Source organism: Barbus barbus (assembly GCF_936440315.1).
Source record: "Barbus barbus genome assembly, chromosome: 18".
Classification (NCBI taxonomy): domain Eukaryota; kingdom Metazoa; phylum Chordata; class Actinopteri; order Cypriniformes; family Cyprinidae; genus Barbus; species Barbus barbus.
In genome coordinates this window covers 229,002-301,090 of record NC_136746.1, presented here as the reverse complement: position 1 = coordinate 301,090, position 72,089 = coordinate 229,002, and the positions used below count along the sequence as shown (strand labels likewise).

The window sequence follows — 72,089 nt, the reverse complement described above, 5'->3', positions numbered from 1 at the left end:
GCTCGGAGACCGGTCTATAGCACATTCACATAAATCTTAAGGCTAAATGCTCCTGATGCAGAAATTCATAAGCAACTTATCTTAAGTTAAAATAAAATTATTGGGGAATACAGGTTTTTTTTATTTTTTATAATGGCTATGCTAAAGAAAGCTAAGAGTTCACAATATGGAGAAGAGGTTCTGGGAGTGGCTTAGTGTGAATAGGATCTAGCATATATTTTGTTGCTTTTGAAGTTTTACATGTCTAATTGTTTTGATGTCTGTTGCGTTGTGCCATTAAACAGAGGCTACTTCATGTTTTTTTTGTTTGTTTATTTTTTGTTTTAGACCTGATGGCGCTGAAAGAGGAGAATCAAGAGTTGAATGAAAAAGAAGACAAAGATGAGAAACATGATTTCATAACTGAAGAAAAAGTTTTTAATTTCTCTGAGACTGAAAAGACTTTGTCAAGAAAAAAAGCTAAAAAGACAGCGACTAAAGGTAATTACACCTGCCAGTGGTGTGGAAAGATTTTTAATCAAAATAGAAACCTTACAGTCCACATGAGAGTTCACACTGGAGAGAAGCCTTATACATGCCTGCAGTGTGGAAAGAGTTTTAGTCAAAAAGCAAGTGTTAAAGTCCATGCGAGAGTTCACACTGGAGAGAACCCTTACACCTGCCAACAGTGTGGGAAAAGTTTCAATAGAAAAGGAAACCTGACAGTCCACATGAGAGTTCACACAAGAGAAACCCCATTCTCCTGCCAACAATGTGGAAAATGCTTCACTCAGAAAGGAAGCCTTAAAGTTCACATGAGAATTCACACTGGAGAAAACCCTTTTACCTGCCAAGAGTGTGGAAAAAATTTCATTCGAAAAGCAAGTCTTAAAAGCCATATGAGAGTTCATACTGGAGAGAAGCCTTTCACATGCTCTCAATGTGGAACAAGCTTTAAACATAAAGGAACCCTTAACGCCCACATGAGAATTCACACTGGAGAGAAGCCCTTTGTGTGCGGTCAGTGTGGAAAGAGTTTCAGATTTACAGTAACCCTTAGTCATCACATGAGGATTCACTCGAGAGAAAAACGTTTTATATGTCATCAGTGTGGAAGGAATTTCACAGACAAGAAGCATCTCAAGAATCATGTAAAGATCCATTTGGGAGACAAGCCTTTCATGTGCCATCACTGTGGAAAGACTTGCAAAAACAAAACAAACCTTGAGGTTCACATAAGAGTTCACACTGGAGAGAAGCCTTTCCCCTGCCCTCAATGTGGAAAGCGTTTTGCACTCAAAGGAAACCGTGAGGTTCACATGAGGCTTCACACTGGAGAGAAGCCTTACAAGTGTCTTAAATGTAAGAAGAGTTTCACGTATCTTAGAGAGCTGAAATGTCATTTACAAACTCATTCTGAAAATAAACTACAACATTCAGAGTGTGACAAGTTTACTAAGAGGAGCAATTTCAAAAATCATCTCCGTGTTCGCTCTGGAGTAAGGCAGTTTAATTGTGATCGGTGTGATAAAACATTTATTTTACCATCACACTTACAAATACACCTGAAAAGTCATGCAGATGTGAGACCCTATTCTTGTTCTTTCTGTAGAAAGAGTTTTAAATGGCTCAGCAGTTTAAAATGGCACCAGAAAACATGTATATCTGTGAAATCAATGCTACTTTCACACGGCAAGTGAATGTGGGCCAAATGATTTTCTGCTTTTTTCACCTTTGGTGAGGCTGATGTGCATAAGCCTAATAAGGAATCTAATATTTAATTTGATAATCATGTTTTGGTCATCTTCTAAGTTCCACTGGATGCAGCTAGGGCTGGGCGATATGAGCAAAAATTCATATTTCGGTATTTTTTGGCTGATTTGCGGTGTATGGTATATATCTCAGTATTCTTGTATTTGGATTAAACCAATAAAGTGAATGTAAGCATGTAGGCATATATAATGTGCAAAAAAGTGTTAATCACATTACATTCTAACATTGCAATCTAAAAACAAAAATAATGCTTTTAAAGCAGAAATTAAATTTACTAAACTAAAAATAAAAAAGCACTGAGTAATTGAGTAAAAAGGCTATTTTGATTACCCCATTACGCTTTACAGTTAGTGTGATCATACAAATACACTTGTATGTTTAAAATTCTACATGCCACATTTATTGTCCAACTACAAATGTTTCAGAAAATGTATATTTTAGTCAGAGTTATTGCGCTCTGTCTGTTTGGTGTGTTGCGGCACTCCTTCTAAATGGAGGAAAACGCATCTCAAACACATTAAACTGCGTCTCTGTCAGTGCACACACGCAGCCTTTCTGTCAGAGCAGCTTTAAACTGAAACTATAAACTAAAGGCTACTATTTCTTACCAGTTTTTAAAGGCCTTCATATAAAGCTTGTCACATGTTTAGAACAAATTGTATTATGTACTTTCTCCGCAGCAGTTCAGTCTGTGTCCTCCTTATATATTTTTTTCAGATGCGCTCGTATCAAACTTCTGAAGATCGATATTATAAAAATATATATCGAGATATTGTACAAACTCGATACCGCCCAGCCCTAGATGCAGCACTGGTGGATAAGTTCATAACCAGGCTGGAAGCGGTGGGTGAACTGATGGACATTTTTTCATTTAGCACTAGTGATGCCATTACTAGTGTTGTTATGGGCGCCTTTTGACCAACTGCCTCATCCTTTATACCATAAGGCAGAAGTTGCTATGAAAAGTGAACAATCTATTCCAATGTCGCAAATAATGATCTGCATTGTTAATTTGTTAATTTCTTCTAAGAATGTAGCTGCTTGTATATTTGAAATTTAATTTCATGATAGGATTGGAAATTTAAGAAATCTGTATCTGTTAAGATCTCTTTATTGTAAGTCAAATGAGCTGGATTACTGACTCTCACCTTTTGTTTTTAATGACTCTTGGTGTCTCTGTCCCATTCTTTGAATAATTTTGCTGATTGAATTTGGACAAGTCAAATTCTCATACCTGCATAGTTCATTTGCACACTTTAAGATCGTCTCCCAGTCGCTTTGTCTATATTTCTAAGCACTGTCCTTTAAATGTATATAAAACTACGATGTACAGATCCCTGGTTAGACTTTACGACTGCAGCAATCAACAGCACATTCATAATAAAGAATCCTGCTGTAGACACACAGTCTCCTGGTCTTTGCTTCTGTGTTTCCGACAGTAACAACCATGTCATATATGTAATGTGAATAAAAATCAATTGTGTAAGCAATTGAGTGACTTCTAAACGAGTAAAAGTACTTTAAAATCAATCCTAAATGTAACTGGAAGCCAGTGTAAGGACCTGAGGACTGGTGTGATATGCTCAGATTTTCTGGTTCTAGTCAGAATCCTGGCAGCAGTGTTCTGGATGAGCTGCAGTTGTCTAATGGTCTTCTTGGGAAGGCCGGTGAGGAGACCATTACAGTAATCCACCCTGCTGGTGATAAAGGCATGAACAAGTTTCTCCAAGTCTTGACTGGAAACAAAACATCTAATTCTTGCAATGTTTTTGAGATGATAGTATGCTGATTTAGTTACTGCTTTGACATGACTACTGAAACTAAGGTCTGTCTCTAGAATCACCCCAAGATTTCTGACTTGATTTTTAGTTGTCAAGGTATGCATTCACCTTGAGAACTTCATCTTTGTTTCCAAATGCAATGACTTGTTTAACTGAACAAAGTTCTGGCACATCCAACTGTTAATTTCATCAATGCACTGGCAGAGGGAGTCAATGGGGCTGTAGTCATTTGGAGATAAGGCTAGGTAAATCTGGGTAGCATCAGCATAGCTGTGATAGGCAATTTTGGTTCTTCCTCATTATCTGATTTAGTGGGAGCATATACAGGCAAAACGAGCGGTGCAAGAATTGAGCCTTGTGGGACTCCACATGTCATGGCTGTCCACTTAGACTTATGCTCTCCTATACTCACATAATAACCTCTCCCTTCTAAGTATATTTCTGGGATGGTACCATTTGAGTACCATCCCAGAAAGCCTGACTCAGTTTTCCAGTCTCTCTAGAAGTATGTTATGATCAACAGTGTCAAATGCAGCACTAAGATCTAGTAGTACCAGCACTGATATTTTGCCAGAATCAGAATTAAAGCGAACATAATTTATTATCTTAACGAGTGCTGTCTCTGTGCTGTGATGCGCTCGGAAACCAGACTGAAAATTGTCCAGATATCCATTTGAGTTTAAGTAGTTGTTCTGCTGATTAAAACCTTCCTTTTCAATAATCTTACTTATGAAAGGAAGATTTGATATTGGTCTATAGTTGCTCGATATGGTGTTATCAAGATGCACGTTTTAAGAAGGGGCTTAACAACTGCAGTTTTCATGGAGGATGGAAAAGTCCCAGAAAGAAGAGAGGTGTTCACCACTTCTAAGAGATCAGCTTCTAAACAGTTAAGCACATTTTTGAAAAAAAGATGTGGGAAGCAGTGGCATAGCCTGAATTTCAATTTTGGGGGGCCCATCTATATTACGTGTAGGCTATAATGTCAATATTAAATGTACGCATTTTCAAGTGTTGTGCGTGTGGAGGCTGAATAGCAGTGCGCTTATACTGCATGACAGTTAAAGCCTCGCGTCCACACGAGCACGCGGCTCAAGTTACTGCCAGAGGAATACTTGGACTGATTTAATTTTATTTTTAATATTATTTTGTTTAATTTTTCATTATATTTATTGTGATTAACCTCCCATTCTTGTTTACAGTTTGATGACATTCAAACGTTGCATGCAATCACGGAGAATATAACTCGATTAAGATGATCAAACTTATTTTTAATTATCGTCTTGGGCTGGAAATATTTATTTAAATCATAAAGTCAGCGCATGAAAAATGTGAGCATTATATTTAATACAACAAGTTTGCCCTAAACCTTTAATTTAATCCTTCTAAATAATGTTTTAAGCTTTGACTAATTCTAATGCTTTTTAATGTTGTTTGTATAGTTTTCCCATAATGAAATAAGGTGATCAGTAAGAATTGCCTATACACATACAGGCTCGCACGCTTCTGTTTAAGTTACGAAATATGCATCGGGATATCTTGACAACATATTCCTTGGCTTCATAATAGTCAATTACCCTAATTGTTGTAAACTGAGATTGGTGTCTTTTGAAGACGTATCTGTGCTGAATTCTACATAAATAATCCACAACAATGTCGTGCTATGGGCACAGCTACTTATAGAGGCTGCAGCGGAAGCCCGTTGTTTCAAATGTACACTCATTTTTTCCAGGCGCGTCCGCACCGCATCGAGATGTGACAAGAACCAACCAATCAGCTTCATCCTTTCCCATAACAACATTGAAACTCAGCTGAGATGGAGGAACAGCTGGTCATAGCTGTACAGGGATAGCCATTTTAAATAAATTTAGCAGCAGAGCACAATTTTATAGATGGGAATCCATTTATCCTTTGCTGAAACTTCCGCATCTGCATGGAGAGCACGGGTCTAGGTTGCTTAGCAACACCAGATGCCACGGGAGCGCAAGCATAGCGACAAGCTATAGAGCTCTTTGAAAGGAGAAAGCGATGCACGTTTTTAGGCTTGACATATGAACGGCCCCGCACTACTATTTGAATCTTCTGCTTTTCGAATGCGGAAGTGTGATATAGGCTTAAAAGTTTTTTTAAGCAATCAGAAATCTGAGGGCCCCCTTGTGGCTATGCCACTGCTGGGAAGTGTGTCAAGATAGCAGGTTGACGATTTAAGGTGCTGTACTATTTCTTCCAAAATTTTGCTATCAATTGCTTCAAAAACAGACATAGTTACTTCTTTTTGAAATTGCAGTGGAATCTGTGTGACCTCTGCATAACTGGAAGATATGCCAGTCGCATTTCTGATATTATTGATCTTCTCAGAAAAGAAGGAAGCAAACTCATTGCATTTGTTGTCGGAAAGCATTTCACTGGGAATTAGATTTGGGGGGTTTGTCAGTCTCTCAACAGTCGCAAAAAGAGTGCGGGTGTTGTTTAAGTTATTGTTTATAAGGTTTGAAAAGAAAGTCTGTCTAGCTGTGGCTAGTTCCACATTGAAAGCATGAAGGCTGTCTTTATAGATGCTATAGTGAATTTCCAGTTTCATCTTCAGCCACATCCGCTCAGCTTTTCTGCATTGTCTTTTCATGCTCTGAACTGCTGTTGATTTTCTCCAAACTGATTTTTGTCAACAGAGTCTGCAGAAATGTTTGGTGTTGAAGATATAGCCTTCATAAATAGCACACTAGTGTTCTCGTTAATGCATCTCTTTCTGATAGAGACAGATCTAGATTCAGTGGTGACTGAGATAAATATGTCAAAGAAAATACAGAAGTGATCAGATAGTGCTACATCCTTAATAACAATGGATGAGATGTTTAGACCTCTACTGATGAGTAAATCTAGAGTGTGTCCACGATTGTGTGTGGGTCCGTGCACATGCTGACTCAGGTCAAAAGTGTTTAAAACAGTTATAATTTCTTTAGTAGTTTTGTTTTCTGCATTATCTATGTGGATACTGAAATCCCCTGCAATAGCAAAACAGTCAAACTCTGAGGAAATCATTGATAACAGTTCTGTGAACTCTTCAACAAAGGCTGGAGAGTATTTTGGAGGCCTGTAAATAATGATAAACAGGGTGCGTGGAGCACCTTTCAGCACAATACCTTTATGTTTTGTATATCGTATTTACAGAGTTTTGACTTTTATTTTTAGTTTCTTTTTCTTATTTGTAAGTCGCTTTGGATAAAAGCGTCTGCTAAATGATTAAAAGTAAAAGTAAAGTTCTGTGTTGTTGCTGTTCCTGTCTGTCGTGCTGCTGAGAGGTTTGGGATTGTAGCTCCGTGTAGCGTCGCTTTTTTTGTTGAATTTCTATCTTTCACTCTCTGTTGTTTAAAGCGATAATATATAACTTAATTCCTACCATATTTCTGGTATTATCTATCAAACTAATCTAACTAATTTTATCGTTTGCTTTTTAAAACCGCGAGTGCAGAATAGTGTTTCTATTCGCCCCTATCATTGTTTTCTTTTTTCTCGCTCCGTTTTTCACGAGTTCATCAAACAACAGTGGTAAGTGAATCATTCATCAATCACGGTGAGTAATGGCTTCTCCTTGCATCATCGCTTGCACCGCTTGCCACATGTACAGTTTATCTGTCTCTGTCAGCAGCGAGGGATTCACATGTGATAAATGCAGGGAAATAGTTAGGCTGGCAGAGAAGATTTCAGAATTAGAGACACACATCCAAACTTTAGTTGAGGACAGTAAGAATGTGAGGGCTGTAGATACTGCTTTGGATGCGACTAGCTCAGGGAGTCCTGTACATTGTTCAGTTCCAGCATTAGAGCCCATGCAGCAGGGCAGCTGGGTGACTGTGACGCGGACTAGTCGTGGGTCAAAACATCGCTCTTCCATTCCGATCAAAACATCAAACAAACATCGAAGCACCCACTGAGAAACCTGATGAAAGTGCTCTACTAATTGGCAATTCTATTGTACGGAACGTGAAAATAGAGACACCAGCCACCATAGTCCAATGTTTACTGGGAGCCAGAGCGCCTGACTTCTTTGCAAATTTAAAAGTGCTGGCTAATGCTAAACATAAATTCAGTAAGATTGTTATCCACGTCGGTGCCAGTCGGAGATCACTAAAAATAATGTTAAAGAGGTGTGTGAACTTGCAAGTCAAGTCACCTTTATTTATATAGCGCTTTTAACAATACAGATTGTGTCAGAGCAACTTTCCAATATCAAAATACAGTGTCAATAATGTAAAATGACAAGATTAAACACTCAGTTTTCAGTTAAAGGCATCTCATTATTGAATTCAACTGCAGGTGGGAGATCATTTTCCTATTTAGCGCAGACACACTCTGTCAGTTTAAATCTAGATTAAAGACCCATCTCTTTAACCTGGCTTACACACAATACACTATCACATTTCTATAATTCAAATCCGTTAAAGGATTGTTAGGCTGCATTACATAGGCCAATCGGAACTGGGAACACTTCCCAAAACACCAGGGCCCATATTCACAAAACATCTTAAGGCTAAAAGTATCTCTTAACTCGCCGATTTTGGAGAAAATCTTAAAAATAATGGGCGTGTCAGTCCTAAATTTAGGACTCCTAAATTTTTACTCAGAGTATTTCACAAAGCGTTTTATTGCTAAAACTAGGTCCTAAATCTCTGAAACGTTAGGAGTACTGAAGAGGACTCCTAAGTCACTAAAACCAACTCACAGCTATCCTAAAATGGCTGTTGCCGGCAATCTGCCTCAGAATATAAACATTTTAGAAACATTTGACGATAATGAGTGTCGCGCTAACCCGGTGGAGGTGTGGCTGTCTTCCGTGTACTCGTCATTTCTTTCTCCTGCATGCCGCCTCCCCTGCGCGCGCTCTGCATTGTTAGCCCGCACGTGACTGTGCGCGCACTTTGGTGCGGGCTCAACCAGGTGAACTGAGTTGGGGAAATTAGAAGTTCGCGCCCAGTTCAGTGTTTCAAATATGTGCATTAGTCATTTGACTGGTGTGCGACGGACAGAGGTCGGCAGAGGCACAAACTCATTCACTGTGAGGAACTGGGACTTTTTGATTATGACGGGCTATCGGTAAGCTCACGTGGACTCTTGTTTAATAGACTCTCGTTTGGATACTTTGTTTGTTTGGTATTTAATGTGGGGAATGTGTAAATGTTACAGATAACGTTTGAAAGTAATTATTACTGCATGGTTTAAAGAGATACTGATAACTGATAAGACCAAATGCTTAGAATTGGTATAGTGTTGCTTGTAACATGCAGAGTAAAAGACCAAGCTGTGTTGCCTGTAAAAATGCATTTGACCTTTTCTGTGTTGCTGTGTTTCTGTGTATTTAAAATGTTTGTGTTTTATTTACTTAAAGGTTTTTCACCTGTTACATCTGATCCTACTACATTGCCACATGAAGTGATCAAAATAAATATTGCTCTGAGTGAAATCCCAAGTCTGGTCCTTTTCAAGTGTGGGCACCTCACAGTAAAATACACTTGACAGTGAAAAACCGCTGCAACGTCAGTGAAGACTCCACAAAAAGCCTGCCATAAGAGGGGAAAATTCCACCTGGGGGCCTGGAGGAAAGCCAACTATCTGCCGTCCATCCGTCCGTCCATCTGTTCGTCCAACAGCTAGAAGAGCAACATGGCCGAGTCTAAGTCACTTGAAGAGTTGAAAATGGAGCGAACAACAGTGAAGAGACTTTTTTCTCGACTTACCAACAATATAATGAGGACCCACATGGAGATGTCTGTGGAGGAGCTACAAAGTAATTTCAAAAGACTCACAACAGAGGGCTCCAAAGTGATGGATGTAAATGAGGAGATTGAGGCTGTTTACATTGCGCAGTGCGAGGAGACTGATGCAGAGGGCGCACCTGAGTTAAGCGACCAGCAGAGAGCCGACCTCGAGAAGACGGAGAAAGAGTGTGAGCAGAAGTTAAAAGAGGTAAAGCACCTAATCCAAGAGACACTATGGGCCTCATTTGGTGAGAGGGAATTGATTCTCGCTCTAGAAACTGCAGAGGCAGAGTGCGAGAATGTCTCTTCCATTCAGCCTGACACACCCCTGGAGGCATATGACTTTATGCTCCACCATTTAGAGAAGTTGGTGCATAAAGCCAAAGAAGCGCACCAGACCTGGAACCGTTGGGCTCCACTAGTCGAGAAGCAAAACTTAAATTGTCGGCTAAGGAAGCTAGAAACCCGCCTTCCTAAGCTGGTGTCAGGAAAGGCCACCCTGATTAAAGCAGCAAGAATTAAAGAGGACACTAACAGAGTACCTGTCACAGCCCACAGCGCAGCCTCTGTTGCTGCAATAAAGCTTAAAGCCACAGCTTTACCTGCGCCTGTCTACTTACACCTCAGCAGACGAGATCTTCAGAGTCCTGGAGAACCGCTATGGGAACCAAGCCACTATCGCCATAGAGGTTGTCGAAGAGCTATATGCTATCCCACCTGTTCGTGGTAACCAGCCGAGAAGAATCGTAGAGCTCATCCAAGCAGTTGGAAAAGCCCTCTATGATTTAAATGAATTGGACAATGCAGATGCCATAAAAAACCCACTAGTAATAAAATCTATCGAAAGCAAATTGCCAGAGTCCCTAAAGAAAGATTGGCTTACACACGCTGCTGACCAGAACAACGCTGTGAACCACCAGAACCGTTTTGACAAGTTATTTGCATATCTCCAATCCCAAGAGTCCATTTATGAGCAGTTAGAGCAGTTAAGAGACATCGACTTTACCAAGGAGAAGACCAGGTTTCAAACAAAGTATGCCCGAACAAAGACAACCAACTCCAGCAGTGGATCAGCAGGCTGCATTATCTGTGGAGACCCAAAGCACAAAAGAAAGCTCTATATCTGCAGAAGGTTTAGAACCACCACAAAGCTTCAGGAGAAGAAGGACGCAGTGCAACAGCTCGGAGCTTGTAAGAGGTGCCTCGAAGTCCACGACGAACCCTGCAGAAAATCTACTTACCTGTGTGGGAATCCAGAGTGCAGAGACCAACACCATTACCTTCTCTGTCCCTTGTCCAGACATCTGTCCCAAAGACCCAAGTTTGGTCTAGTGAGAGCTGAGGGGAGAAGATGCACCGAGGCCCAGGAAGAGTTCCTCTCTAAACTTCCACCTGAACTTGCGCAGCAGGGTCGCGATGCCTTCTGCAACATCGCATCCCGAGCATACAACTCTACTGCAGCAAAGAGAGGCCTTCTGGAGGAGCTTGGTCTGCACGAGTAACCCGTGATCCTGATGCTCCTTGACGTCACCGCCAATGACGGGCAAAGAATCGGGACACTTATTGACCTGGCATCTGACACGAATTATATAACTCATAAAGCTGCAAACAAACTGAATCTCCGCAGTGAAGATGTCGAACTAGTCGTCCATGGCGTCGGGGGGATGAAGGTGTCTGTTGCAACCAAGCGTTACCTCCTCAAGATCCGTATCAGCACGTTAAGAGGGACCCTCAAGTCTCACCAACTGATCTGCTACGGACTTGACAGAATTGCAGAAGTGCACAGACATATTCCACCTAATAAGCTGCAGGAGATCTTCCCTGATGTTCCACTCAAAGACCTTATTAGACCCAGAGAGATCCAGCTTTTGATCAGCCATAAAGAAGGCCAGCTGGTGCCCCAAAAAGTCCGCTCTATTGGTGACTTGGTGCTCTGGGATGGTCCACTCGGCAAGACAATAGGGGGCACGCATCCAGATCTCTTCGAGGAAGTCATCCTTAAGGCCCACACGTCTAAGACTCACTTTGCGAGATCTATGAGAACTGCAGCAGTTAAGTATCGAGAGTTTGCAGCAGACCCAGCTCCCTGCCAGTATCCTGACCACCACGAAGCCCAGTCTAACACCGCCACCAGCAGCAGAGACTTTCTGAAGTGGTGGAGGTGGGAAAGTATTGGAGCCGCCTGCCAGCCGAGATGTGGAGGGTGTCGTTGTGGGAACTGCCAGCCAGGGGGTAAAGAAATGACGCTTGCAGAAGAAAGGGAGATGGAGCTTGTGAAAAATGGCTTGACATACACAACTGGAGATGATCACAGCACTGAACCACACTGGCACGCTAAGTATCCGTGGGCAGAAGATCCAGCAACTCTACTAAACAACAAGAAAGCAGTAGAAGCAACATTCCTCAGAATTGAGAAGCAGCTGTCTAAAGAACCTGAGTGGAAGACGGCCTATACTGCGCAAATCCATGAGATGGTGAACAACAGAGCTGCAATAAAGCTGTCCGAAGACGTCCTGCAAAATTGGACCGGGCCAGTGTGGTACATAAGCCATCTCATCGCACCGAATCCACACTCAGTCTCTACCCCAATCAGACTAGTGTGGAACAGCAGCCAAAAGTACAGGGGTCTTAGTTTGAACGACATTCTCATCAAAGGTCCTGATGTCCTGAACCCTATCAGAGCTGTCCTGCTGAGGTTCCGAACTGGTGTCTATGCTGCCCTTGGTGACATCCGCAAGATGTATAACTCCGTCTGGCTGGAAGATCGAGAGGTCCACCTGCACAGATTCTTGTGGCGTAACAGTGAAGATGCTGAAATAGAGGATTATGCCATTACAAGAGTCAACATCGGAGATAAACCTGCCGGTTGCATAGCCCAAGTCGCCATGCGAGAGACTGCAAACTTGCCTTCATTCAGTCACTTCAAAGAAGAGAGACGTGTGCTGGAAGAAGATGCCTACGTCGATGACATTCTGACTTCGTACAACGACCTTGACCATCTGAAATGCCTCACAGCTAACATCAAGCACATCCTGAAAGCTGGAGGATTTTACATGAAGCCCTGGGTCTACTCTTTTCAAAGTGGGAGGAAAGATCCCAAGAGTGAGATGCCCAGAACAGGACCAGAGACTATGATCCTGCCAAACCAGCTGATGGGAGACGACAACAAAGCCCTTGGCCTTGGTTACACCATCGATGATGACAAGCTTCATGTTATGGTTGCAGTGAACTTTTCGAAGAAAAAGAGGAAGATGCGTCTTGGTCAAAATCTGTTGAGAGAAGAAGTTAGAAGTCAAACTCCTGATCCACTCACTAGAAGAGAGCTTCTAAGCCAAGTTTCTGGCCTGTACGACCCACTCGGCCTTGTGACTCCTGTTAAGCAAAAGGGTGCCATTCTGGTCAGGAGAGCTTTTCAAGAAGCCAAAGTAAGGTACTGCTTAGAAGATACGTGGGACGCTGCCTTGTCTGAAGGTCTCCGAGAAGATGCTATAAAGCTATTAGAAGAATATGCTGACCTGAGCCAACTTCGCTTCGCCAGATCCCTGACTCCGCCAGATTTCTGTGCAAAGCCCAGTGCCATCACTTTCTCTGATGGCAGCGAACACTCATACGGAGCAGTGATGTATCTTCGCTGGAGCTGTAGCCATGATGTCGTTGTGAGACTGGTCGAATCTAAAGCCAAGCTGACCCCTCTCGACCACAGAGGCGATCCTGTGAAAGCTGAGATGTGTGGAGCCGTATTTGCAGCCCGCCTCAAGACCTACTTCCAGAGACACTGCCGACTCCAGGTCGAGAAATGGTATCATCTTGTCGATAGTCAGACCGTCCTAGGCGCAATACAGCGTGAGAGTTATGGCTACCAGACCTTCTTCGCAAACCGTGTTGGCGAGATTCAGAGCAGCACCGACGTCCAGGACTGGTGGTGGATTCCAGGGCTAGCAAACATTGCAGACATCATTACTAGAGGGGCCAATCCAGATACCCTAACTGAGGACTCCGAGTGGCAGTCGGGTCCGAAGTTCCTCCAACTTCCTGACGATGAGTGGCCGAAGAAATCCGCTAGAGATGTCGCAGCCCAAGCCCGAGACAAAGTTACAAAGATCCAGAAAAAGACCTTTGTAGCAGTACTTACCAGAAGTCGCCTGAAGACTGCACACGATCCAGCATACGATCTAGCCCGGGTAGAGTCCAGAAGACCACTAGCAGGAGGCGCAATTCGACAGCTCATCGATAATAGGCGCTTCAGCAACCTGAGAAGGCTGGTCGGGACCGTGGCGTGGATCTGGAGAGCAGCTAAAAAGTTCCTGAGTGCCAAGAGTAGAGACCAAGAAAAGTGGGAGGCAGTACCATCCTCAGGTGTCCTTACAGTCAATGAGAGACGAGACGTGTTCCGAGATCTTTGCTTAGCAGCACAAGAGGGTGTTGATTTCCCAAGTGCCACAATAGACAGACTAGTCGTCTACAGGGACCAGACAAGTGGACTTCTGGTTTGTGGTGGCAGAGTCCAGACCTTCGGAAAAGACCACAAAGCTGTTCCTCTTCTACCATTCCAAGCTTGGTTATCCACCCTGCTAGCCAGAGAAGCACACAGCGAGGGACATGATGGAGTGGCGGGAACTCTACTGCGTATAAGAAAGAAGGCGTGGGTCATAAGAGGAAGAATTATTGCCCGAAAAGTCGTTGACAAGTGTATCGTCTGCAGGAAAGTAAAAGCAAGAACCTGCAGGCAGATAATGGGAAGCTTACCTGAAGAGAGGTTAGGTCCTGCTGCACCATTTGAGTTCACGTCTGTTGACCTGTTTGGACCTTACCTTGTAAAGGATGATGTCAAAAAGAGAGTAACTATGAAAGTATGGGGCGTCGTATTTTGCTGTATGGCCAGCCGAGCCGTCCATGTTGAGTTGGCAAACACATTATCAACAGGGAGCTTTCTGCTTACCTACCAGAGGTTCACCGCTGTCCGAGGCCATCCCCGGAAAATCTGGTCTGATCCTGGTACGAACTTTGTTGGAGCAAAATCTGTCCTAAAAGAAATGTACACTTACCTGAATCAACAGAATAAAGAATCGCTTGAAGAGTATGCTGCCAGAAATGAGACCACCTGGACGTGGAAAATTCTCCCAGCTGATTCACCTCACCGAAATGGGGCCGCTGAAGCTGCTGTTAGAGTCACTAAGAGAGCTCTCCAAAGTCTTGGAAATGTAGAAGGCCTTACCTTTAGTGAGTTCCTGACTGCGCTCCAGCTAGCTGCCAATCTTGCTAATGAGAGACCCATCGACGCTAGAGTTCAGAGCCGAGAAGAGCGTATCCAGTACATCACGCCGAATAATCTGTTGCTTGGTCGAGCCACACAGAGTGGAGACTTTAAAATTGTCGACTACACCATTTTTCCATTCAAAAGACTCCAAGAAGTACAAACTATAGTCAACAACTTCTGGAAGTCCTGGAGCCAACTCGCTGGTCCGAACCTGTTCATTCGCAGTAAGTGGCATACTGCTGAAAGGAACGTTGCCGTTGGAGACATAGTTTGGCTCTGTGACCAAAACGCACTGAGAGGGCAGTTCAAACTTGGAAGAGTCGTCGGCGTGAATTCTGATTCCAGAAGTATTGTTCGAGATGTTTATGTGAGGGTCTCTCTAAGCTCCAGCATTTCGGTGAGAAATCCAAAACCGGGTACCAGAGATCCCGGATCGAGTACCATTTTGCATCGGGATGTCCGGCGCCTTGTGGTCCTCGTACCGGTGGAAGATCAGGTCGGAGACCAGCCCAATTAAGAGTGCGACCTTTCCGGGCATCGCCACGTAAAAGATCGAGTGGGAGGTGTCGCGCTAACCCGGTGGAGGTGTGGCTGTCTTCCGTGTACTCGTCATTTCTTTCTCCTGCATGCCGCCTCCCCTGCGCGCGCTCTGCATTGTTAGCCCGCACGTGACTGTGCGCGCACTTTGGTGCGGGCTCAACCAGGTGAACTGAGTTGGGGAAATTAGAAGTTCGCGCCCAGTTCAGTGTTTCAAATATGTGCATTAGTCATTTGACTGGTGTGCGACGGACAGAGGTCGGCAGAGGCACAAACTCATTCACTGTGAGGAACTGGGACTTTTTGATTATGACGGGCTATCGGTAAGCTCACGTGGACTCTTGTTTAATAGACTCTCGTTTGGATACTTTGTTTGTTTGGTATTTAATGTGGGGAATGTGTAAATGTTACAGATAACGTTTGAAAGTAATTATTACTGCATGGTTTAAAGAGATACTGATAACTGATAAGACCAAATGCTTAGAATTGGTATAGTGTTGCTTGTAACATGCAGAGTAAAAGACCAAGCTGTGTTGCCTGTAAAAATGCATTTGACCTTTTCTGTGTTGCTGTGTTTCTGTGTATTTAAAATGTTTGTGTTTTATTTACTTAAAGGTTTTTCACCTGTTACATCTGATCCTACTACATTGCCACATGAAGTGATCAAAATAAATATTGCTCTGAGTGAAATCCCAAGTCTGGTCCTTTTCAAGTGTGGGCACCTCACAGTAAAATACACTTGACAATGAGCCTTTAAAATGTATCGCCTTTAAGGTTTGGAGGTTATCCCAACTCCATATTTTCCTTTGATTATATCCTTTTCATTAATCAGTTGGGCAAGAAGTAACAGATGTTCTTGCATCCAGTTTGGTTTTCTTTTACGTTAACGTCTTACTATCAGCCATGATTATTCTACTCCATTAATTAAAAGGCGGTTTATATGCATCCGCTACAAAAAACATATGTAAGAGACTGACAATTAGCTGAACATATATTTTTTTAATTAGTGACACTTAGCCTGCATGTTAAAATCTTTATTTGAATGTGGCAATTAACATTATTTTTTTTTGGATATGGCAACATATTATCGTGCTCTACAATATTTCTGAATAAATCTCTGACAGAGACCCCTCCCCTCTCCTATCAGCCAATCACTGTGTGCATAGTTGGTAAGCATGCTGACATGATCCATAGCAACGAGCTCAACCCCACCCTTACTCTTAACTTAAGACTTCTCTCTATTCCTTAGTAAAAGTTTGTCTCAGCAGCTTTGTGATTAGGTGTCACGGTGCACACACGAGGAGGATACAGCAACACGCAGACAAGGAGTAAACTCAAAATAACAGTCTTTAGCTTTGGATAAAAGCGTCTGCCAAATGACTAAATGTAAATGTCTTTAATCAAATCCAAACAAGGCAGGGCAAGACAAGGAAAGGCGGTCACAGACAGGAACCGGGGAGTAACGAGTAGACCAGACGAAATCAAACTGAACAGATGGGACTATAAATACACATGATAATCATAGATAATGAGACAAACACGGCTGGACAAGAATTAACTAATGATCACATTAAACAAAGACAGGAAACAAACTCAATAAGGGAACAAGAGGCGGGAACACATGACAGAGGTCTGACAATAGGTTAAGAGAAAACTCTTAGTTAAAAACTTTTACTGCCATTTAGGAGAACTCTTAGTGATAAAATAAAATGTTTTGTGAATATGGGCCCTGATGTACTTGTTACATCGTTAGAAGAATGGCATCTACGCTAATATTAGTCTGTTTCTTTCTTATTCCGAGGTCACCGTAGCCACCCAGATCCAGACTGTATCCAGATCAGGCGGTCACTGCAGCCACCCGGATCCAGATCAGATGGTGGATCAGAACTTAGAGATGACCTCTACAGCCCTGAATGTCAGCGGAGACCAGGACAACTAGATGAGCCCCAGAGACTGATCCCCAGTGAAGACCCTGTCTCCTAGATGGCCATCGGGACAAGACCACAGGAACCAGATGAGTCCTTTGCACAATCTGATTCTGCTTTAACCTAGATTTAAACTGCTTATTTTGTCTGACAAGAGGAGAATGACACTATTTTGACACACTATTTCCCCGCCTAAATACTGTAAAGCTGATTTAAAGCCACCCAGCTTTATATCAAGCTGATGTAAAGCTGCTTTGACACAATTTGCATTGTTAAAAGCGCTATACAAATAATAGTGACTTGACTTCTGGAAGGTTCTCCTCTCTCCATAGAGAAACACTGGAGCTCTGTCATGAGTGACCATTGGGTTCTTGGTCACCTCCCTGACTAAAGCCCTTCTCCCCCGATCACTCAGTTTGGTCGGGCAGCCCGCTCTACGAAGAGTCCTGGTCCTCTGTGCCTTGATACAATGCTGTCTCGGAGGTCTACAGACAATTCCTTGGACTTCATGGCTTGGCTTGTGCTCTAACATGCATTGTTAACTGTGGGACCTTATATAAACAGGTGTATGCCTTTCCAAATCATGTCCAATCAACTGAATTTACCACAGGTGGACTCCAATCAAGTTGTATTAACATCTCAAGGATGATCAATGGAAACAGGATGCACCTGAGCTCAATTTTTTGTGTCATGTCAAAGGCTGTGAATGTGATTTTTATAATTTTTTATTTTTAATAAATCTGAAAAGATTTCAAACAAACTTCTTTCACGTTGTCATTATGGAGTATTGTTTGTAGCATTTTGAAGAAAATAATTAATTTAATCCATTTTGGAATAAGGCTGTAACATAACAAAATGTGGAAAAAGTGAAGCGTTGTGAATACTTTCTGGATGCACTGTACAACATCATCTGTGAAACATGGTGGAGCAAATCTCGTGGGAGCGGGCGGTTTTACCTTTGCTGCGGGCGGGAGTGGGCAGTCAGAAAATTTCACAGGAGACCCGCATGGAACGGTGAGATTTGGTGTGTAATAGAAATGTTGAATAGAGTCAACACATTACATTGAGAAGAAAATTAAAGCGGCTGTTTACCTGACAAAAGCAAAGCAAGGCAAGTCAGACATCTGGAAATAATTCTCAATTGTCACTGAAAAAAAATGGAAAAGAGTTAAACTTAAGTTGCGTGCACAAGGACATAAATCTGGCACCTCTGCCCTGAGACGGCACACCTATATTCTAAGTTCTGTGTAGTTAAGTTAAAGTTATTTAATATTTTGCTTTGGCTTATTTAGCTTACTTAAACTGTTTGTCAACAGTTGGTCATTGAACGCTGAGTCTGAAATTTTCACGTGCGTTTTTTTGTTTTCGTATTCCTCATTCTATCAAAATGCATGCTATGGATGCGAAAACGCAGAAATTGAACCTGATGCGAATTTTTTTATGACGGACGAAAGTTTCGGAGGCAGTGTGTAAACTTGACTGACATAATGTGAGGTCGTATTTATTTTTTAACGTGCAAAAATTTTGAACTGGGTGTGCAATGACCTTTAAACTGTTTGTTTAGTAAATCGTTTGGTGCTTGTGTATCAAGCAGTAGACTACTTTTAAAAACTGAGGTGCTGCTATTTGTTTTAACGGTTAATGTTTTATAACGCTAATAAAAAATACCCAAAGTTTTTGTCACATGTGGTGCTTTGGTTTAGCATTAGTTCATCTTATTTAAACACATTCATGTTTAAAGCCTGCTATTGGATGTTAAGTTGAACGAATATTTGAGTAGGCTATTTGTGTAGCCGACATTTTCACAAGCTCTGAGAGAAAGTCCGCGGGAGTGGACACAAACATTGCAGGCACGGGCGGGAGTGGAACACGCAGGTTGCGGGAGCGGGTGGTCCTGGTCAGAAATTCCGCGGGAGCGGGTGGGTGCGGGTCTAAGAAAACAGTCCCGCGCAGGGCTCTACTTCATAGTACACATGGACAATGACCCAAAACATACAGCAAAAGCAACCCAGGAGTTTTTGAAGGTAAAAAGTGGATTATTATGCAATGATCAAGTAAATCTCCTGATCTCAACCCAATTGAGCATGCATTTCACTTACTGAAGACAAACTAAAGGCAGAAAGAGCCACAACAAACAACAACTGAAGTCAGCTGCAGTAAAGGCATGGCAAAGCATCACAAAGGAGGAAACCCAGTCTTTGGTGATGTCCATGAGTCCCAGACTTAAGGCAGTCATTGCCTGCAAAGGATTCTCAACAAAATATGCAGTAACAGGACAAATTCATAAGGCCGGGACACACCAAACCAACGGTCGGCCAATGTCAGGCCATTGGCGAGTGTCTGTCGGGCTACTTTTGGTGGTGTGATGGATCTCATTGGGTTCACGTTGGCAGTAGTTCACCCAATTCAGTATGTTGAATTGGCATCAGCGAGAATGAGAACTCTGATTGGATGTTCAGTTTAGCAAACAAGTCAGTGCACAAGAATTAAAGTAAAACTGATGAAAATGAGCAAGCAAGTCAAGAGTGCACAGACAGAAGGCTCTTCTAATGTTACATTATCTTACCTGATCATAGCAATATGCGAATATTTTTATAACATGAGCCGCTTAAAATTAATAAAGTTATCAAATTAACTGATATTCGAAATGGTAAGAAAAGTGCATTGTTTATCTGTGTATATATCTTATATCCTTGTTTCGGTTTCTCCTTTTGAATGATTAATCTAGGCTAATGATACCTGCTGTTATAGACTGTAATCGGCTGTAATCTCTGCAGTGTGTTCAAGCACAGTTTTATTGGTCCAGATACAGCCAACATGAGGTGACAACACAATCGGCTTTTGTCGCCACTATTTCTTTGAAACTGGCTTGGTGTGTCCAATAGTTCTAAATATTAAAGAATAGCAGAGTCCACACCACAGCTATAACGTTAAAGGCACAGAGAAATTATATAATTGGATTCACTTTCAGAACGATTTTTTTTTCCAGCTGATGAACAATACAAACACTGATACCCAATCAGAAACAGTCCTGCTACAACTAGCTCAAGAACTTAAAGCGGCAGACGAGCATGTGCTAAACTGACGATATCATTCACTGGTGTGGACGCTAATATTGTTATCTTTATACTTATTGTTCTTGGTGTCAATGGGGCTTTAATCCTGTCCTTTTTCAGCCTTGGTACCAGGGGTCGTCCTCTTGCCTTTTTAAAGGTGTCTGCAATTGACCTAGCATCCTTTCATTTAACGTTCATTAATTTTTAATTTAAGCTTATCGTGATCCGTGTCTATACTAACATAATTCTAACTCTTAGACAAGAAATTGAAAACATGTTTACCTGGGCATTCTTTAATTAAAAATGAATCAAATAATGCAATGTAATTTTTTTATAGTTTTCTTTTATTCATAGCTTTTCATTTACATTGTGTCATTTAACAGAACATGTAAGTTTATTCATCTAATACAGGGATGGGCAACTTCGGTCCTGGAGGGCCACTGTCCAGAAGAGTTTAGCTTCAACCCTACTCCTAATTAAATACTCCAGAGGTAATGTGAATCAGAATCAGAAAGAGCTTTATTGCCAAGAGTGTTTACACACACAAATAACTTGTCTTGGTGTTAGAAGCTTCCAGTACAGAAAGTACAAACATAGTGCAGACAACATATAATTAAGGTAATATAAACACTAATAATGAAGAGAATAGACAATAAATTATAAATAACAACAGTAATAAAAATAAAAATATACAGAAAAGAAAAAATGTCCATAGACAGAACTGTGAATGTGCATATATCCTATGTACGGATGAAGATTTGAGGAGTTATTTACAGATGTACAGCACTGAGGTATGTTATGTGTTGTTCAGGTGGGATACGGCTGTTCTTGTGTCTGGCTGTTCTGGTGCTCAGTGACCTGTAGCGCCGGCCAGAGGGCAACAGTTCAAAGAGACAGTGAGCTGGGTGTGAGGGGTCCAGAGTGACTTTCTTAGCCCTTTTCCTCACTCTGGAGATATAAAGATCTTGGAGGTTGGGTAGAGGGTCACCAATAATCCTCTCAGCAGTCCTGACTGTCCGATGTAGTCTTCTGAGGTCAGATTTGCTGAGCCAAACCAAACAGTTATAGATGAACACAGGACAGACTCGATGATGGCAGAGTAGAACTGTTTCAGTAAGTCCTGTGGCAGGTTGAACTTCCTCAGCTGGCGAAGAAAGTACAACCTCTGCTGGGCCTTCCTGACAATGGAGTCAATGTGAATATCCCACTTCAGGTCCTGAGAGATGGTGGTGCCCAGGAATCTGAATGACTCCACTGCAGTCACAGTGCTGTTCATGATGGTGAGTGGGGGGAGAGCAGGGGGGTTTCTCCTGAAGTCTACTATCATCTCCACTGTTGACTGCACCAGACAGCTAGCTCCTTAACCTCCTGTCTGTAAGCAGACTTGTCTCCGTCCTGGATGAGGCCGATGACGGTAGTGTCGTCCGCAAACTTCAGGAGCTTGACAGAGGTTGACAGATAAGCCTTTCACATGTGCAGGTGATTTCTGAAAATGTTCCACTTTGTAAACCTTACTACACTCAGAACACAGAAGTTTTATTTTCACATGTAAATTGCATATGACGTTTCAGGTCTTTTGGATATGTGAAACTCTTCTCACTTGTAAGGATTACCTTGACTTTTGAGATTTTTTTAAAGCATTTACCTTGTATTATTTCTGAAAATATGTACAAGACAGGTTTGTACAAGATGTAGGTTTAGCTCATGCATTTTTTCTGTAAAGATATTTAACAAATGATTTGTTTAACATAAATCACTTCACCAAGTTTTATACTTAAATCAACAAACAACAAATAAAATGACTTTTTGTGTGCATAATCACTAAAACAATAACATTACCAATGAGGTCTGGATTTTAAATGACAGCTTGACTGACACCAGTTTAATAGCATGTTCAAATAAATAATGTAAATGTTCAAATAATGCTTTGAAAAAGTTTCATATAAAGGTAAACCTAACATTTCAGCCATAAAGAAAAGAGTTAAGTCAAAATGATAATTGATTAATAAGGGGAAGGGGAAGGGAAAGTGGTGTGTGGCCACGTATGGTGACCCATACTCAGAATTAGTGCTCTGCATGTAACCCATCCAAGTGTACACTCAGTAGTGAACACACACCTGGAGCAGTGGACAGCCAATGCTGCGGCGCCCGGGGAGCAGTTGGGGGTTCGGTGGCTTGCTCAAGGGTCTCACCTCAGTCGTGGTATTGAGGGTGGAGAGAGTGTTGGTTATTCACTCCTCCACCTACAATCCCTGCCGGCCCGAGACTCGAACCCACGACCTTCAGGTTACAAGTCCAACTCTCTATCCACTTATCTGCTCCATAAATAATTCTATATAGCTTATCTGAATTGTTTAAATGTGTAGAATCCACATAAGCTTGTTTTTCATCAACCGGTTCAAATTTACAGCAGGGCATGCACATTTGGTGTGTTTTTTGGCCAGACAGAATCTGCACACAGACTGAATGTAAATAAGTGTCTGTAAATCCACTCTCTGACAGCAGGCGGCGCTTTCTATGGAAAAGCTGAATTACAGCTGATTCCCGTGAACTCCGCGAACAAAGCAGTATTGTGTTTAAGAACACTTCCTTTAGGTATTACATGGAGCTGAGATGAAAACAAAATGCCATCGAATCGTTTCTGAAGACAGTCAGATCCTTCAGAGGTACATTCATATAATTAATTCAGTGATATATTCATTTGTATAATTCCCTCAGCACTCTTTTAAAACCTCCCAGCTTTTCCGGCCTGTTTTCACTCAGAATGAAACTAACGTTACTCTGCTGCCGTGCGCTCGTGACACTGTTACACTCTGCTTTATGCTGGACAGTATTTATTTATCATGAGTTGTTCAGATCGTGGTAATTGAATACGGTTTTAATGATAATTAAAATATGAAACGGTAATACTAACCGTGGAGAATTTTATCATGATATATCGTCAAACCGGTAATCGTTACATCCCTATCTAGAACTATTTGTAAAAGAACTCCTTATTAAATCTTGACAAGCAGAATTTTTCAACTGAATGTGAAAAACTTTTGAGAGCCTTCCCTCCTTCAGACCCTGATGAAGCATCCCCCTTCAGTGTGAAAGATGTGAGGTGCCAGCTCAGCAGATGTAAGCTGGGCAAGGCCCCGGGTCCCGACGGCATCTCAGCACAGGTGCTGAAGAACTACTCTCAAGAGCTCTCAGCTATTTTTCACTCACTCTTCAGTGAGCCCTACTTCACTGCCACCATACCTTCCATCTGGAAAACGTCCATCATAATCCCTGTCCCCAAGAAGCCACAGCCCACGGAGCTCAACTACTACCGACCTGTTGCCCTCACATTTATAATTGTGAAATGCCTGGAGAAGCTGTTGCTGAAAACCATCTTGCCAGCTGCCAATTTACAACTGGACCTCCTCCAATTTGCCTATATGGCTTAAAGGGGTACAGAGGACGCTGTAGCCTGTCTGCTCCATCTCCTCCTTCAGATTCTCCTGCCAACTTTTCTCGGATACTTTTTGTTGACTTCAGCTCTCCATCCAAATGCATCTGATGATTCAGAAGCTGCATCATCTCAATATTCCCACTCATCTTATATATACTGATTCATCTTATATACAATTTCCTCAGCAACAGGCAGCAAGTAGCACAGCTGGGCTCAGTCACATCTTCTGCTCTCACCATAAACACTGGAGCACCACAGGGCTCTGTGTTAAGTCCTTTCTTGTACACACTTTACACAAACAACAACATCAGCCCATCACCCAGCATATAATTCTTAAAATACTCTGATGACACAGCCATTCTTGCCCTGCTCACACAATACATTTGAAGTGTAATACAAAATATAAAAATATATGATGTTTGAGAATGTAGAGAAACTTATCAGAGTTTCAACCCTTAAACATAAGTGTTTGTCTATGGCTTATGGCTATAATTTTTCATCGATCAGTTTATGGCTTTAAACTTGAAAAAGTGACCCAAATAATGTCAATAATTCTTTAAAGATTGTGAAAATATAATGAAAACAAATAAATCTTAATTTTTTTTAGACATTTTATATAGCTATTTTCAGGTATTTTTTTAGACTCAAACTTAATATGTCCACATTTTTAAAATGAGAAAAATACTAACCTTTTTGCATTTCACGCTGACAAAATAATGTATTTTATAAACTCATACACTCGTTTTTTTTTTTATTATCACATTTGTTCTATGCATTAGACAGCAGTGTGAGCAGGACTTTTATTTTGGTGTGGTGATGTGACGTCATGAGGATGCGCCGCGCTGCTGCATCGCTGTGATTTGACTGAAGAAAGGTTTGTTTGCATTTAACGTGTAGAAACTGTTCAACTTTTAAAGTTTTACGAGCGATACAGAATCAACTGTTCATTATTTACTGTAACACATTAATGCTTAATTTAAAAGTTCTTAAGGTTATTTTGTGTGATTAAAACGCATCCACACACACGAGTAACACAAAAGGCGAGTATATCGTGAATCAGTTTATTATAAACGTATCGAGTCACCGAGCTTATTAGACTCCGAGTCAATTGAGTCAAATGATTCACAAAATGACTCGCTGACGTCACATGCGGGTCAAAATCGTTTAATTCGACACAAACGTGTTTAATGAAAACTTAACTTAAACCAAGAGAAAGTGTTTTCATTGTCTATTAAATCATTAGATACCAAATATACATCATACCTAAAGGTGAACTTTCATTATAGCCTAAGGTGTGTTATTTTATCAGGATTGGGAGGGTTACTTTTAAAATGTATTCCTCAACCTCATATTTTATTAATGTAGTAATGCTAGTTTTTAGTGTCTAATGAGGTGATTTAAGTCCCCTCGCTCTGACTCCCTCACTAGTGCGCTGACTACTGAGCTAGAGCTGATTGAGACACACCCAGAACTGCTAAAAAAACTATAGAAACCATCACAGAAATCCCAATGGTTTCCATTAAAATACCATTATAAACCATTAGCTTTTCCCAGTAAAGCCATTACCAAATTCCTTTTTTAGTGTGTTTTGGGCATTTTTCCAATAGGATTTAACATCCCACCAATAGAATCCATCACACACCAGTAGACACCATTATAGTTTCCATTAAAACCAATACAAGTCCCATCATAACCACATCCATTACATTTCCTATTGTGTTTTGGGCAGGGATCTATTGTTTTTTTTCAGCAGGGTTGGGTTTATTTCTCTTTCTTTCATCTTAAACAGAACTGAGCGTCCAAAAAAACTCCTGCTGAAGAGACTGAGATCCACGGGACACACTTAAAGATGGCGTTTATTAAAGAGGAGAGCGAAGACGTGAAAGCTGAAGAAGCATTCAGAGTCAAACATGAAGATACTGAGGATCAAACAAAGATGGCGTTTATTAAAGAGGAGAGTGAAGACTTCAGGATTGAAGAAGTATTCAGTCTGAAAGATACTGAGGAACAAACAGGTCAGTTTTCATTCTCAAAGCTAACCTCACTCATTTGATCTTTATTCAGATGTCCAGCTCTATAGAACTGAAAGATATTTTTTGCGTGTGCTAATGGAAGTGGTTTTATTTGACATGGAGGGCTGGGCACACAGACAGTAGCCTAATGCAGGGCTACGGCTGAGCTGAGATTTGCCTTGCAAACACTTCAGCAGGTAGTAGCTATATGTCCCGTATCTCTGTTGACTGAACCGGCCATGCCAGTAATTATGAATTTATCAGTCTTTTGCATGCCAAAGTCAATTTCTATATAAATATTGTGCCAAATAAAAACAGAAAATTGTGCTATACGCACCTTTATCATGAGATCGGGTTAGCCTACAACAATTAATTAGGCTATTTTACCAATGGGAATACAACGAATTCATGACAAAGTTTTGCATTCAAGCTAGTTTACCCTTAAAATTTATAGTGAAAAGTTCTTTAAAAACATCTGGAATGCAATAAAGTAATTTTTAAAGCTGTTTTTAAAGCATTTTCTGCATGGATTACAACGAGGGGAAGTCGTGGCCTAATGGTTAGAGAGTTGGACTTGTAATCCAAAGGTTGCAGGTTCGAGTCTCCGGCCGGCAGGAATTGTAGGTGGGGGGAGTGAATGTCCAGCGCTCTCTCCACCCTCAATACCACGACTGAGGTGCCCTTGAGCAAGGCACCGAACCCCCAACTGCTCCCCGGGCGCTGCAGCATGGCTGCCCACTGCTCCGGGTGTGTGTTCACTACTGAGTGTGCACTTGGATGGGCCACACACCACTTCCCCTTTCCCTTAAAAAATAAGAGGCTAAATGATTCACATATCAGACAGTATTCAGAAAAGAGTAAAATAAAAATCTATACAATTACAAGCTAGTTTTACATATACAGTTGGACAAAAAAGTATTTAGTCAGCCACCAATTGTGCAAGTTCTCCCTCTTAAAAAGATGAGAGAGGCCTGTAATTTTCATCATAGGTATACTTCAACTATGAGAGACAGAATGGGGGGAAAGAATCCAGGAAATCACATTGTAGGATTTTTTATGAATTTATTTGCAAATTATGGTGGAAAATAAAATAAAATTTGGTCAATAACAAAAGTTGATCTCAATACTTTGTTATATACCCTTTGTTGGCAATGACAGAGGTCAGACGTTTTCTGTAAGTCTTCAGAAGGTTTTCACACACTGTTGCTGGTATTTTGGCCCATTCCTCCATGCAGATCTCCTCTAGAGCAGTGATGTTTTGGGGCTGTCGCTGGGCAACACGGACTTTCAACTCCCTCCAAAGATTTTCTATGGGGTTGAGATCTGGAGACTGGCTAGGCCACTCCAGGACCTTGAAATGCTTCTTACGAAGCCACTCCTTCGTTGCCCGGGCGGTGTGTTTGGGATCATTGTCATGCTGAAAGACCCAGCCACGTTTCATCTTCAATGCCCTTGCTGATGGAAGGAGGTTTTCACTCAAAATCTCACGATACATGGCCCCATTCATTCTTTCCTTTACACGGATCAGTCGTCCTGGTCCCTTTGCAGAAAAACAGCCCCAAAGCATATGTTTCCACCCCCATGCTTCACAGTAGGTATGGTGTTCTTTGGATGAACTCAGCATTCTTTCTCCTCCAAACACGACGAGTTGAGTTCTATTTTGGTTTCATCTGACCATATGACATTCTCCCAATCCTCTTCTGGATCATCCAAATGCTCTCTAGCAAGCTTCAGACGGGCCGGACATGTACTGGCTTAAGCAGGGGGACGCGTCTGGCACTGCAGGATTTGAGTCCCTGGCGGCGTAGTGTGTTACTGATGGTAGCCTTTGTTACTTTGGTCCCAGCTCTCTGCAGGTCATTCACTAGGTCCCCCGTGTGGTTCTGGGATTTTTGCTCACCGTTGTTGTGATCATTTTGACCCCACGGGGTGAGATCTTGCGTGGAGCCCCAGATCGAGGGAGATTATCAGTGGTCTTGTATGTCTTCCATTTTCTAATAATTGCTCCCACAGTTGATTTCTTCACACCAAGCTGCTTGTCTATTGCAGATTCAGTCTTCCCAGCCTGGTGCAGGTCTACAATTGTGTTTCTGGTGTCCTTCGACAGCTCTTTGGTCTTGGCCATAGTGGAGTTTGGAGTGTGACTGTTTGAGGTTGTGGACAGGTGTCTTTTATACTGATAACGAGTTCAAACAGGTGTCATTAATACAGGTAACGAGTGGAGGACAGAGGAGCCGCTTAAAGAAGAAGTTACAGGTCTGTGAGAGACAGAAATCTTGCTTGTTTGTAGATGACCAAATACTTATTTTACAGAGGAATTTACCAATTAATTCATTAAAAATCCTACAATGTGATTTCCTGGATTCTTTCCCCCCATTCTGTCTCTCATAGTTGAAGTGTACCTATGATGAAAATTACAGGCCTCTCTCATCTTTTTAAGCGGGAGAACTTGCACAATTGGTGGCTGACTAAATACTTTTTTGCCCAACTGTAACCTATGCCATTATAATTTGTGTTTCATTTTTAAATGATATAGAATTATAAAACAAAACGCAAATTGTAATTGGGCCTGTTTTAGGGTTTTCCTTATTTTTATATTTTAGACATCCATCAATTATGGTGATTAAAAACATGACTCGTCATCTCCTCACTGGACGTGACTTCAGCGAGAAATGCATCTTTACGGATTACTGAAAGAGTTTCTACTTTCGATTTGAATTATTTCATTTTAAAGTAGTAATTTAAAACTTTCTGTGTGTGTGTATATATATATATATATATATATATATATATATATATATATATATGGAGGGCACTGTGTGTGTATATGTATAAGTATTGGAACAGTAAAGACAAAATTGCTCTGTTGGTTGTGGAGTTAAGACATTTACAAATATGATTAACCCTCTGGTTGTGTTCGGGTCAAATTGACCCGAATATTTTTTTCTTTTTCCTGAAAATACTAGTTAACATTATCGCATTGGACTCAAACTTGCTGTCTTTGTGCACATAGGGACTTCTCATTAATTTTTTTAGAATTTTTGTAATTTTTTGTGGGTGACACTCGTTGTGTTCCCGGTCAAAAATGACCGGACTCCAAACAACTGCTTATAAATCTGTCATTATGCTATATTATCACCAAATATTGGATTCAATCTTTTTGTCAACTTTTTTTCTTTCATTTAGGACTGGTTTTGTGTTTCTAATTAATTTGCTTCTGATTAATCGTAAGCCTCATTTGTCCGAAAGTAGGCACCTAATTTTTTGAGTGAAAAAAGCATTTTTTATGAATAATTTTCATAATATGAAATAAAAAATTAAGAAAATTTGCACTGTTTCTCACACTAGTGTACTTTAATGTTTAATCAGGAAGTTTGCTTTTAAATGCTTTTATTTTGTACAAGAGACAGCATGCATGCCCATGCCATGACACCACCTCCACCATGCTTTACAGATGAGGCTGTATGCTTGGGATCATTGCAGTTCCCTTTTTTCTCCACATCTTTGCTGTCGCATCACTTTTTGCTTTCCCATCACTCAGATAAAGGTTCATCTTTGTCTCATCGGTCCATAAACACAGTTCCAAAACTCTTCTGGCTCACCTTTGTGCTTTTTTGCAAACTCTAATCTTGTCTTTCTATGTTTGGTGCTGGTCAGAGGTTTGCATCTTGCTGTGTAGCATCTGTAATTCTGTGTCAAAGTCTCCTGAGGACAGTAGATTGTCAGAGCATCACCCCAGCTTTCTGGAAGTTGTTGGTGATTTTACAGACACGTCTTTTAGGGTTCATTTTCACAGCTTTTATGATTTGTCTGTCATCAACTACTGTTTTCTCAGCCGATCAGGTCGTTGTTGGTTGCTGGTGTCGCTGGTGGTTTCCAAACTCTTGATTTCTCCATGCCATTCTTGTCACAATGACACAATGATTTTCCCGTGGACCATGCCCCTTTTCTTCTGTCATATATAACAGCATGTGTTTATAGGCAGCTGTCCCTTTAAGACCGAATGCACGGATCCAATATAATGATACACATGCTATTTCTTTCTAACTTGTTTTCGTTCACTGAAGATGAGTGACTGCGTTATCAAGAATGATTGTTGAGACGTCCATTTTCACATAATTCTGTATGTATGAGTCTGTTCAAACACAAGGAAATGCGAATGAAGAATGAACTCGGTGTTCACGCGCGCTTAAAAATCTGTGCACGGGCGCCGTGTCCGGCAGCTGTGGCCACAGAAATCAGCGCACGGACACTGAAATAAGTTCTATTCTCCTCGTCTTGCGCTGGAATGGCTTAAAATCACTCAAGTGTAAATTGGCAAGATAAAACACATACAAATGATAAATGTTCACTCTATGATGGTTCATTTTTGCAATTAGTCTGTTAATCACATGCGAACCGAACCTTGAGGTCTGGTCTGTACGGACCACGGATCAACTGCGATCAGTTTCACAACTACTGTGTAATGTTGGAGCTTGAATCGAATCGTTACACATAACGTACACCACTACTATGATTACACTTAAGCTTGCTCTATATTATACTCACCTTTTAATAATTAGTGTGTGACTAACGTCTCCTCCACTATAAATTACCAGACTGTAAATGAATCGAGTGACGTCACTGAAAAGCTGCAGCCGTGGCGGGGATGATTTTTGGTGTGGCGGGCCGCCACGGTAGAATGAATGTAGCGCAAACACTGTATATATATATGCGATAAAGAAAAATGTCTCAGTATTTTCTGGGATTGTATCGATAATGATAATTAGACAACATTTTGCTGAGTGTGTTATTGTGCTGATATCTTAAGGACTACTGTGGACAGCTGACTCCTAAAGTTAAACTCTTACATTTAATCAGTCAGTTATAATAATACGTTTAGGCTGTTACTAAACAAATGAAATTATTATCAAGAAAATTCATCTTTGCAGAAGATGCATCTGAAGTGGCATTTAGATGTATTTGCACATGTTAATGCAGCTTAGAGGGACATGGGATGCTTTAACCTGCAGTTACAAATGCATAAATAATGGTTTGATATTTTAAACATGAAATGTTGAATACTGATATTTGAAATTATTTTTTAAAAATGAAAAGATACTTTAAATGTGAAATTCGTTGTGATTGAACCAAATCATTTAAATGGTTGATTCATTCAGGAACAAAACACCATCATGTTGCTCAGAGATGCAAAACAGCGCTGTGACTGTGTTTGGGATGTTTTTTTGTTGGCGAAAGAGAAAAAACAGCCAATATGGTGTCTAAAACATAAGTCTCTTGATATTAACTTATTGTTTATTGAACTGTTGTATAAAATCAATATCACATTTGTAACCTGATTTTTTAACTCTTCGTGTGATATCTATATGAATTGATATAAATATATACAGTTTCTGCCCCCTTATCTTGAATTGTGATTATTTTGAATGTATATTATTAATAGACTGAAACATGCAGTGAAAGAACACACTCTAAATGCGCACGCACACTAAGTTAGTCTAACCAGATTTCATCACGCCGTGTATGTGTGCATGCTGTAGGTGTGTTTTGTTTGGCTTTTGCAATATACTCGATAATGTCATGCTGTCTCATGAGTTCATTATTTGCGCTAAACCTGCACAGACTTGGCTTGCATGAACTTCCCCAAGACATTAATGAGTGAACATAACTTACGAAAAGTAACCGCCAAATTGGCTAGTGATTTTACCCACCACAGCTGATTTTTACCTGCATTTGGTGGGTGTTAATTTCAAACCCTGTATATATATACATATACAAATATAAATCATACCTAAAGGTGAACTTTCATTATAAGGTGTGTTATTTTATCAGGATTGGGAGGGTTACTTTTAATATGTATCCCTCAACCTTGTATTTTATTAATGTTGTAATGCTAGTTTTTAGGGATGCTCCGATCAGGACTTTTGCAGCCGATACGAGTACCGATTTCTTGTCATGGTGATCGGCCGATACCGATGCCGATTCTGATGCTTTAAGCTTTATATAACATATGTGTAACAACGTTCGTAGGTCGGGAAGAAGGAGGCGGGAACCGGCAAACATTCACGCATTTAATAATCAAAATAAACAAACATAAAAGTACAGCGGCAGCCCCTCATGGACGACTGCCGCACACAAAACACAAAATAAAATCCAGGCCTGGTCCTCTCTCATCTTCCACTGTCTTCACTCCTCCTTTTATCCTTCCGGAGCTCCTCCGTGGGACTCGAGACCGGTGAGTGTCGCAGGTGTCGCTCATTATCATTAACTCCACCGGCCTCGCTCCGCTCCCACGGCTCTCGGCCCCGCCCCACTCACCACAATATGTAATAATGTTATATAAATAATCACAAAAATGATTCCTTATACAGTGAATGTTTTCATATTCCTTTAAAATGGTGTTTATGCATAACGTGTATCAGGATACTTAATATAAGACAACAATAAATGCAAACAAAATGTGTCTGATGCAACCCAAGGCAGAGATGGGCTTGGACTCCAGTCGCATTTTTATAGCCTTCAGACTTGACTTGACCTGAAATGACTCCAGACTTTACTCGACTCGAGGAAAAGCAACTCGAGTCTTTTATCCTTAAATACTTATATAACTGATTTTCAAAAGGCGGACCTCATCCGCACCCCGGCATCCATCCGGACCGCGAGCCGTAACAGCAGCACCATTTTAAGTGAGCAGCACGTCAACAGCAGAGCGGTTCATGTAACAAGCGCTCAGGGTCGTTTATGGTAAATATCTTTCAGTGCTATATACTCTAGTATTTTTATCTAAAGCTAAACGCGCTTTCTCTCTCTCAAGTTCAAGAGCTGCCGTGGTTATTTTATTTTAACAACAACAGAAACATGGTGAGAGGCAAAATTATAGATTACTTTCACTAAAATACATCAGAAAAAAAAACAATGCTGCAAATACAGGGGTAGACAATAAGGGAAATTTGCCTCTGGCCCTCCGGGCCAGTGTCTTTTGAAGTTCACTGGCCCAGGTCAACGCGTCGGGTATTGATCCCAATAATCACGAAAAAGAACAGTTTGCTTGAACAACATGAATAACATTTATTTTTTTTTAAGGTAAGGTTTAGTGCAAAGTGCAGCAAAACTGTGCAAAAACATGAAACAAGTGCAAATAAACCTTTTGCATAGGATTCATTCTCCGTAGTCACACAGCAATTCATTATATTATGTTCATACCATAGGTTTCATACACGTTAACTTTTCTCTAACGTACTTGTCTGCATATGTGGGCATTGATCTGCAGAGCTCACAGTAAACCTCTTTTTCTTGATCGTAGCCCAGCTAGGGGTGGGCGATATGGGAAAAATATCATATCACAATTTTTTTTTTTGAAATATCACGATTCACGGTTTTATCACGATTCTTTGTCATGTTGGTTTTACAAGTTGTCTGAGCATTACAGCCAAACTAGAAAGACAAAGCCTTTCAAGGTAACAAAAAACAACAAAAACAGACATGGCAGATATTTAGGCCAAAGTGGGCGAAGATAAAAATCTTTGTCATCTTTCTTATTAAAAAATAAAAACAAAGATACACATTACAAATACACATAATATACAAATAAAACAAACAGTGCTTTATTTTCAGGTACAATAGGTGTATTTAGCAGAGCATTCAATGAAATTGAATGAACAAATATAAAAATAAAACACTAGATAGACTGATTCCTAAAGCAACTGTATTAAAGATTTTCAGTCAAGAATAGAGAGTGATTTTTCTCTTTGTGTTTTGTTAACGTTAAATGAATAGTTCCCCCAAAAATAAATATTCTGTCATCTGTCAATTCTGTCATAATGTTTTATTTTTATACCATCATTTTCTCAAAAGTTGTTTTAAACCTGAATGAGTTTCTTTCTTCTGCTGAACATAAATGCTATTTTGAAGAAGGTGGAAAAGCAAGCAGTTTCTGGTCCTCAGTGACTTCCATAGGATTGTTCTTTCTATCAAAGCCAATGTGGACCAGCAACTGTTTGGTTACCCTCATTCTTCAAAATATCTTCTTTGGGTTCAGCACAAGAAATTAATAGAGGTTTGGGACAACATGTGAGTGAGTAAATAATGACAGAAATTACATTTTAGGGTGAACTATCCCTTTAATGACAGTCGACAGCATGTTTAGTGTCCTGTCCCTTTAAGATCTGCACGCATCTAATATACAGACACGCATCCGTTTCTCTCTTAACTATTTACTTTCATTGCAGAGATAACCAACTCAGTCTGTATGTAAACCTTGTGTGTTTTGACAGTATTAGCGCAAAAGATAAGTTAGTTGAGTAATCAGGCGCTGTTAGACAGGGTTTTTAGTGCGCGTGCTTCAGGTGTATGTGCTCAGAAAAAGCTCAGACCAGCGCGCGAATGAAACATTTAACCAGCAAGGCTTGTGTGCAAATAATGTACTTTTGCGATCGCGAATAAGTGCAGTGTCCTGTCAGAGTAACTGCTGTATGTCGTGTTGTACAGTATATAGAGATGGAGGCGCCAGAACTGTATTTGACATAATGTCGCTGTAGCACGATACTACCATATTTCTTCAAAAGCAGATCGTGGAGACATTTTTATTGTCCACAATCAAAAATCGTCATATGGCACACCCCTAAGCCCAGCCAATTCCAGCGGTCTCGCCACTGGGGCTGAAACTTTCTCTGCCTTTTCTTTTCGTATTCCCTTTCGCTTTCCCTCAATTCCTCTGGTGATTTTTCTCTTCCTTGCCTTCTCTTTTTTTACCCGGCGTTTGGCCGGGTGATGGGGGTTTCAGAAACATGTAGCCTAGCTTAATAGTAGCTATAGGTAGGTGCTGAGCAGCAGTGTGCAGTTTGCGCACGTAACCGCGGGAGCGAGCAAGGCGGTGCAGACGTCACGGAGCGCATACACCGCTGCATCTGTAACTGTCGGGATCACGTAACGTGTTAGCGGTGGTTACCGAGACGATTTAACAGAAATCAAAATACAGAACCACAGGTAATTAATGTGAAATTAGACTTTTTTTTTAATCGAGGCATTATTTTTACTGGCCCCACCGGGCTAGTGGTTGGAGCGATCTGGTGGCCCTGACGGTTTTAAAAGCACGTCCGGGCCACCGGGCCATTTATATTGTCGACCCCAGAAATATAGTTATTTTTCTTACTATTTATCTATTCTATAACCTACGACTCAAACAAGATGTAACAAGACGTTTGATCTACATTTAGCATCATTAATCTGTAGGCTAAGAACATTTATATATATTTAAACACCAATATGGAGAAGTCTGATGTAACTCATAAGGTTTAATACTGTCCAATATAAGACTGAAGAGGAAAAAAGAAATAAAAACATTAAAACTACTGAAAGAACAAAACGGAGTAGTTTGATCACGGTTATCCACAAACGCCATCCGCGGGTCGGGTAATAAAAAATGCATTCTGGTTATTTGCGGGTGGATAAAATAAATCACAAATGGTGCAATATTTAGTACTTTTTTTTTTTTTTTTATGCATTTTTTCATTAGGCAGACGATTTCATTTGTGTGTGTGTGTGTGTGTGTGTGTGTGTGTGTGTGTTCGCCTGATCGGGAAGTTGCAGTGACAGAAGCGGTGACATTCCAGATAAAGGAGTAAAACCTGTTAATGCTATTGAGTAGGCTAATATGGCCAAAGAAGATATTATGTTTTATGAATAAATGTTCATAGAGCGGCTGTGATCAGCTCTGGTTCCCATGGAGCCGTAAAGCCTGCGCTCCTCAGAGGCGTGCAGTGATGTGCAGATCAGCTCTAACGTCACTGAATCTGCTGTTATGTAATGAACCATCCATTCATCATATCATCATGCAAAACATACACGTCATATAACACATTTTTCATTGTTTCTCGAAAAGTCATAACATTTCCACACTGGAGATGACTGCAGCATATGTCCCCACGTCCCCACGCATCATATACGTCGTCATGCGTTGATGTCATCAAATTGCGATCGGTTCGTGAGATCGGCCAAATGTATGAGTACCGATCAAGTCATAAAATGTGATTATCGGCCGATACCGATCTCCAGCCGATCGATCGGAGCATCGAAAAAAACAACAATAGTGAAGTGACATTCAGCCAAGTATGGTGACCCATACTCGGAATTTGTGCTCTGCATTTAACCCATCTAATGTGCACACACACAGCAGTGAACACACACACACACACACACACACAGCAGTGAACACACACACACACACACACACACACAGCAGTGAACACACACACACACACACACACAGCAGTGAACACACACACACACAGCAGTGAACACACACACACACACACACAGCAGTGAACACACACACACACAGCAGTGAACACACACACACACACACACACAGCAGTGAACACACACACACACACACACACAGCAGTGAACACACACACACACACACACAGCAGTGAACACACACACACAGCAGTGAACACACACACACACAGCAGTGAACACACACACACACACACACAGCAGTGAACACACACACACACAGCAGTGAACACACACACACACACAGCAGTGAACACACACACACACACACAGCAGTGAACACACACACACAGCAGTGAACACACACACACACACACACACACACACAGCAGTGAACACACACACACACACAGCAGTGAACACACACACACACACACAGCAGTGAACACACACACACAGCAGTGAACACACACACACACACACACACAGCAGTGAACACACACACACACACAGCAGTGAACACACACACACACACACAGCAGTGAACACACACACACAGCAGTGAACACACACACACACACACAGCAGTGAACACACACACACAGCAGTGAACACACACACACACACACACACACACACCGTGAACACACACCCGGAGCAGTGGGCAGCATTTATGCTGCGGCGCCCGGGGAGCAGTTGGGGGTTCGGTGTCTTGCTCAAGGGCACCTCAGTCGTGGTATTGAGGGTGGAGAGAGCGCTGGACATTCACTCCCCCCACCTACAATCCCTGCCGGCCCGAGACTCGAACCCACAACCTTTGGATTACAAGTCCGACTCTCTAACCATTAGGCCACAACTTCCCTCAATAGAAACCATCACAGAAATACCAATGGTTTCCATTAAAATACCATTATAAACCATTAGCTTTTTCCAGTAAAACCATTACCAAATTCCTTTTTTTAGTGTGTTTTGGAGATTTTTCCAATAGGATTTAACATCCCACCAATAGAATCCATCACACACCACTAGACACCATTATATTTTCCACTATATATACAATTTTATGTATGTATATGTGTCTGTGAGGCTATTCGCTGAGTTTCAGTTCATCATTGTGAAGCACTCCTGTTCAAGAGACAGCCGACAGCATATCCTCTGTTTTCAAGTTTCAAGTTTGGTTTTTGCAATATACTCGATAATGTCATGCTGTCTCATGAGTTCATTTCAAGTTCAAGTTGAGCTTTATTGTCATTCCGCTACATGTGGGGACATGCAGTGGAACGAAATGTCGTGCCTCGCAGGACCACAGTGCTACATAAATACAGACATTACAACAATGAAGTAAAAAACACTATAAACCTATACACTACTAACCTACTGACAGATTTAACTATAAGTATACTATATATAAGTATTTACCCTATACAAACTAAAAGAATAAAGGATAAAAAATACAACTATACGAATGCTTCACATAAATATTACCCTATACAAACTAAAAAATAGAAGATAAAAAATACAAACTATACGAATGCTTCACAAATACTGTACATGTGCAAAGAGAGACATTTGAGTCAGCAGCTGGTTGGGGAACAGAGCAGGATGATTTGTAGTGCATGAGCATGTAAACATACGTATATTGCTGAGTTTTTTTGTGAGATTGTGCACACGCAGCAGTGTGTGTAAGTGTCCATAGTGCACATAGTGTAAAGTGTCCATAGTGTAAAGTGTCCATAGTGCACATAGTGTAAAGTGTAGGTGTCCATAGTGTAAAGTGTCCATAGTGCACATAGAGGAGAGTGTCCATAGTGAAAAGAAAAATAAGAATAAAATAAATAAAAAAATAATTTAAGTTCCATACAGTTTTTCTTTGGTGTGGTAAGGTTTGGGGTGGGGGGTGGTCCATGTTTCAGGAGGTAGGGGTTTGCATGTGGTTTCAGAGGGGGGCGGGGTGGTTTGAGTTCAGGGCTCTCACAGCCTGGGGGAAAAAGCTGTTGAGCAGTCTGGCGGAGCGGGCTCTGATGCTCCGGTACCGTCTTCCTGATGGTAGGAGCTGGAAGAGACTGTGGGAGGGATGGGTGGAGTCCTTCACGATGCTGTTGGTTTTGCTGGAGCATCGTGTAAGGAAAATGTCCAGGATGGAGGGGAGAGGGGCACCGATGATCTTTGCAGCTGTGTTCACTGTCCGCTGGAGGGTCTTGCGGTCAGCAGCACTGCAGTTCCCGTACCAGACAGTGATGCAGCTGGTCAGCACACTCTCAATGGTGCCTCTGTAGAATGTGGTGAGGATGGGTGGAGGGAGACTTGCTCTTTTCAGCCGGCGGAGAAAGTGTAGGCGCTGTTGTGCCTTTTTGGAGAGTGACATGGTGTTGGTGGTCCAGGTGAGATCCTCTGTGATGTGCACCCCCAGGAATTTAGTGCTGCTGACTCTCTCCACAGTCGAGCTGTCGATGGTCAGTGGGGGGTGGTCAACGGAGTTTCTCCTGAAGTCCATCACAACCTCCTTTGTCTTCTCCACATTGAGGGACAGATTGTTTGTGCCACACCATTCAGCCAGCTGTGCCACTTCCTCTCTGTAGTGCGTTTCATCGTTGTTGCTGATGAGACCTACCACTGTTGTGTCATCAGCAAACTTGATGATGTGGTTGGAGCTGAACTTGGCAGTGCAGTCGTGGGTCAGCAGTGTGAAGAGCAGCGGGCTAAGCACACAGCCTTGTGGGGCACCTGTGCTCAGTGTTGTAGTGCTCGAGGTGTTGTTGCCGACACGGACTGACTGAGGTCTTCCAGTTAGAAAGTCCAGGATCCAGTTACACAGGGAATTGTTAAGGCCCAGCAGGTTTAGTTTATTTATGAGCTGTTGTGGGATTATTGTGTTGAATGCCGAGCTGAAGTCAATGAACAGCATTCTAACATAGGAGTCTTTATTTTCTAGGTGGGTAAGAGCCAGGTGGAGGGTGGAGGAAATTGCATCGTCCGTAGAGTGGTTTGGACGGTATTCAAACTGGAGCGGGTCGAGTGTGTTGGGGAGGCTGGTTTTGATGTTATGCATGACTAGCCTCTCAAAGCACTTCATCATGATTGGAGTCAGTGCTATGGGACGGTAGTCATTGAGACAGGACACAGGTGATTTCTTTGGTACCGGTATGATTGTTGTGGATTTGAGACATGTGGGGACGACTGCCTGGCTCAGTGAGGTGTTGAAGATATCTGTTAGGACATCTGTCAGCTGTGCAGCACAGTCTCTCAGAACACGGCCAGGTATGTTGTCAGGACCCGCAGCCTTGTGTGGGTTAATCCTAGATAGGGTCTTCCTTACGTCGGCTGGAGACAGGCAGAGCGCCCGGTCGTTGGGAGGTATAGGCAGTTTTTGTGCAGGTGTGTCATTCTGCATTTCAAACCGTGAATAAAAGTGGTTGAGTGCATCGGGGAGGGATGTGTCCTCATCACAGGCCTGTGGCGGGGGCTTGTAGTCTGTGATGGTCTGAATGGCTTGCCACAGGCTCCGTGTGTCTCTGCTGTCTGTGAAGTGGTTGTTGATTTTTTGGGCATATGACCGTTTTGCTTTTTTGATGCCACAGGACAGATTGGCTCTTGCTGTTTTGAGTGCTGCTTTATCTCCTGATCTGAATGCTTCATCTCTGGTCTTTAGCAGCCCACGAACCTCTGCTGTCATCCATGGCTTCTGGTTTGCACGTGTGGTGATGGTCTTGGTGACTGTCACATCATCAGTGCACATTTAAACTTAAATATCCTCTGTTTTCCTATTTATTTTATAAAAGCATGTTTTCTTGATAATGTGAGTGCACACAAATAAAAGTAGACTCTTTACAGTTCCAAATTATGTATTATTCTTATGAGCAAAAAAATACGGCATATTTTAAGTTGTTTCCACTGTTAGAAAAAAATGCAGGTGATGGCACTGGTGCCTCCATGTCCTGCAAAGCGCGCTTCAGCTTCTCTCCGCACAAATGATTGGATATGCGTCTAACAGTGCGTATTTATCTAGGTAAAACATTTAAACTAATATTGTGATAGGATTTAACTGTTTTATATCTATAGATTTTATTTTAGGCAAGTCGTGATCATTTAAGAAGGCTATAAATTGATCAAAGATACACTCTAAAAACTGCTGGGTTAAAAACAACCCAATTTGGGTTATTTGGCAACCCAGCGCTGGGTCAAAAAGGGACGAACTCAGCGCTGGGTTATTTTAACCCAGCAAGTTGGGTTATTATGTTTAACCCAACATGCTGGGTTGCTTTTTTATGGTTTAAAATTACTACATTGCTAGGCTAAAATGATCCCAAATTAAACCTACAAATCTTGTTCCTTTTAAAATCACACAAAGAATGACTTTCAAAAGGTAAATATTTATTAAAAACAAGAGAAAACAGTCCAAAAGTAACATGCATGTATAAGAAATGCAGAAAAGTATGGCATTAACAGCTACAGAGTTTATAAATGAAGCATTTAACATTTATTGAATATAACTTCTGATTAGGGATGTATCGGTATAAAAATTTCTCATCACAATTATAGTGACCAAAATTATCACGGTTATCAGTATTATCACGGTGTTTTTAAAATGTGCTGGAGATGTTCAAAATGTACCGATACATAAATCACTTCAAGTTTTATACTTAAATCAACAAACAACAAATAAAATGACTTTTTGTGTGCATAATCACTAAAACAATAACATTACCAGTGAGGTCTGGATTTTAAATGACAGCTTGACTGACACCAGTTTAATAGCATGTTCAAATAAATAATGTAAATGTTCAAATAAAGCTTTGAAAAAGTGTCATATAAAGGTAAACCTAACATTTCAGCCTTTAAAAGAAAAGGGTTAAGTCAAAATGATAATTGATTAATAAGGGGAAGGGGAAGGGAAAGTGGTGTGTGGCCAAGTATGGTGACCCATACTCAGAATTTGTGCTCTGCATGTAACCCATCCAAGTGTACACTCAGTAGTGAACACACACCCGGAGCAGTGGACAGCCAATGCTGCGGCGCCCGGGGAGCAGTTGGGGGTTCGGTGGCTTGCTCAAGGGTCTCACCTCAGTCGTGGTATTGAGGGTGGAGAGAGTGCTGGACATTCACTCCCCCCACCTACAATCCCTGCCGGCCCGAGACTCGAACCCACGACCTTCAGGTTACAAGTCCAACTCTCTATCCACTTATCTGCTCCATAAATAATTCTATATAGCTTATCTGAATTGTTTAAATGTGTAGAATCCACATAAGCTTGTTTTTCATCAACCGGTTCAAATTTACAGCAGGGCATGCACATTTGGTGTGTTTTTTGGCCAGACAGAAACTGCACACAGGCTGAATGTAAATAAGTGTCTGTAAATCCACTCTCTGACAGCAGGCGGCGCTTTCTATGGAAAAGCTGAATTACAGCTGATTCCCGTGAACTCCGCGAACAAAGCAGTATTGTGTTTAAGAACACTTCCTTTAGGTATTACATGGAGCTGAGATGAAAACAAAATGCCATCGAATCGTTTCTGAAGACAGTCAGATCCTTCAGAGGTACATTCATATAATTAATTCAGTGATATATTCATTTGTATAATTCCCTCAGCACTCTTTTAAAACCTCCCAGCTCTTCCGGCCTGTTTTCACTCAGAATGAAACTAACGTTACTCTGCTGCTGTGCGCTCGTGACACTGTTACACTCTGCTTTATGCTGGACAGTATTTATTTATCCTGAGTTGTTCAAATCGTGGTAATTGAATACGGTTTTAATGATAATTAAAATATGAAACGGTAATACTAACCGTGGAGAATTTTTATCATGATTTATCGTCAAACCGGTAATCGTTACATCCCTACTTCTGATTAAATTTGACTTTTGGTAAATTGTATATATTGCATAAAAATATACAAAAACACTATTATACAATAATTGTACAATTAGTTAATAGTTAAGTCCTTTACAAACTATTCTGGCATAACATTACACAAATAAACCACAACATTAACACTGATATTATAACATTCAACAGATGCATGTGTGTGAGAATGTGAGCATGTGTATGAATGACAGAGTGTAAACTCCACTTCTACTAAACAACACATTTAACATTTGGTTTTTACAAATTATACACTTACAGTTTGTTTCATAGTCCATGAATAGAGATCATGCATCACTGTCAATTTTCATGATCTCTTTAGCATAATTGATGTAGTCATGAAGAAGCCCCATCAGCACAGCATGTGACATCTTTTACAGCATCCAGGGCAGCGTCCTCCTTTAATACCACTGTTGCATCAGTTTGGGGGAAATGTCATTCTCCTCTTTGACCAGCATTCATCCCAGTCACCGCCTGTTCTCCATCAGTGGCCTAAAAAGAGAAAAACATTTGAAAAAAGAAAACATTTAATTAAACTATCCATTTTCAGATAGAAGTGCATCCACATCAGTAAGGATAGGTAAATAGTCTGTTTTATAATTTCATCTGCTTTGTGTGGTTGTTTAATGTCTGTCTACCACAGCGCTCTAGAATGCTATAGTGGCAGCACTAGTGTGAGGGCATGAAATATTGTTTAAATAAATATATTGCTTTCAGAAAGCTACTTCTTTACTGAAACATTAAAACAGACATGACATTCACATACCTCACAATCTTCCATGTACGTGGAGGGCTGTTCTTTAAAGGGTTAGTTCACCAAAAAATGAAAATGGTCATAATTTACTCTCCCCATGTTGTTCCAGACACATACAAACTCTGATAATTTTTGGAACACAAATAAATATATTTAATATTCTCAAGTTTTGTCCTCCATTGCAAGTCTGGGAGACCAATATTTTCTTCTGAACAGACATCCGCTATCATATAATTTAAGGATTATTTATATATAAATATTGGAATGGATTACTTCAACAATATCTGTATTTATGAAGCTTGAAAATACAGATTATCCAGACTCTCAATGGATTAACAAAGAATTATGAGAGAAAATTAAAAATATATTCATTTGTGTTGTAAAGACAGACAAAAGTCTTATAGGTTTGGAATGACATGAGGGCAAGTAAATCATTTTTTTGTGTGAACTATTCCTTTAAGAAGTTGGGGGAAGTCGTGGCCTAATGGTTAGAGAGTCGGACTCGTAATCCAAAGGTTGTGGGTTCGAGTCCCCGGCCGGCAGGAATTGTAGGTGGGGGGAGTGAATGTCCAGCGCTCTCTCCACCCTCAATACCACGACTGAGGTGCCCTTGAGCAAGACACCGAACCCCCAACTGCTCCCCGGGCGCCGCAGCATAAATGCTGCCCACTGCTCCGGGTGTGTGTTCACTGCTGTGTGTGTGTGTGTGTGTGTGTGTGCATTTGTTCACTACTCACTGCTGTGTGTGTGCACTTGGATGGGTTAAACGCAGAGCACCAATTTCGAGTATGGGTCACCATACTTGACAATACGTCACGACAAAAAAAAAAAAAAAAAAAAAAAACAAAGACCAAGAATGATGACTCTCCAAATCAGACATCTCCAAAGTTGGTTTGAGTTCTGCAATGAAAAACACAGACATCAATGTTTACATAAAATATGAACACATCACACTGTTGTTGCATCCAAATGTGAAATAAACAGGCAGGAGACAACAGAAACATTTATTTTCTAAAAAATAACTTACATCAATCTCAAAAGAATGATGCTCTCCTATGTCTCTGGCTTTCAACATCTACAAAAAAACCAACAAACATTATTTTACTCTTAGTTAAAAAAAAAATAATAATAAATGTTTGGATAACATGGGATTATGAAGTTGACTTGCCTCTCTTCTGAAGAAGCTGAGAATATCGCGTCCTCACACGGTGTCGTTAACTCCCGGAGCGGGCATTAACACACAAGCTCAACAAGTCTGAAATATTACATGAAAAACATTACTTTTAACAATTATCAATTCATCAGCCTCAAAATAATGACGATAGTCTTTATTACATAACGCCGTTTCCTTTAGGAAACTACATTCAGTTTAACCGCGAAAAATAAGAAAACGAATTAACATGTAAATGTGTTAATAACCGTCTATTAACACCTCGAAAGGTGCAGATAATGTAAAATCGTATGTAAATATGACATAAGACACTCACGGACGTTATTTTAAAAGTATCTCTTCCGTTCAGTAAGTTTTCAAATAAAAGGCCGTTAAGACCGTTTCTGAGGCGAAAACCGCATCTGCGTATTTTTCAATTTAAGCTCTTTTCGGACTATTTCCGCCTTCCATGAAACCTCAAAATACTCCCGGACACAAACTATGAATTATGACTTTACATTTTTAATCTTTACTTACCATAACGTCTTTCACTCGCTTCTCGCTTCTTTCAGGCGGAGAAAATGGCGGCTTCTCGCGCTGGTGTCGTCCGACGTTAACGTGACGTGCGTGCTCTCTTTCACGTCCGCGTTCCCAACCCAGCGCCGCTGGGTTATGATCAAGACCAATTTTCAACCCAAAACTGGGTTAAAACAACCCAACGTCCTACCCAGCGGCCTCAACCCAGCGTTTTTTAGAGTGTAGGTTATGATCAACTCACTTCAGTGAAAAAAAATAATTCATTAAATGTACTTTTTTTTTTAAGGTAAATGGTTGCAATCAATGTATTTTAGCTTCATTTAAATAAACAAATTAGTTTGACTAACTTTCAACTTTTTTTTATTATTTAGGCTAAATGTAACTAAAATAAATTGTTTGCAATTATTATGTTGCATTACTTAAACAAAAAACTATGCAAAACTGAACTATTTTAATAGCTGAAACAGTAGTATAAGCTGTTTTGGGAGAAGAGGGGAACAAGACGGGCTTGGGTCGGACTCGGGCCGGTAATTCTGATAAGCTGTTGGACACAGGCCGGGCTAGGCCCTATATTTGAGGCCTGTGCAGAGATTTAATTCCACTTCATCCAACGGTGTTTTGTTCTCTGTTTTCATCTGTGAGCATGCTCTTGATAGATGTATTTTCCATTATTGTTGAGTTTAAAATATGACACATTCATTCTGCTCTCACTGATCGTTTGGTTGCCCCCCCCCCCCCCCCCCCCCCCCCAAAATACTCTCTGCGTACCCTCGCAAGAAATCCTGCAGGTGATAACCATTGTCGTGGTCTTCCCAATATTACAAAAAAAAAAAAATACTTGTAGGATAGTATTTGAAGTTAACAGGCGAGAACCAATGAGTTCTATGAGTTCATACAAAAGTTGTATGGGTTTGAAAAAGCATGAGGGTGAATAAATGACAGAATTTTCATTTTTGGGTGAACTAACCCTTTAATACTGCAGATTAAGGGCTGCACAATTAATCACAGTTTCCACTAAATCGCACTTAAATCGACTGGCTTTATGCGATTATGAAATCGCAAAAGCTGTGATTATGTGTTTATGCGCAGCTTGTCCTTGAAGAACAGCTCTGTGATCAGTATGAAACTCTGCTGCATCCTAAAGCACTGCAAGTTTGAGTCGCTTATAACGTGCATTTGAAAAAGCAACGCGTATTTGTGTAATGGTATTTTTTTTTTTGTAATATTGGGAAGACCACGAAAATGGTTATCACCTGCAGGATTTCTTGCGAGGGTACGCTGAGAGTATTTTGGGGGGGGGGGGGGGGGGGGGGGGGCAACCAAACAATCAGTGAGAGCAGAATGAATGTGTCATATTTTAAACTCAACAAAAATGGAAAGTACATCTATCAAGAGCATGCTCACAGATGAAAACAGAGAGCAAAACACCGTTATAACGTGCATTTGAAAAAGCAACGCGCATTAAACATCATATTAATAAAATAATAGCTGCAAGCAGCGATTCGGGGCCAGTGCAGAGCGGGAAGATAAAAAAACGTCCAGTTCAGAATGATCGGTGAGAACAAACTCAGAAAGAACAGATATGAAAATGAACGCAGCATGGATAAAAACATTTATTTCTAATCCTGGAGCAATTCAGATTTGTACAATGCTGATCTGGATACTAAAGGAATCAAAATAGTACAACATTACACACAATTTTATAAAATTGCACCACACGAGACTCTAACCCACAGTACTCGAACCCACCTGACGCTGATCTCGTTGCGCCACTGGGGAGACGGGTGTTCCCACAGATGCTGAAGTTCAGAAGTTCAACTGAGAATCAATTCAAACAAACTCAGGGACAGTCAACTTCCGGGAGGTATTTCTCAGGAAGGGATGCAAATATCAAAAATCTGTTCAGTCATTCCTGTGCAGCTCGCTCCAAATATCATCTGATCAGATTTTGGACAAAATTATGCAGATTTTGTTGGAGTAGCGAAAAAGCTAAATTTGGACAATGTTTTCAAAAGTTGTAAGTGTTCTTTGCAAGAATCGTTATATCTCTGGAACACTAGGTGGCGCTGTCTTCAACCTCCTCATGACAAATTTAAAAATGGCGGACACATGGTTAAGCTGATCCTGGCAAAATTGATATAGACAGATTCAGCATGACCCAAGGAATCCATAGACCCCAATCATGATTTTCTGACTAACTGTTCAAACGTTATAAGCCAAAATAGCAATTTTTCATATCTGATGATCCATAGGTGTTCATATTCTGTTCAGTCATTACTATGCGGTTCGGACCAAAGATTATCGCCAAGTTTCAGAAAAAAATTGACAAAAGGTTAAGGAGTAGAAAAAAAATTAAAAACTGTATTTTTCCAAATGGCTGCTACTGTAATGGGCGCAGACTTAATGTAAGATATTCAATGTGATCAGCATGAGGAGAGTAATCAGTGGTGATCGACCGATATTGATTTTTTTATAACCGATACCAATTATTTGCATGTCTATGTGCCCGATAAACGATATGCAGAACCAATATTTATTTACTGTTATAAAGTAAATAAATGACTGCGTGAAGTAAGTCCATACTTCACTTTGGTTTTTCCTCCTTTCAGTCATCTTAACAAAACATGTTTTGAGAATTAGCAGTCTTTCATGCAGGGCTCTAGACTAGGGATGCGCGGTATACCGGTACTGGAAAAATACCGGTATATATTATATTTCAAACGGTACGATATCATAATTTTGCTCAATTCGGTATTTCATACGCTGCAGTTGCGAAATGCACCTGTAGGCGGCAGTGCTTCCCAAATTGCTGCGCAACCGGTAAATGTGACAACAGAAGAACGCGATGGATCAAACAGATGAAACTCTATCAACGCACCCGAAATTAATAAACAAAGAGAACAGTAGAAGTGAAATATGGCATTACTTTGGATACTTGCATTTCATACAATCGAATATTAATTGGATTTGAATTGAGCAATAATTTTGCTATATTAATTTTAGTATCAATGATATGAAGGGAATATTTCTGCCGCGCTGTCGACCGCTAATAAAAAGCAGCAGAGAGATTTATTTCATGCTTTTTCTTTGGTTGAGTCTGAAATCTGAAAACAATCTGAGAGAGAGAAATAATAATGTGATTTTGAATATTATTTTGACTGTTAGAATAACACTTTACAATAAAGCTATATTTATTGCCTTAATTGCACAACTTCAGTTGTATTTTTTTTCTTCAAACTCAGTCAAAATGTAACCTATGTTCCCGGTAGGCCAGACATTTTGTTTGCCTACCGGGAAGATAAGAAGATTTGAATATATTTTCATTTTTCATATTTTCAAATATTTTAATATTTCACTTATTACTTCAGTTAGCCTATTTTTTTTTTCTCCAACATCAAAATGTAACCTATGTTCCCTGTAGGCTTTTTTTTTAGTTTGATACAAAGTTATTAAGATATGAATGTTTTTATTATTATTATTATATTTAATAAAACTGTTCTAAATTCACTTATCTTTTGAGGCGGGTTATTTGTCACCTATGGTATCGATTTAGTATCGATACCGAGGTATTACGTTCTGGTATCGTACCGAAGCCAAAATTATGGTATCGAGCCATCCCTACTCTAGACTCATTCTTCCCACTGATCTCACTTTTGCGGCTAACTTTCTCAGTTGGTCTCACGAGCACATAATTTGGTTGCAATTTGTTTTTTGTTTTTGAACATTTGATTAATCAATGCATGCCGATGAACTTTTATCATAGTTTATAGTTATATGGTAACGAAAGTGTTCAACATTCAACTCGTTCTTTTTCATCTGTATTATTTGTGATTTATATTTTGTGAACAGGAATTCCTTTTTTCGTGCGCTTTCACTTTCAAATTTGCGATCTTGGTGTCACATTTTACAAGAAAAGATCATTGTCTGTTTTGCTTATATCTATACACCTTTAACTTTTTAAGACTACAACAAAAGATGGATTCATTGTTATTCTTAATTAAAAAGCACAACAACAATAAAACAGTAAGTTGACAATGACAAACTAGCTTTTATAACATTTATTAACAAAAACGAATAAGACGAGGCATGGCAGGACACACCACATGCTGTACTATATACCTAGTATATTACAGAATGTTTAGCAAACTCTGAGGAAGCAAATAAATATTAATATATATTTTTTTTTAAATTAAGGAAAGCCTCTATAGCGTAACGTGAGGTAAACAGCAAAGATAACAAGCTTCTCAAAACAAAAACAAAAAGAAAAGTCAAACTAAACTGGCTGTAGCTGACAGGACTTGCATGTTTTTTCTACAAGATACCAGCATGTTCACCTTCTCAGGTTTAAGAAGCGGTCTTTTACTTTAGTTTGAAAACAAAATCCTCCGTTGCGCTCCGTCCACGACGCGCACCTTCGCGCTCGTGCTGACGCGGCGAATATAAACCAGGCTCTACTGAAGTGCTCGTGCTGAAAGCACCTTTCTTCACGTGATCTGTGGAATCTGACTCCTGCTATAATGTGCTGCGGCTGGCAGCGCGCGCTGTATGAAGCAGACGCTTTGGAGCAGCGCAGACCTGGCACTCGTACAAATGCGACCATGTCAAATTTTAAATCGCAAAAAAATACCATTTTGGTCACAGTCTAGAGCCCTGTCATGTTAAATTTAATCTTTGTATTACAACAATAAAAAACATTTTATTTATAAAAAGCTTTAGCAGCAACACTAATATTAGCAGTAAGCAAAATAAACGTAGAATGTCTAATGTTTTCAAATGGAGAAAATAAAGGAAAGGGGTCATATCAACTTCATTTTTAACTACAGTTTTAGTAGGTTTATAAGCTGTTTAATATGTAATATTAATGATGAGCATATAGACAACAGATAGAGAATTAAATTCAATGCTTTTATTTCCAACATGCAATCGTTAATGGCTGTATTATTTCATTCATGCAAAGTTACGTCTTTATTTGGAGAGGACTTGACGGATTATCTACGTGACTCCGACTTCACGAGACTAATAGACCACAGAGAGAATTCAATTCAGCGCTTTTATTTCCAGCATGTGCTAATGCATGGCTGTGTTATTTCAGGCAAAGTTATAGCCTATCTTTATAGGGACAGGGCTTGACAGAGTATCTTATTTATCATATTTCTTAGAGCCAAGTTGCATAAACTATATATCAGGCATTTATGAAATAAATCTAATTTGTTCATTAATGACTGTAATGTTAAATAGTTTACTAACTACAGCAAATCAAGTACCTGCACGCCGTTGCTGTCTCGTCTCGCCTCAGACGCGCTGCAATTGCGATCCTGCGCGCAATTCTGAAAACGTCCACAAGATCGGGGAATCCGATATTACAAAACCGATATCCGATTATGGGAAAATGCTTAAATATCGGGAAAAATATCAGTAAATCGATATATTGGTCGGTCTCTAGTAATCAGGCGTACTACATTTCATTTGTCTAGAATTAGGGGTTCAAGAGTTATTACAATTTCAATGTTGAATTTTTGAACTGGTGGTGGTGCTATAGAGTTGGTCTTAGAGACCCCAAAGTTCATCAGATCACTATTCATGGCCATCACTACAAGTGTGCCAAATTTCATCATTTTCCTATGTTCCGTTCATAGGGCTGCTATAGACTCCCATTGAGCGAGAATAAGTGTCAGTACAGATACTACATCCCCTTCGGGGCTTGGCCCCTAATAAACTTTAAGTTTTCTGAGTTATTTTCATCACAATAAAGTACAGCCATAGAAAGATTCCCATAGACATTTCCTTGAACTATGTGTGTTATGCTACTTTTGTGAGGCATATTTGGAGTTTCTCTTTTACAGAAGTGACCTGGCCAAGATGCAGCACTACATTTCATAAGAAGAACACAAAACAATGTGTTGACAACAATTAAAAACATTTACAAATTAATTCTTCCTTTAACAGCTCATTAATCAAGAATGTAAAAGTGTTCATTGGCATTAATGTCTGCAACTTAAGTTGTGTTGTAAAAAGTTCCAATCATTTGGCGCTGCAAACTGAAAAGCTTGTTTTCCTAGTTCAGTTTGTGCAAATGGAACTGAAAGAATGTACAAGTCCTGTGAGCGCAGAGAATAATCTCCAGGAGCTGTAAGCTCGGTGAGGGAACAAAGATATGGAGGCAGTAAACCCAAAGATGGATTTATAAATAAACAGGTACCAGTGATTACATCTGTGTTGATAATGACGTCCAACCAACTCTATTATACAAATCACAGTGATGGGTACTAACATTACAATTTAATATAAACCTGAGCTAGGGCTGGGCGGTATGAAGGTATATATCGTTACCGCGGAATGAAATGTGTACCGTAAAATATTTTTTTATTCCGTGAAATGTAAATAAGTGGGAGTGGCCAACTCACGTGCAGCACGCGTGAGGCTGAGACTGGTCAAACCGTTGAATGCAAGACTGAAGGATACGCTGGGAGGTTGTAAAAACATGGAAAAGGAGAAACGAACAGACGAGGATGGCTCAAAAGAAAATCCTGAGCAGGAGGAGGAACTCGTCATTAAAAGAGCTGCAACATCTGTTGTGTGGACTTGGTTCGGTTTTGCAAAATCTGACAACGAGCAGAAAAAGGTGATTTGCAAACTGTGCCATGCTAGGTTCAAACCACTTTGGCTGAGTCTTTTACCAAAGTCTTGCCGTATGAAAAAAGCTCAAAACGATGTAAGGAAATAACCCATGCAATTACGATGCATATTTGCAAAGACATGGCACCAGTTTACACTGTGGAAAAGAAGGGTTTTCGAGACCTAATCAAAACCCTTGATCCACGCTATGTAATGCCGAGCCGCAAGCACTTTAGCAAAGTTGCGTTGCCAACAACGTACAGAGAATGCCGACTGAGAATTGAACAGGAGCTCAGTAATGTTGAATACTTTGCAACGACAACAGATTTGTGGACGAGCCGCACTACGCAGCCGTATATGAGCCTGACAGTCCACTTCATCAACGACTGGTCACTGTACAGTAGGTGTCTACAGACATCCTACTTTCCAGAAGATCACACTGGAGAGATGAGAGCGCAAAGTCTAAAGGAAGCGCTTCAGTCATGGGGATTGCGAGAGAAGCATCAAGTCTGTGTCATTGTTGTTCATATAAAGTCATATTTTGTTTACCATATTTATAAGGTTAAAAATAAAATACAAAATAATCAAATAAGATCAAGTCCTTTTCTTAAATATTCAAGCAAATTTATTATATAAAGCCCTTTTGTACATTTTCTGGAATAACTACCTATATAAAAAAACTATATCGTGAAAGATATCCTTACCGTGAAATAAAATTTTGGTCATACCGCCCAGCCCTAACCTGAGCGCACCATGATACAGTGTGTCCAGAGAACCTAAAAGTTTGGTAGATGCCGATTTATACAGAATGTCTCCATAATCAAGGACTGGCATAAATGTGGCAGAAACCTATTTTTTTCTTGCCTCAAATGAAAAGCAGAGTTTATTTCTGTGATAGAACCCACACTTTACCTTTAGTTTTGTCCTTAGTTGATTACGTTAAAATATAAGGAGTCATTAAGTATAAAACCGAGATATTTATATTCTGTCAGTACATCAATTATAGTACCCTGTGAGGGTTTGAATGATAGTTGATTTGCTACTTTGTGAATTAATGAAAATAACATAGCGTTAGTTTTAGTCACATTCAAAGTCAGTTTTAGGCCACCAAGCCTTTGTTGCACAACATCAAAAGCACCCTGGAGTAAGGACACAGCTTGATGTAATTTAGGTGCACTACACTGTAAAAAATTACTGTGATTTTAACGGTAAAAAACTGAAAATGCTACAGTAAAAACCTGTTAAATGGTTAACGGTAAGTTACCCTAATTTATACGGTGACCAGGTGAACAACAAAAACAATAATAGACATTTCAGACAATTTAACAGTGAAATACAGTTTTTGGAAGTGAAAAAGAATGTAAAATTTACAGGGAAAAAAATTATTCCCTGTTACATTTCAAATTGGATGTTTTTTTCTTATCAGTTATGTTTATTAGGGTTGTATGTTACATCTAATGTTGTTAAATGTATGTTTATTGCATATTTCAGTTTAATGAGTCTCACCATGATGGTGTTTAGTGTTTGTGTGAATGACATTGTGCACCTTCCAGAGGAGGAAAGAGTAATAAAATATTCTACTCAAGTAAAAGTACGGTTACTTCAATGAAATTTTACTTAAGTACAAGTAAAATTACCGGTCTAATAATCTACTCAAGTAAAAGTAAAAAGTAGCTCATTTAATATGTACTTGTACTGTGTAAAATTTACAGAGTAACTTTTTTTTAACAGCGGGGGTGCGGGATTCTAGTGTAGTTCAAAAAAGACAAGGGGATATAAATCTCAAGCTAGTTGTTTTTAATTGAAGAAACAACTTTACAAATTAAAGTGCAATAACAAAAATAAATAAAAATAAAGTAGGAAGCAGGAGTTATTTTAGTGCAGATCATCCCATTAAACATTTTAAACTGTGGATTCGGTAGAGCATATTTTCTTAAACACTAACAACAGTAATGCTGCATAACTTCAAGTATTTAGGACATAACTGTGCCATTGTCAGATAACAGACCTGTCATGGGGTGGTGATGGCGCAGTGGATAAGACACATGCCTTTGGTGTGAGAGACCCGGGTTCGAATCCACTGTGAGACACCAATGTGTCCCTGAGCAAGACACTTAACCCCTAGTTGCTCCAGAGGCGTGCGACCTCTGACATATATAGCAATTGTAAGTCGCTTTGGATAAAAGCGTCAGCTAAATGAATAAATGTAAATGTAAATAGCATCAAATGAACATGGTAGCTTTTTTTTATCATTATTGCCCTGCCCTTCGGTATATCTTTACAGTTTGTGTGTGTCCATCCTTACTCTATGAGCTTTCTGTTAAGTTTGAGCAGCAGTTGGTTTTCAAAGTTAGCAGAGTTCATCCTTGCTCGCTTTGCTGTGAATACTAGTCCAGCACTGCTGAAGAGACACTCACAGGCGGCTGAGGCAGGAAGGCCAGTGTTGAGTTTGACAGAAAGGTTTTTGATGTGTGGAAATGAGTTTAACAGATCCATTTTGTTTGAGACACAGGCAAGGTACCCATCTAGCTCCCCTGTACCTTGTGACCTTCGGGACTTCATTGAGGAGAAGAAATCGTCTTCATCTGATGAATGTTGCCCGACTTGCTCCACCGCGGCCTCTGCCATCTGGTCAAGGTGTTGTCTCACATAGACCAGACCTGTTGAGCGACACAGAAATATTCAATATGCATTGATAATTAAGTTTTGATTAATGTGGCAAAAAGTTGATCATAATGCAGAAACTGCAAAGACTGATTTCACTGCACTTACATCACTGTTAAATTGTAACAAAGTAGACAAAACTGGGATTAATAATTAACAACTGATTATACTATGAAATAAAATATTGAAATAATACCAGCTTCTATGATATCAGCCCTCTCAGTCCAGGTGGTCTTGAACTTTGGCAGAAGGATTGCTGCGGCAATCAGTTCAGGGTCTTGCATCATCCCACCAAAGCGCTTTTGGACACCATCCTGAACTGCTTTGATAAGGGGCAGACACATCTTGGAAGATGTCTCCAGTCTGCGGAGTTTTGCTTGTAACTGGAAGACTACCGGCAGGAGCCACCCCATGTGCGTGTTGGTCTCAGACTGAAGGATGTTCAAAGCCTTCACCACAGGTTTCATCACAGTGCAATACTCAGTCAGGAAAACTATTTCAGCTGGACTCAGCCTGTACAGCATAAAAAACATGCAACCTTTAACAAATTGCCTGCAGGAATAGGTGTGGAATGTGTAGACAAGTATGGAAATATATTTTGACAGTTTTACACAAGTATGAAAAAAAGAAATAAATAAGGAGAGTAACTTCAAGCACTGTTTTTCCATTTGTGTCATACTTAAGAAATTATATTTTTTCTAAATCCTCACATTTTTACTTTGAATTCTTCACAGACGTTTCTGATAGCGTCCTCGCCCTTCTCTTGTATGATCCGTATGATTCTCTCCACAGCCATGCATGTAGAGTTCCACCTAGTCTGATTTGGCCGGATGAGCTGGAGCTTGCATTTATCTTCAACAATTTCTGCTGCCATGTATGACCGGCCGGACTTGTTCCACATTGCTTGACATTTTCCAAAGGCTGCACGTGATAGACGTTTGTATGTATCATTGTTCTTTTCTGCCATGGCAGCATCTGTTGTGGCGACTAAATTTAACAGGTGGCATGCGCACCTTTGATGTGGTGGAAGCTGGTACTCAAGACCGTTGTCTTGTTCCAGGATGCTTAATGTGTCCAGGTAGTCAGCTTTGGGTTCTTCAGAAGAGTCTTGATCTGATTCTGACTCTGCTTCCTCAGTCTGGCTTTGCTCACCAAACACACTGAATGCTTTGATGAAGTTTGAGCCACTGTCTGTTGTGGTTCTTACCACTTTTCCCCTTATTCTATACTGACAATGAATGTCATCAAGAGCCCCTGCCAGGACATCAAAGGTGTGAGAGCCTCTCAAAGCATCTCTGACAAGCAAGTGCAGCAGATCTCTGCTCCAAGGTTTCTTCATCTATCCAATGAGCTGTGACCCCTATGTAACTTTGCTGGTGCGCTGTCCAGCAATCAGTAGTGGTGGCAACATAGCTGACTTTACTGAGGTGTGACACCAAAGTCTTCTTCAACTGATTGGCAGCTCCATCAATTCCTTTCTGGAGAGTGGGTCTGGAAATGACCTTGCATTGAGGATTCAGTGTAAGTAAAAGTTCTTTTTAAAAGCCGGTTGTTCAACCAAAGAAAATGGATGAGGACCCTCACAAATGAAGTTAATCATGAGTTTGTCGACCTTTGCCTGTGGCACACGTGTGTTTGCACCCACTGCCATTACATCACTTATTTTTGCTTGTTTGGTTGGGATTTCTGGTGGTTCCAGGGTTCGCTTCCATGTTGCCACAAAGTCACTGAAGGCCTTCAGCTTTGATGGATGTTTTCTCTGTAACCAAAATATTTTCGTCATTTAAATCAATGTCAAGTTCACTGAATTTGAAATATTTACATAGACAAGTTTTTCTACACACCACATTTAGTCTTATACATTTTATAATGTACAATTATTGCTGACTGAGCTGAAGATATGAACATGACTATGAAAAATAGTGGCGATATTACCATGTTTATACTAAATGCAGTGTCATTCATATTAAAAGAAATAGTTCAGTCATTTTGAAGTGGGCTTGTATGAGGTATTTCTGCCTAGCCAGTATATTGGAAGAGCATAGACATACACTGAGCATGTAGACAGCAACAAAAAAAAAACATTATATCTCCCTAAAAGAAGTCTTTTTGCTGTGTTGCTGTCGATGTGCTCGGCACTGTGCTCTTCTTCTGCTGACTAGAAGAGTGCAGAGCGCTGTCTTCAATGGGTAACACACTGGCTAGAAACCTCAGACAAACCTGCTTCAAAACAACTGAATTATCACCTTAACATTCAGACAGTTAAATCTGATGTAACTGTATACGACCACATATACCTACTTACATTTAAACAGGTGGTAATTTTAACGGGATCTCATTAGCGTTATAAACTATGAAGAAAAAAAATATTCATATTCTGGCTGAAAAAACAAAGAACCATTTCTTAATTTGTTTACTGACTTTTACAGATTATAAAATAAAAACATTGTTTATTTCAGTAGCAAAGAAAGCAAGCAAGCAAAAAAACCCCCGAAAAAAAACATTCATTTCATACGACACTTAAATCGTGACACTGGTAATAGAGCTAGCTTAATTGTGCATTGAAAATTTTGCCCCGAGTCCCCGTTCATTTCCAACCCTGGTGCTAACCAACATTAGCAATGTCACGCACTGATGCAATGCAACAGTACAACAATTACGTTACTAAAGATATACAAGTATTATTAACTTACCTCAACATGCTTGCGCAGGTTTGATGTTGAGCTTTTATAAGCTGCCAGTTCAGTCGTCTTGGGCAAACACAGCTTACACTGCATAATAAAGCTGTCATCTTTCTTGCACTTAAAGTCAAAGTGGTCTTGTAAATATGGCCAGGGATTTTTTTTAGAAGAATTTCACTTTCAGCTGGCTCTACATAATTTGCGTCTGTCTTGTCCGTATCCATCTTTCTTTCTTGTGAGTTAGCGCCCCAAGTCTGTTCTCCCGCCCATCAATCAATCAGTGCAGTAGGTTTCGGGGTGCGTTTTTTTTTCCTCCCCACTTTTGCATTATTTTTATTTAATTAATTATTTATTTTTACTCAGTAACGGATATTATTTAAAATGTAGTTAAGTACAGTACTTCAATCAAAACATACTCAAGTAAAAGTAAAATTACAGATTTTAAAAGCTACTTAAAGTAGAAGTGCACAAAAAAACTACTCGATTACAGTAACGCGAGTAAATGTAATTCGTTACTTTCCACCTCTGGCACCTTCTATATATATATCTATATATTACTATTGGCCTTCTCAGCTTGTGGAAAAGCTGCTTGTGGTGAGCTTTGGTTCATCATGTGACTTTCTCATCACGACCTGATTTTGATGGTTAGAAGTGTATAGGTACAAAACAGATTTCAGAACTTCAGTAGGTTGGTATATTAACATTACATCAATTAAAGAAATATGATTTTTAATTGTTAATTTAAGTTAAATTCATAAACCCTCAAACACTGCTACAGTATATTTTATGGTAAAATTCTGGCAACCATCACTACCGTTTTTTTTTGCAGTAAATTTGATGGGATTTTTTTTACAGTGTACAATGAATCACAGTGTCATCGCCATAAAAATTAAAATTAACATGACCAATATTAAAATCAAGCTTATTAATATAAATAAAAAAAGCAGAGGCCCCAAAACAGACCCCTGAGGAACAACCCTCATGATCTGCAATGGTGCAGATGAATGGCCTTCCATTTACACACATTGTGTTCTGCCCTCAGTAGCTTTCAAACCAAGAGGTAGTCTCATTTGACATTCTAGTTTGTTTCAGTCTAGTTTTTAATAAACCTTAATCACCGGTATCGAAATCCTTGGACAGATCGATAAAAAGTGATGCACAATAATGACCTTTATCAAGCGCCTCAGTGATATAATTTATAACCGTAGTCGCAGCTGTGGTTGTGCTGTGTTGTTTCCTAAAACCAGACTGATTATGTGATTAAAATATCATTTTCCGTAAGATGTGAAATCAACTGCTCACTAATAAGAGATTCAAAAACCTTAGACAAAATTTAAAGGTTTGAAATTGGCCTATAGTTATTCATATTGGAAGGATCTCCTTTTAACAATGGACAACAAAGGCAGACTTCCATATATTTGGAAATTCATTTAGACTCGGTGAAAGATTATAAATGTGTGTCAAAGGGGCACCAATGTAATCTTCAGCTAATTTTAAAAAAGTGGTTCTACTTTGTCAGGACCAGCTGACTTATTTACATCTAGTAGTTTGAGAGCTTTTGTTTATCTGACAAGTAGAAAGTGGTTTAAAACTAAAATTGTGAGCTGTTAAATGCCTTTCTCTGTTTTCCATATCATTATTCATATCTATAGTTTTAGGTACCTTAAGTGACAATCCTACAGCAACAAAATGTGTATTAAAACAGTTCAGCATCTCTCCTTTATTTGAGATTGTTATGGTATTGTCCATTATGTACAACGGAAGAATGTATTGTCCATTTTTTGCACCTGAAATAGTCAATATGTTTCCAGAATTTCTTAGGTTTGTTTAGATTACAAGTTGTTTCATTTTAAAACGTAATCAGCTTTTTCTTTCCTTGTCATCATTGTACATCTGTTACATAATTGTCTAAAACAAAGCCAATCGGATTGAAGATTGGAATACCTTGCTCTAGCCCAAGTCACGTCGCGATCATGAAGCGAATGTAAGAGAGAACCAGGGGTTATTTCGACCCTTTACACAATAGTTTTTGAAAGGTGCATGTTTATTAATGATTATGATGATACCTTCATAGAAATAATTCCAGGCACACGCAGTGTCTGGAATCAACAAAATCTTCTTCCGGTCAAGCTGAGCAAGGTCATGAACAAAACTTTGCTCACTAAACTGAGACATAGGCCTACTCCGCCTTATAATTATCCGAGGTTTGGTCTTGGGTGACTTTGAATTTCTAACTATTGCAACAGCACAATGATCACTAATATCAAGTGCATAAATGGATGCTGCTGAATATCTATAAGGTGCATTAGTAAAAATTTAATCGACAAGTGATGATTTATTTGGCTTTTTTCTTTTTTTTTATCCTGGTTGGAGTATTTACTAATTGCTGAATATTAAACAATCACAAATATGTTTATCTTCAACCTACAAAGACTGTAACCAGTTCCGATTTAGATATCCAATTATACTATTTCCTTAAAATTCAAAGAATCTGTTAAAGATAAAATATATTCTTTTGTTGCTGACGGAGGTCTATAACAACCCAAAACAGTAAGAGCTAAAGCTAAAGTTTTAGGAAGTCAGGCCAGGTTCCAAGCAAATCCAGCCTGGAACCTCCAGGCTACGGCCCACTTGATCACACTCTTCCCAAATCCAGAATAGAGAAACTCTTACCACGCTGTATTTCACCTCCTCAAAGCAGCAATTTAGAGCAGACCAGGGTACGTGTAAGAAATATGAACACAGGTCACCGATCCAGTGTCGCGAACCACAAGTGACGAGCCAAGAGATTAAATCTTGATCAAATACGGGCCGACAAGTCCAATGAAGATCCCGTGCAGCTCTGCTACATATTCAATCATACATACAGACAAACAAAACTCAGTTGCATTTACCCTTTAAAAAGTTTTTTGTAAAAATAATTTAATTTTGAAAATAATTTTGAAAAATCACTTATCAAACAAACAGGACAGACGACATACTACTGCTGGGCCATCTTGGGTGACATTTGGGTGACACACATTGCTAAAACAGAGGTTATTGTTGGCTGTATAATTTCTTATCCTGTCACGGAGACCACTGAATGCACCATAAATGGTATAATGGTGTTTTTTTTTTTTTTTTGCATTTTAAAAGTTGTGATGTTTGTAAATAACACTATTACCATTTAAAGTAAAATGATCCCAGATGTAACTACGGTGTGTAAGGCTGTGCTGATCAGCGTGACTAAAGCCCGAGACACTGCACGATTTTTGGCTGTTCTAGATGAAAGATTGCCAACGTGAAACAATCGTGGTGAATCAAATCGCCACAATTTTCTCATGATACTAGTCTTTTGTTAATTATTTTATAAAAAAAATATTTTTTTCTTTTTTCATTTTACACTATTGACACACTATTTCCTTTTTTTTTTTGGATATTGTGCAGTTGCTTTGACACAATTTACATTGTTAAAAGCGCTATATAAATAAAGGTGACTTGACTTGACTTGACTTTTGTCTGGGACAGCCGGAAATTGTGCAGTGTCTCGGGCTTAACAGCTACCCCCAGCTGTGGGACGGCAACACACATTTTTGCCAGTATGTTTTGTTGAAGCACAAAGCTTTGTTTACAATATAAATAAATAATTGTTTAGCAGGCAAATGTTACACCTCACCCATGGAAACATTTGGATGTATGCCGAATGACAGAGATAAAATATCCCATAAGTTTAAATGAAGCCATATGGGCTTTGTGTTCTGTTTTGCTGCTTGATCACTCAAATTTCCACATTTAAACAATATTAATAAACAAATTTATTTGTTCCTTCATTTTAGTTAAGACATGGCCACATTGTACTAAATTGATACTCAGTTTTGCTTTAAAGAGAGAACAAATCAATGTAACTTGGCTTATGGCCACATATTTAAGTCATAGGAATGAATTACTAATATTTATGTTTTATATCTACATTCAGCATCATGTGGGGCTCACATAGACATTTCCCACATAACGATAAATTAATTTTGCTTTCCCGAAAGCACAACATCTAATTTAAATGTCTTGCTCGTGCAGAAAACGTCATTAACTTTTTTGACCATTTAGACACAGTTTCAGTTTCCTTGGATTATTATTATTTATTTATTTATTAAATTTTTTGGTCAATTAATGGATCAGTGATTAATTATTAGCATCCCTAATTGAGAAGTCTATAATTAACTATACAGGTCCTTCTCAAAAAATTAGCATATTGTGATAAAGTTCATTATTTTCTGTAATGTACTGATAAACATTAGACTTTCATATATTTTAGATTCATTACAACACAACTGAAGTAGTTCAAGCCTTTTATTGTTTTAATATTGATGATTTTGGCATACAGCTCACGAAAACCCAAAATTCCTATCTCAAAAAATTAGCATATAATGAAAAGGTTCTCTAAACGAGCTATTAACCTAATCATCTGAATCAACTAATGAACTCTAAACACCTGCAAAAGATTCCTGAGGCTTTTAAAAACTCCCAGCCTGGTTCATTACTCAAAACCGCAATCATGGGTAAGACTGCCGACCTGACTGCTGTCCAGAAGGCCATCATTGACACCCTCAAGCAAGAGGGTAAGACACAGAAAGACATTTCTGAACGAATAGGCTGTTCCCAGAGTGCTGTATCAAGGCACCTCAGTGGGAAGTCTGTGGGAAGGAAAAAGTGTGGCAGAAAACGCAGCACAACGAGAAGAGGTGACCGGACCCTGAGGAAGATTGTGGAGAAGGACCGATTCCAGACCTTGGGGGACCTGCGGAAGCAGTGGACTGAGTCTGGAGTAGAAACATCCAGAGCCACCGTGTACAGGCGTGTGCAGGAAATGGGCTACAGGTGCCGCATTCCCCAGGTCAAGCCACTTTTGAACCAGAAACAGCGGCAGAAGCGCCTGACCTGGGCTACAGAGAAGCAGCACTGGACTGTTGCTCAGTGGTCCAAAGTACTTTTTTCGGATGAAAGCAAATTTTGCATGTCATTCGGAAATCAAAGTGCCAGAGTCTGGAGGAAGACTGGGGAGAGGGAAATGCCAAAATGCCTGAAGTCCAGTGTCAAGTACCCACAGTCAGTGATGCTGGTGTTGGTCCACTGTGTTTTATCAAGGGCAGGGTCAATGCAGCTAGCTATCAGGAGATTTTGGAGCACTTCATGCTTCCATCTGCTGAAAAGCTTTATGGAGATGAAGATTTCATTTTTCAGCACGACCTGGCACCTGCTCACAGTGCCAAAACCACTGGTAAATGGTTTACTGACCATGGTATTACTGTGCTCAATTGGCCTGCCAACTCTCCTGACCTGAACCCCATAGAGAATCTGTGGGATATTGTGAAGAGAAAGTTGAGAGACGCAACTACTTCAGTTGTGTTGTAATGAATCTAAAATATATGAAAGTCTAATGTTTATCAGTACATTACAGAAAATAATGAACTTTATCACAATATGCTAATTTTTGAGAAGGACCTGTATATCCTGGGTCAAACTATTCTTTTTTTAAATAAAGGTTTTAACTGCCAGCTCAAAGGTTCTTGGGACATGACCTAAAGAAAGTTAGATATATTGTGAAGAGCAGCATTTCTCAACTCTAGCCCTCAAGGTCCCCTTTTCTGCAAACTTGAGCTTTCAAATAGAGCTTTCTGCCTTTAGCTTTCAAATAACACAAAAGACCTTTATTAGCATGTTCAGGTGTGTTTGATTAGGGTTGGAGCTAAACTTTGAAGGAAAGGGGGTTTCAAGGGCCCGAGTTGAGAATTTATGGCAGGTGTATTGGGAAAAGTAGGACAGTGGCCCTTCAGAGCAGGTTTGGTCAAGCATTCATGTTGTTGATTTTGATGCATTACGTACCTAAATGTTTTGATGTCTGTTGTATTGTGCCATTAAACTGGGGATAACTTTTGTTTGTTTTTTCACCTTAGACCTAATGGCATTGAAAAAAGAGAAAGAAGTACTCAATGACATTGAAGTGAAAGATCAATACGAGACTCTGCATTATGTCACAGCTGGAAAAAAACATTTTAGTTGTTCACAGACTGAAAAGATTTCCACAAGAAAAAAAGCTCAAAAGACTGGAATAACTAGAAGTGATTTCACTTGCTTTCGGTTTGGAAAGAGTTTCAGTCAACAAGGAAACCTTAAAGTCCACATTGGGGAGACCCCTTTCAGTTGCCAACACTGTGGAAGAAGTTTTACTTTTAAAGGAAGCCTTAAGAGGCACATGAGAATTCACACTGGAGAAAAGCCTTATGCATGCCAGCAGTGTGGTGAGAGTTTTGCTCATCTTGTAAGCCTTGAAGTCCACATGAGAATACACACTGGAGAGAGTCCCTTCACCTGCCAACACTGTGGAAGAAGTTTTACTTTTAAAGGAAGCCTTAAGAGGCACATGATGATTCACACTGGAGAAAAGCCTTATGCATGCCAGCAGTGTGGTGAGAGTTTTGCTCATCTTGTAAAGCTTGAAGTCCACATGAGAATACACACTGGAGAGAGTCCCTTCACTTGCCAACAGTGTGGAAAAAGTTTCAGTAATCAAGGAAACCTTAGCCACCACATGAGAAATCACACTGGAGAGAAGCCTTACACCTGCAAACAGTGTGGAAAAAGTTTCACTCATAAAGGAAGCTTTGACAGGCACAGAAGAATTCACACCAGTGAAAAGCCTTACACCTGCCAACACTGTGGAAAAAGTTTTTCTCAACATGGAAACCTTGAAGTCCACATGAGAATACACAATGGAGAGAGTCCCTTCACTTGTGACAGGTGTGGAAAAACTTTCAGTCAACAAGGAAGCCTTAGCAACCACATGAGAATTCACACTGGAGAAAAGCCTTATGCCTGCAAACAGTGTGGAAAAAGTTTCACTCATAAAGGAAGCCTCAACTGGCACATGACTGTTCACACTGGAGAGAAGCCTTACACATGCCCTCAGTGTGGAAAGAGTTTCCATAAGCATACAATCCTTAACACCCACATGAGAATTCACACTGGAGAGAAGCCTTACACATGCCAAGAATGTGGAAAAAGTTTCACTCATAAAGGAAGCCTTAACTGGCACATGAGAATTCACACTGGAGAAAAGTCTCACGCATGACAACAAAGTGTAGAAGTAGTTTCACTCAAAAAGGAAACTTAAACAGGCACACATGAATTCACACAGAATAGAAGCCTCACACCTGCCAACAGCATTAAAAATTAATTTAGAGAGTTTTACTCAACATGGAAACCTTAGAGTCCTTTACAGCTTGTGCTAGTTCGGGTACTCTAGCAACAACAACTGGAGTGTGGAGAACCTCACAAAGCGAGTAGAATTGTCAAAGATGGATCAATACCAACTGTTTGTCCAACTTTAGAACTATTTAGAACATGTAAGTACAGCACATTATATTTTGTGAATGTGCTTGTTAGCACGCTGTATGGTTAATGTGGCTTAGGTTACCACTAATCAAGTTTCCATCCAGATTTTGCGCTGTTTTGTTATCAACAAAGAGATATGCGTTATAAAAAACTTTGCGAAATTTGCTGTCTACATCCAACTGGCCTTTTACCGATAAAATGATGTGCGTCATGACGTCATCCTAAAAAATCTTTTGGTGTATCGCAAAAAAATGTTGCCCTTGAGCTGTTTCCATACATAATTTATCCTTTTGCGTAAATTATAGGCTAGGCTAGCTGTTCTTCATCCATTTGAAACAAAAAAAAAAAGCCTACATTAAATTGTAGAGGCGTACATAAAATAATTTTTATTAAGTGTCATGAGATTTTTTGGTAACACTTTACAGTAAGGGTACACAAATTACCATGAATTCATGCATAAATTCATGCATGAATTATGCGTTACTTCATGCATTAATATCTCATGAATTATCAGGAACTAACAAGAATTCAAAGTATTTCTATCATGACTTCATGGATGAACAACACATTAATTAAGACATTAACTAAGATGAGTACATCACCATGATTTATGATTTATTACGCATGATCATGATGTTTTCTTTGTTCAAAAAAAAAAGGCCTTTACTATCCACTGTGGATAAATCTATACATGAATCATCATGAATTCATGCTGAAGGAGTGGATGCCGATCTACCATACCCTTCACAATAATATTATTTCATTATTTCTTGTGTGTTTATTAATCAAGTTCTTGATCAGTATTTAACCTCCTAGATTATTTGATGATTGACTTGGTTCCATACTGAAGTCTATTCTGTTCATAGGGTCACAGTGCCATGATTATGTCAGGGTGACCACCCATCTACATGAGCAACAGTGATTGGGCCAACTGTGACATTTATGTGTTCTGATGTTTTATTGTATTGTTTAATTGCTTACTGAGCAATTTAACTGGTATTTGCATAATAGACATTAAATAATGCTGCGTTATTCTGTATTTTTACACTCTAAGAAGAGACAAGTATAGTGTGTGTGTGTAATGAACCATGCTGAATGCTGATAAGACTCTTGCCAGAGCTAGGCCACCTCGAACAGAAGATATGTGTTGTCTGTGTATGTGTGTTGGCATCTTTTCCTGAGTAAGCGGAGAAGTTCGTCATCGGATGCTTTTTGTTCACATCTCTGACTCCTGGTCTTCATTCAACACCTGGTCCTTGGGTTTTAACTGTCAATTCCCTTACAATGCAAAGAAACATTCATAATTTTGTGCATGTAAGACTACTTACCTCATGCATGCATACAGGCTAGAACAGTATGTCAATTAATGTGAGAACTAATGTTTTTCATTAATTATGAGTTTTCAATCACGTTCATGTCATCCTCATAAAGCCTGCAGTAAATGGACAGACCCCAACATTGGCCAATCACAGCACATAGCTTGTAAATTCTGTAGGCATCCAAATACAGTACTCAGCTTCAGCTATCTTAAAGAAAAAAGATGATGGATCCTTACTGGATATAAGAACTAAGCAAGTTTGTATATGTTCTGTATGCCATGTGTTTGTGCCTTTTATTTGTTTATTTTATTTTAGGTCAGCATTAAATATTTCATGAGGAGTCCACATTAGTATCTTGTTACATTAATAGGTGGCTCCTTACCTTTTATAAAAGACCAAGCTGTTAGTGAAACCTTTTTTCATCTTTTTATTTTTTTATTTTTGTAAGTCCTTTAACAGCTTTATGGTTTTGTTAAGTGTTTTCAGATAAAGGCACTAAAAGTTCATGGTATATATACTGAATTCAGCTCTTCCCAGGCACACTGTAAAAAATCCAGCTTCTAAATTGTTAACTCCGTTTAAAATTATAAGTTAGGTGGACAACGTTTTGAGCACAGTGTTGAGTTTACTTATAAAACATATTTAACTGCATGTTTACTACTATTTGTCTAATGAAAATAAACAATTAAGTTGGGCAAACGTAAGATTTTGATTTCTTCATTGGAGCGTTCACTTCCGGTCATTGCGCATGCGCAGTCTGTTTCCGCGGGGTTTCCCCTCATCAACTGCATTTAGAAGAGGCTGGATGTGCTCTGCTTCAGGTAAGTGTTCTTATCGGAAATAACTTAAATAAATTACACAAATGCTTAACGTAAAATGTAACGTTGTGTTTTGGAAACACTATTCAAAGGAATGTATAATGATATTTTCCAACGAGCTCAGACAGCTATTTAGCGATCTTCATTTGAAGGCCATAACCATACTGAACACAGTCATACACCTAATGCGAATTACACATGCTAAATTGAGAATTATTTATATATATATAAATCTTTGCTTGATTTGCGTTAGAGGAAGACCAAACAGAATCCTCTGCCAGCTGGTCAGTTCACCGCGTTTTGATTTCTGCAAATCAGTTTTGGCTAACGTTAATGCAAAAAACATGATTATTGTAATGCGTTACTTTACTAGTTACTTGCAAAAAGTAATATTATTACGTAACTCGCATTACTTGTAATGCGTTACCCCCAACACTGGTTAGTAGTGTTAAATAGAGGGGGAAAACAGCATTTTACATTTAAGTTATTCTTAACCTTGTTAACCGTGTGGTTGTTTCTGATCTTAGATGTACAACATAACGTGCTTTACATAACATCCAGTCTAAAACACCAAAAAATATATAATGTTGAATTATCAGCAAATGTCTAGTATTTCCGGAGCTTAGGTTTTTTTTTATATATAAAGCATAGCTCTTCTTAGCACCATTTAGTTAAATGTAATTTGCCATTATAATTTTGCATTGAATGTGATTCATCTAATATTCTCCTTTTTTTGTATGTAATATTTATGTTGTGTTTTAAACAATGTCAATTTATTTGGAATGTAACACTGCACGTCAAACTGTTTTTATTTTTATTTTCATAGGTTTGGAATGCAGTGTAAGCTTTGCAAATGTCCCCACAGTAGCAGAGAGGTCCTCTTGAAACACGACAGGCTTCGGCACTATCAAGGGCGATCCTGGCAGCATCCTTGGTTGTATACTGACTGTGTCTGCACTTTTAAAACTGTAGGTGCATTAAAAACAGTTGACAAGATCGCACAAACACACTGCTGAAGTTACTGACCACTTTAATTTTTCATGTGAGTTATGTGATTTCAAAGATGTTTGTCAGCCATCCCAGTTTTTAAACCATATCAGAAATCATTTGAGGAGGCATGACACAGTCAATTGTCCTTTTAAAGATTGTGAGCTGACAACCAATGTCCTTTCAACTTTTAGTAGCCACGTATCTCGGAAGCATAAATCTCAAGGTTTTGAATATTTTAGCTCTTCTGTTACATTGCAAACTGATCATTTGGAAAGCAATGAAGAGACAGGGTCGGAAGAGTCGGGAGATCCTATGCAGAATCTGCAGTCAGATGTTACTGATGTCACTAAGACCGTTGTTCGTCTTTGAAACACAATACTTTGTTGGTACTCTCCAAAATGGCACTAAGGGTGACGCGGAGGAGAAGAAATCTTGAATAAAGGTATTTTAGATTTTTTGTACACAAAGTATTCTCGTAGCTTCATAAAATTACAGTTGAGCCACTGATGTCACATGGACTATTTTGTCAATGTTCTTGGTACCTTTCTGGACCTTGAACGTGGTAGGACGCTTGCTGTCTATGCAGGGTCGGAGAGCGCTCGGATTTAATAAAATGTAAATGTAATAAAAAAAAAATCTTAATTTGTGTTCCAAAGACGAACAAAGGTCTTACGGGTTTGGAACGACATGAGGGTGAGTAAATAATGACAGAATTTTCATTTTTGGTGAACTATCCCTTCCATGAATGTCTTTGGAACCTTTAAGCAAGTCAGTATACACTGCTGTTGTGTTGAAAAGACAGACAGTGATATTCATTCTAAAATATCTTATTTTGTTTCTTCTGCATTAGAAAGTAACACAGATTTGGAATGACGTGACTTGGCAAGGCTTAGAAAATTATGAAAGTTGTCATTTCTGAACTACCCCCTTTAAGTTATTTTACATGTTACCACATATTAAGCTTTCCCATATACTTAATGTACTTTATTTATTTTTAATCAGAATTTTGTTTTACAGAATATGCGGCTCCGTGTTGTGTTGGCCCCTGATAATATTAGGAGGCTGGATATTTTGGAAAATCTCACTTCGGTTGAACACAGGTACTCCAGAAAGTACCTGAAGAATCAGAACCAGAGACCTCCATTTCTTCTTTAGACACTGCCAGTATGTCCTCCCCATCTGATAGCTCAAACCAGAGTTTCCCCTTTGTGTCTGTGAGACAGCGTGAAAATTCTCACGTTCCCGATTCCCAATTTCTCTTATGATGTTGAGTTGCGGCTTGAGAAAGGGCATTTTAAAGAAGATGGAACACTGCTCACAGTACCAAGAGAAATTAAAATGGACATCCTGGATAGCATAGCTCAAGCTATTTTTTCATTCAAAGCTTAACCAAACAATCAAGAGTTGGAGTCTGTGTCTGCTGCACTGATTGGAAAGTATCTATGTCTGAAGGACGCAGGCTCAGGAACAGGTTATCACAGCTGGACTATGAGCATCATATATAAGGTTGGGAACTGCCGTCAGAAACTATGAACGGCAGGTTGCTCTGAAGTCGCTGTGAACCAAAAAAGAGTGAACAATGACTAGATGTTTAAAGAAAGCAAAGAGATGCGAGATAAACTTTCTCCCAGACAACCCAGTAGGGCAGACAAATTGTTCCTTACAGGAGGAAAAAGATGCACTACAGGAGGAAAGGAAGAAGAAACATTTCAACATGGCAATTGTTGACTCCAAAATGGAACTGACATTCTCTCTGAGAAGGAAGGAGATAGTAGATGAAGAACCTCTTGTGGCTGATGTCCTAAAACAATGTCCAGCATTGTTTTTGGAAGATCAGGTGAGTTTATGTATTTGAGATTATTTATTTATTTAAAGATTAATTAACTTGTGTAGTCTTAATTCTTACTGTTCACTGTGTGTGTGTGTGTGTGTGTGTGTGTGTGTGTGTGTGTGTGTGTGTGTGTGTGTGTGTGTGTGTTAAGGTCTATGCCGAGTTTTACAGAATTACACAATCCAACCTGAAGAGTGCTTTTTTGTCTTCTTTGGATGAATACGCATCAAAGATGATCATGTTGTACCGATCACGTGGTGGAGCCTATGGAGATGAAATGAAGACCCTCCTAGACCAACTTGATCAAGTAATTATTCAGCAACTTAAGTAATTACTTAGTGTCAAATCATGTAAACATATTGTAAAATTTGTAACCTGTGAATGAGCATAATATTGGCCCGTTAAAGGTAAGCCCTAAGGTTTTGGTTGAATATAATATGCATATAACTTGTTCTGTGTCTTTCAGGCTTCTGATGTGCTTGCTCAGAGGAAAGCTACAGCTCTCAAAGGTCTACCTTTGTTTATGAGGGAAAAGTCTGGAAACATCCTGAAGTCTTGCCTGGTAAGTGTGTGTTATCAGTCTGTTATCAGCATATGCTTTTGTCTGGTGTCCGAAACTAATCTGCTAACTGTTCTATAAGCCAAACGGCAGGGGAAAGAGTAGAATGGAGGAGACAAAGTGTTGGCAAAAATTTATTTATTGAATAATCCTAGTCACATGCTTCTGTGTGATGTGTCTGACAGCACAAATTAAAGTGTTATATCCAAGCAAACACAATGGAAAATTACAGCATGTGTGATTTTCTATATCAAACAATATAAAAAGCTCTTTGTGGTCCAGCAGAATTCAATCAATTAAAAAATGGGTTTTGATTCTGTCTGTCTTTTTACTGCAGGACACAGACCCAGAAGACACTTGCACAAAAGGGATGAAGATGGGGGTCTTAACTGTCGTTGAAGATGACGTTGCCACCATCCATTCAAACCCAAATGTAAGGTGGCTGTCTGTAGTTCTAGAGGAGCAAGTTGTGCTGGATAATGTGCAAGACCTCCCTACAGCTGTTGCTCTCCTATTTGGCTTGATTTATGCCCTCAACATTAGCTATCCTAAAAAACTAAAATACACCTTTGAAACAATTCAGAAAGTGTTTATTGGCCTTGACCCCCAGTGCTCTGCAAGAGTCCAGTCCTTCAAAAACAAATAAAGTTTAAGTAGCTGCAGTTCATATGGCTAATCAAAGGTGCGAGTACTGATTTGTTCCTGTTTGTTCAGTAGCTGTATAACAGTACAACATATGCTAAAGACAGTTTTGAGTTTTAATGTAAGGTTTTATGACTTTCAAGTTTTCTTTTAACAGTTGTAATACTTGATTGTATGGAATGATATTCCGGACATTATTCAAACGGAATTGCAAATTGTATTTGCAATTGCGTTTTCAATTTGTGGACGCATAAAATGTGACATAATCCAAACGCAAATGCAAATCGCGCATTTTCGTTTAAGCGAACGCACAGTGACTGCCAAATTTAAAATGGAAATGCAAAGTCCGTTTGCATCTGTGTTTCCCATATCTTACGAGTATTGACCCAGTCATATTTAAATAGCAATTTCAATTACCACGTCTGCTTTTTCACTTTCTCAGCGTCGCGTATGTAGCCAGCCAAAACTCAAATGGAATCGCAATTCCCTTTGTATTTCCATTTCCGATGCCTTACACGGAAACCTTTTTTCTTTTTTATTATGCCTTACATCAGAACAATACAACGAGAAACATTCAAACGTAAAAGAAACATAGAAAAAGATGAACAACATTAATATAATGAAACAGTGCCAGAGGACAGTAACAAAATATAATAGACAAATAAATAAAATTACAAACTTCTTTTTTTTGGGGGGGGGCTCACTTTATACAATAGCATACCTGCTTACAATATTATGAGTTCTAATAGCCTTTTTATTTGTGCAATTACACAGGACTTTACAATACAGCTTGAAATTGTTTATAAAATGAGAAACGTTTGGTTTGGAGCCTGACCACTTCATTTTATGAATATGAAACTTCCCCATTAAAATTAACAATTGTATGAAGTATGCTTTATCTTTATCACCTTACACGGAAACCTGTCAATCAGTGTCAAGGGTGGGATTATGCTATGGGGCGTGTGACGTCACTCACAGTCAACCGCATTTGGCGGACCATGCGTTCAATGGGTTTACGTAAAATGTGTTTATCAGAAGATCGGCAGTTTTTTATGTACAATTTTCATTTAATCTCGTAATGGAGAAGTCAATCTCTCAGCTGCTGCGAGAGGCGGCTGCAGCTCTGGAACAATCAACATCAGACGTGTCTCCATCGAGTGCTCCTTCCCCTGCGATGATACGAACAACACAGACTTGCGCACCCTTGAAGCTTAAAAAATACAAAATATATTTATTTATATCAATACATTAGTTAAAACCTAATTACATTTTTTTGTTTTTTATTCTGTAATTAACTAGAAATTCAACCCATTCTGGTATTTAAGCATTTTACAAATAAAAGCTGAACCTTTAATATAAAACAACCTGAGAGATTGACTTCTCCATTACGAGATTAAATGAAAATTGTACATAAAAAAACTGCCCGATCTTCTGATCATGAGGAAGGCGAAGAATTAGAATTTTTGCCTCTCTTTTTGCCTTTCATTTTATTTAAATTTTATTTTATATATTTTTTTTATTTATTTTGATGAGTGGCGTAGAACTATATCGGAGTCCAATTTTTGCATTGCATGCTGACAGAAAATGTGTCGCTTGGCAGAATTGTCAAATAAATATTTTTCTGTAAAAATGAGTCTTTTTTTATTGTGTTTACAGTATGGTTTGCAATCTGTGTTTGATTTTTAAAATGAAGGCCATACAGGAATCTGTGGAAGAAGTTTGAATGCAAGATTTACAGCTGTAAACTAAAAGAAGAAAATGAAGTTGAACCAACTTAAAAAATTAAGGTAATTTGCTGCAAAGCTTTTTTGAGTTCTTTGAGTTCTCCCTACTCGTTTCTTAAAGTTCACTCAACCCCCTTTTTAACTTTAAACAAACTCATGATGACTAGTTTGATGTGCTTACTGAAGAAGGTATACCTAACTTAAACTAGCAGTTTCAATCAACTTTTTACAATGATTTGGCATAACTTTAAATACGGAAGTTGAGTAAACTCAAAATTGCTTTGCAGCAAATTACCTTAATTTAAGTTAACTCAACTTTTTATTTTTTACAGTGCATTTCTGTTGATTTAACTGTGTTAAGAACTGGGTTGCTGTTCAAGAATAAAGCAGAAAGTTGAGATCAAAGTCTTTTTGTGTCCACCGTACATTGTGTGCAAAAGCTTAAACTTTCATGTTCATATTCATATTCATGTCATTGCACAATTATGCCATCATTAATAACACACCGTTTATCCATATATAAAAGGACCAAGTCACCACTTTAGTTGAGGGGCCACACACATGATGAAGTCTTGAGAAGCTAATGCTTAGTTAATGATGAGTAATGTATTTGGATGCCTACAGAATTTACAAGTTATGTGCTGTGATTGGCCAATGTTGGGGTCTGTCCATTTATTGCAGGCTATATGAGGATGACATGAATGTGCTTGAAAACGTCTCAGGTTACGTATGTAACCATGGTTCCCTGAGAGGGAACGAGACACTGCGTCCTCTAGAGGTCCTCTAGAGGTCGCTATAGGGAACTCCATCTACGTGACCCGTGTCTGAAGCATA

The 72,089-nt window shown here is 39.6% G+C and overlaps 2 protein-coding genes across 2 annotated transcripts; both read left to right on the top strand.

Moving 5' to 3' along the window:
- The first annotated feature begins 24,304 nt into the window (after nucleotides 1-24,304).
- LOC306883953 (uncharacterized protein) lies at nucleotides 24,305-65,393 on the top strand. The gene is made up of 3 exons (XM_079439497.1): nucleotides 24,305-24,371; nucleotides 25,287-25,512; nucleotides 61,935-65,393. Exons 2-3 carry the CDS (start codon nucleotides 25,347-25,349, stop codon nucleotides 63,107-63,109), a joined length of 1,341 nt encoding a protein of 446 aa, XP_079295623.1. The 5' UTR covers nucleotides 24,305-24,371; nucleotides 25,287-25,346; the 3' UTR covers nucleotides 63,110-65,393.
- Nucleotides 65,394-68,487: 3,094 nt separating this feature from the next.
- On the top strand, nucleotides 68,488-70,173 carry LOC306884698 (uncharacterized protein). The gene is made up of 3 exons (XM_079440812.1): nucleotides 68,488-68,637; nucleotides 68,797-68,892; nucleotides 69,227-70,173. Exons 1-3 carry the CDS (start codon nucleotides 68,563-68,565, stop codon nucleotides 69,533-69,535), a joined length of 480 nt encoding a protein of 159 aa, XP_079296938.1. The 5' UTR covers nucleotides 68,488-68,562; the 3' UTR covers nucleotides 69,536-70,173.
- Nucleotides 70,174-72,089: the final 1,916 nt, after the last annotated feature.

Bases quoted from the DNA above. Each gene is read 5' to 3' on its own strand.
- LOC306883953 (XM_079439497.1), top strand. From the start codon at position 25,347: ATGGCGTTTATTAAAGAGGAGAGCGAAGACGTGAAAGCTGAAGAAGCA. The intron at 25,513-61,934 runs GTCAGTTTTCAT...TTTTCACCTTAG, and splicing joins AGATACTGAGGAACAAACAG to ACCTAATGGCATTGAAAAAA.
- LOC306884698 (XM_079440812.1), top strand. From the start codon at position 68,563: ATGATCATGTTGTACCGATCACGTGGTGGAGCCTATGGAGATGAAATG. The intron at 68,638-68,796 runs GTAATTATTCAG...TGTGTCTTTCAG, and splicing joins TCCTAGACCAACTTGATCAA to GCTTCTGATGTGCTTGCTCA. The intron at 68,893-69,226 runs GTAAGTGTGTGT...TTTTTACTGCAG, and splicing joins ACATCCTGAAGTCTTGCCTG to GACACAGACCCAGAAGACAC.